The sequence below is a fragment of the Tenrec ecaudatus genome, chromosome 6 (genome assembly GCF_050624435.1).
Source record: "Tenrec ecaudatus isolate mTenEca1 chromosome 6, mTenEca1.hap1, whole genome shotgun sequence".
NCBI lineage: Eukaryota > Metazoa > Chordata > Mammalia > Afrosoricida > Tenrecidae > Tenrec > Tenrec ecaudatus.
In genome coordinates, this window is record NC_134535.1 from 12,256,589 (window position 1) to 12,327,870 (window position 71,282).

At 53.3% G+C, this 71,282-nt stretch overlaps 1 protein-coding gene across 1 annotated transcript; it reads right to left on the reverse strand.

Annotated features, from left to right (window-relative positions):
• Positions 1 to 23,596: 23,596 nt before the first annotated feature.
• On the reverse strand, positions 23,597 to 51,668 carry NFAM1 (NFAT activating protein with ITAM motif 1). The gene is made up of 7 exons (XM_075552628.1): positions 51,553 to 51,668; positions 49,534 to 49,622; positions 43,798 to 44,154; positions 42,396 to 42,508; positions 40,068 to 40,139; positions 24,948 to 25,034; positions 23,597 to 23,656 (listed from the first exon to the last, which is right to left on the reverse strand). The coding sequence occupies exons 1-7, from the start codon at positions 51,666 to 51,668 to the stop codon at positions 23,597 to 23,599; spliced, it is 894 nt and encodes a 297-aa protein (XP_075408743.1).
• Positions 51,669 to 71,282: the final 19,614 nt, after the last annotated feature.

Consider the following 71,282-nt stretch of genomic DNA (forward strand, 5'->3'; position numbering starts at 1 on the left):
GCCGACCCTCCCGGAACAAGGCCTGTGTATGACAGATGAGGCGATTGAGGGCCAGGGGCAGGCGAGTGGCCCACCCTAGGTCACCAGGCTAATTAGGAGGACAGCCTGGACTAGGGGACAGAAAACAGGCCAGGCGTAATGCAGCTCTTCCCTGAACACATCTCACTGCATCCTCACTCACCCTGTGAGGGAGGGATCATCATTAACCTCCCTTTCCAGAGGCGCCTGTGGAGCTGCAGAGGTTAAGTAACTTGCCCAAGGTCACACAGCTCGTCATTAGCAGAGCTTGGCCAGAACTCTGAATCCAGTGCTCTTTCCATGGGATGAGGGTGGGGGGCATGCAGTTGAGAGTTCAGGGCAGGGGGGTGGGGTAGTGAATCTGATTTAAATACAGATTTAAAAGGCTGGCGGATCCCCTCAGATCCCTGCAGAATGATTCACAGGACAGAGTCATTGCAAATTAATTTTTTAAAGCCATCGCAGGCAGGAGGGCTGGCTGTTTGGGTGGGGAGGCGGCTTTTCTTCTGTCCCTGGCAGAGCCTGAATAAAGCCGGAGCTGCTATCTCCAACCTCTGAAGGGGGGCAGGGGGGACTAAAAGCTTTGTCCTGCACCTGTGGGAGCGTAACAGCCGCAGGAAAGGTGCCAGGCACCCAGGTCTGCTGGAGCCTGGAACGGGGAAACCAGAGTGGGTAAAAATGACAGTGCAGTGGCCCCTGTGTGTCCAATCCTGCTTCCCCGGGCAGGGCTTTACAGATGCCACTGGGTCCCTGGGCGACCCAGAGGGATGGAGGGGCCAGGCAGGCACAGTAGTCCAGTACCCCAGCCCTCTGGCTTCCCCCCTCCCCCCGACCCCGGCAGCATTGGAGAGAAAGCAGCTTCTGACAGCAAGGATGCAAGAGGCTGACCGGAGCTCAGGAAACCCCATTCTCCAGGAGAGGGGGTCTCTGGGCTTGCAGCCCAGCTCTTCCACAGGCCCCACTCCTGGCCGGCCAGCCCTGGCGCTGCAGCGGGCTGTCCGCGCCAGGCCTCACACTCTGCCCACTGACCTGTGGGTTTCCTTACTTTGTGTCTGTGGAGGACTCAGGGCCAGGAGAGGGGAAAGGTTCCTGCCGCCGTCTGGATGCCTGACCTGGCCTGGCAGTCGCGGTGTTTCTGGGGAAACCCGTCCTGTTGCTTATGTGTTCTGCCTTCTGTACACACAGAGCTGAGCTGGGTGATGCCTGGGTGATGCTTACAGTCCACATGGATAGCTATGTGCATGCATCCATACAGGGTGGGGATCCTCGGGCTAGGGGTGTCTGTTCCAGGGCATGTTCCAGGTCAGGGAAGTCGGGAGGCTTGCTGGAGGAGGTGGTACTAGAACTGGGACCCAAGGGACAAGGAGGTTCGGTGTCCCCCACAGAAAGACCTTCAGCAAGCCCCCCTAAAGTTGTTGTTTCCCCTCCCCCCACCCAGCTGCACTGAGAGTCCCTTCTGTCTCCTTGCTGACTCTCCTTGTCAATGCCTTTCTGAAAACTAAACTCACTGCCAACTGTCCTAAAAGCCCCTTCAGGGCTGAGAGTGGGTCTGCCCCGTTCCTAGCAGAGCTGCCCTTACCTTGTACATACAAGGTGCCCGGTGACTATTGGTTGATCAAAAAGAATAATCATGTGTAAAGGCCCTGTGGTGGGCGAAGTCACATGAATAAAATGGCATGGAGAGCAGGGAGGGTGGGAGAGTAGAACACCCCAGGGACTACCTGGGTCTCTATTCTGCCTCTGGGCTTCCTTCTGCCCTGCCCAGGGCCCAATGGGCTAGGGCGACCGCTGCCCCCAACCACACCACCCAGACAGCACCCCGGTGTTTGAGGGCAATGGGTGCTAGTGTCACCTACTACCACCCACTCCACCAGCTTGAGATAGTTTCTGCCACTGCCAACCCCCCCCCACCCCGTGTCACCACCTGGAGCCACATGAGGCAGAGGGAGGTGTCCCCCAGTGGGCCCACCAAGCCTCCTGCAGCTAGGCTCTCATTTCATCAGCACTCATCAACTCTGCAGCCTGCCTGTTTTCTCCTCCCTGAGGCAGTAGTGGAGGGAGCAAATGCCAGCTCTGGGCTAGGACAGCCTTCCATGGGTCCCCCTCTGATCTCCAGTGGGTGTGACTGTGTTGGCGTCTCTGAGCCTTAGCTCAGGATGGGAGCAGGGGAAGGGGCAAGGTGGTGCTGAGTGAACACACCTGCAAAACTTGAAATGAACCCCACCCCCATCTTCATCCAAGACTCCGCCCCGCTCCGCCCCCCACCTCTGCAGCCCGGAGTGGCGTGGGGGACAGGGATTGTGCAAGGATGACAGCCCGAGGCTGGGACATGCAGGACCATGAAGGCGACTGGAGGAGGTGAAAGGCGAGCACTCTCCCGCTCCCGAGCCACAGCTCGGGGACCCTGCTAGTCACCCGCCCGCCCTGCGTCCCCCTTTCTGCAAACTTTCCAGGCGGAGATTGGCTCTCGTGTCCAACCGCACTGGGCTCCCAGGACACACCGCCGCGTCCGCCCGGGATCGAAGTCCGCGTCTGCAGTCTCACCAGCCGTGAATCCTGGGCACTGCCAGCCTCAGCCCTCGGGACCTGTAGGAACTACGCCGTCCCTTGGCGTCGCCTGGGCCAGCCACTCGCGCCTGTCTACACTGCCCCGGCAGCTTCCAGCGTCTACACTGCTCGGGCATCTCCCGGGTCACTGGAGACTTATCAATCACGAGCCACGCCGACACCACTCCGGCAGCTCCTGGGTCACCGGAGACGTTTCTCTCAGGAGCCGCGTCTACACCGCCCGGACAGCCCCCGGGTCATCGGAGACTTTTCACCCAAGAGCCGCGTCTACACCGCCTGAGCACCCCCTGGTCGCTGACTACACCTCCGCTTAGCGGCAGCGGCCCCGCTACACCGCCCCTGTGGGAGGAGCCCGCACTTTCTCCGGGCGCCCGGTCCCCGGTCAAGCCCGCCCGGGGCTGCTTACCTAGCCCGCGCGCTCACGCTCCTGTCCCGGCCACGCTCTCTCTTTCATGCATTTTACAATATTGTCAGTGGCGAAAGAAAATGTTATAAATCCTCCAGAATCCTGTGGCTGCTCACCTCCTAGCTCCCCGCTCCGCGTTTTTCGGTCTTTGGCACAATGCGCGGCCCCAGCGGCCGGCCACCGGCCACGGGGCTCGCGGGAGGCGCGGCGGGGCGGGGCCTGGGAGGTCCGGGGCGGGGCCGGGGCGGGGCGGGGCGGGGCGCGTCGGCTGAGGCCGCCCACCCCCGGGAAGAGGTGGCCTGCGACTAGGACTTCTGTTCCTGCTCCTGATTGGTCGTCCGGCTGGCGATGCTGATGGCTGATTGGCTGAGCCGAAGAAGGGGCTCTGGCAGTGGGGGTGGGGGTTTTCATGTTTCATTCTTTGCTTTTTTTTTTTTCCTCGTGGCAGCAGCTGCTCTTTTGGGTTCTGAGCTCTGGCGCCTTTTCCTCGCTGCCTTCCTGCAAGTCGAATGATAAATACCAGCCGGGGACTAGTGGCAGGCCCCGCACCCCGCTGTGTCTCCAGGTCTTGGCCCACGCCTTTGCTCAAAATACGAGGGTTGAGTGAATTCGTGGGAAATGTGCGTCCAGCTTTTTAGAACCCAAACCCAGCTCATCGCCATCGAGTTGATCCGACTCATCCCCACCATATAGAACCAGGATAGAACAATACCACGGAGCTTCCGAAGCTGTAACGCGGTATAACGTGGTCTAACGATACCACTCCAAGAATGGGGAAACTGAGGTGCAGAGAAATGTAGTCACCGGTCTAAAGGCACCTGAGCGTGGGTGGCTGATGCCGTTCACACAGTGGTGCCTTGTGGGGTGTCAGGGCCTCAGTTTCCCCATCAGGCAAAAGACCAAGTTAGAGCCAACGAAGGGCGAGAAGGGGAGCCATGTCAATGAGGGTGTTCCACCTAGTCTCCATGTTAAAATCCCTGCGGTATGCTGGGCTCTCTCCCACCCCCAGGAACTCGTCCAAGCACCCACACCTCAGCTCCAATCCCTTTCCCCGACCTCTGCCTAATAAGCCATGAGGTCATGATATCACAGGGCAAGTTAGATGCATGCACCCCCTCAAACCAAGTGATTTCCTACCTCTGAAGGTTTGGGGTGGCCAGGGGGGCCATTGGGACCACCATCAAGCAAACAGACCTGAGCAGGAATGCTGCCTGGTGAGGGGTGGGGTATCTCTGGGAGCCCCCTTTGGATGTAAGGATGATCTCTAAGCTGGGGTGGGGAGAAGACTTCCCCTGACAAAAGAGGGTATAGGAGCTGCCACAGGAGAGTTAATTGAGCCGTCCTGCCTGCAGTGGAGTGGGCAGCCGGGCTCAGGCACTCTCAGAGAGAGGACTCACCTGCTGTACAGGGATCAGGAGTCAGAGGGCTACCTGGGAACGCTCTGAGGTGGGTGGACTGGTTAGGGGACAGGAGCAAAGGAGGGGATGTGTCTGCTGGGACACGGGGCGAGACTCCATCTTCTACTTGGCTCGAAAGCGCAGGATGGCAGAGGAAATGGAGGGGAGCGACAGCAGAGCGCAGCTGGCTAGGACTGTCCAGCGCCAGCTGTGTGATCTAGAGCCCCTGTGAGCCTCCGGTGGCCCTCTGCAAACCAGGAAAGATCCCTGACTGTCCGCAGGGTATGAGTGTGCAGGCCAAGTGCTGCGCAGGTCTGCTCTTGACATTCATACTTCCTTGAATGAGTCTGTTCTGGCTCTTAGTGGCCCCTGTGACTGTAGAACTGCCTCCACAGGGCTTTCTTGCCTCAACTTCTCTTGGGAGTGGGAGGCCAGGTCTCTCTTGCACAGAGCGCCCGGTGGGTTCAAATGGGCAGCCTTTCTGTTAGTAGCAGAGTGCTTGGACCACAGGGCCACCAGAACTCCCTTTGTGTCACCAGGCAAAAGCAAAAACCAAGCCCGTGGCCCTTGAGGGGCACAGCATTTCTCACTCACTGCCAGGGAGCCAATGACCTCTCTTCGTGACCCTGTAAGACAGGCTCGAACTGCCCCTGTGGGTTTCCAAGACTGGGACTCACAGTGGCTGGGGGTTTCTGTCTGATGGCCTTGCGATTAGCGGCCCACTGGGTAACCACGGTGCCACCGTAGCCTTGACGAAGCTATGAATCTTGACGGAAACAGACGGCCTCATCTTTCTTCCTGAGAGTGACTGATGAGCTTGAACCACTGACGTTCCCGTCGGCAGCCAGATGCTTCATCCAGCATGCCGCCGGAGCTTCTTAATGTGAAAGCCACCCACTCACCCACTGCCATTGGGTCAATTCTGACTGTTAGGGAACGAATAAGACATAGTAGAACTCCCTAGGACTTGAAGGCTGCAAATCTTACTGGTCCAGACAGCCTCATCTTTTCCCTCAGGAGTGGCTTCCAGCTGCTGACCTAGCAGTTAGTGACCCAATGTGTAACCCATTGAAACCACCCCGCCCCCTCAAAAAAAAATCCTCCCAACCTATGGTCATCGAGTCGATGCCAACTCACAGTGACCCTACGGGAGAGGGGAGGGAGAACTGCCCCTGTGAGGTTCTGAGATGGTCACTCTTTACGGCAGTAGAGAGCCACGTCTTTCTCACACGGAGCGTGGTGGTTTTGAACTGCTGACTTTGTGGTGAGCAGTCCATCGAGGAACCACTGTGCCACCAGGCCATCTCCAGGACTCCTTAATTATCATATGCTCAACTGACACAGGCCGGCGTGAGTGTGTGCCTTCCTGTGCCCACCTCTGAAACACTCAGGGCAGCTGCTCAAGTGACTTGCCTGATGGCGCTGTGCCCGGCTGTGGGCTAGAGACACATGTACAGTCACAACGGTCCACCCCTGCATCGTGGACCCTCCAACCTGAGGGAGGAGCCCTGAAGCACACATCTCGAGGTGAGGAGAGAGATGCTCAAAGAGGCCCCAAAACAAAGCAGGGAGGAGAGCCTGCCTGTGGGAGGGACCAGGAGCAGGCAGAGCGGACTTGTCCAAGCAGGGGAATTGCAGCTGCAGCTTGAAGCAAAAGCAGGGTGAGATGGGGGTGGGGGTTAAGTGGGCAAAGAGGAAGGAGGTGGGAAGGGGTGGCTGGCCTGGTCCCCCTTCATTCAGTCATGTCTTCTCTCACTCGGTTGCTCAGTACTGAATTCTGGGGCCAAAGGGACAGACAGGGACAGAGCTTCCTAGCTGACATCCAAGGCAGGTCTGGAAAAGAGAAGTCAGACCTCAGGAAGAACTGGAGGGGAAAGACCAGCAGGGGTGGGGAGGCTGAGTGTCCTGGGGGTAGGCAGGCCTGCAATTCTAATGGAGGGGGGTGGGGGATAGGAGTGGGCTGGTCTCAGGAAGGCTTCTCAGAAATGACATTGGAGCAAAGCCCTGAAAGCAACCAAAGAAAGAATGTTGACTCAATGCGGCTCAATCAGCAAAGAACATTCTGGAGAGAGGCATGTGCAGAAGCCCTGAAGCCAGTGTAGCCAGGCTGTATTCTTCTCCTAGCTGCACACTGCTCTGTGTGTGTGTGTGTGGGGGGGCGGTCGGTGGGGGCAGGGAGTCTCCTGTCCTCAGCCCTGGTCCATGAACCAAAAATACACCCCAAGCCCCACACACAGGTGCTCTCACATCGAGTCTACCTTAGAGTTGGTTTCCAATATCTGGGCTTTCTTGTAACCCATCTGGGTGGACTCGAATCCCCAGCCTTACAGGGAGCAACAGTGACATCATCCAGGATCTCCCTTAGCACCCAACACCTGCCAGAACAGAGCAGGAGGAGGTTAACCCCCTGCATCCCCCGCCCCCCAAGCCTGGTGCTCCAGGAGGGCCCTGCTTGACCATCCCTCTCTCCCTCCATCCCTCCTCCACTTGCCTGGTCCCCATACCCACCTGCGTCCTGTATACACCCCGTGATGGAAAGGGTGATAAAAGCCATCTCTTAAGCAGCTGGTGATTAATTGCCAAGTTAATTGCATTAAAGAGGCCGTCATTACACTTGGGTTTGGGAGGCTGGAACCGTGTCTTGGGTAGGGTGGGTGGTCAGCCCGGTTCTCTGACGAAGTGGGCTGGACGTCTGGAAGAGAGAGCAGGCGGAAAGGGAAGGAAGGAAGGAAACCACAAAGCTCGAGTGGCGTTTAAACCATCTCGGTGTGCAGGGGAGGGCGGGGAAGCCGTGGGGGCGGGTTGAAGTATTTAGAGATTGGGATTCATAAATGGCCGGGCTGCCTCCCTTTATACAGAGAAGGGACCTTAAACTGATGTGTCCATCGACTCCCTCCTGCCCGCCCCGCGCATCCTCACGCCAACGATGTTCCATCTTCATTTCTGATTGATTTTTTCCTGGCAGAGGCGCCGAGTTCTTTGCGTTAAGTGTCAGGTTCTCTCTGTACAAAGCTCTTAGAACGTACTGGAGGAGACGCTATTCAGAGGCACCCTGTGGTGTGTCCTCGACATCGTCAGTAATCACCCCTCATTTATTTGCTTTGATTAGTTTGGAATTTGCACACAGGTTTCCCCAAAGCCACCCGAAACAGTCCCCAGTCCTCAGGGGCACTGGCAGGTGCAGGGCTTACTACCCATAGCCAGTGCGGCCTCTTCCTCAAGACCCTTGACTAGGGGCGGCCTGGGTCATGGGGAGGGCGTGCTGTCCTGCCCCTCTGCCACATGCCCCTGATGAACTCATTCCTCCAGGCTACCAGAGGCCTGGTCTCCATCTGGCTACAGCCTCCACCTGTCCGCTGATCTTGTCCCTGGGACACTTCCACCTGGTTGTGTCCCAAGTTTCTACTCACTTCTGATGACAGAAGTCAGCCTCCATTCACTGGGTGGTGACTTAGACACCCCCTGGCCATATGCCTTGAGGCCAGCAGGCACCTGGGTTTTGTTGACCACCCTCAGAGTGGTGCCCTGCCCCCAAATCTACTGCCCTGGCTTTGGCCTCAGCTGCTTAGCCTCAGCATCCCCCAGACTAAGCGCTACTGACTCGAGTTGACTACTGAAGAATGCCCTGCTCTCCAACCTCTGTTCCTAGCTCCTCTCAAGCATCTCCCCTCTCCTGCGACGGCACTCCTCCCGCCTCCAGGCCTTTGCTCAGGATGCTGTCCATCTGCAGTGGCCTCCCTTGCCCTTCAAGTCTGCCTCTCCCAGGAGGCTTCCTTGGTTGGATCAGTCAGAGTGGTCACTGCTGTCCTTCCCACACTACCTATGCCAAGGGTTCTGTGTCAATGTGCTCGGGTGCCCTGGGAGTGAGGACTATTGAGAACATCAGCCCCAATGTCTTATAGGTCTGTGTCCCACCTGGCTTCGCTGTCTGATGGCCAAGGGACCTTGAGCATCCACTGCCCCTCTCTGAGCCCCAATTTTCTGCTAGGTGGTACCCCAGAACTGGGCAGTCGGACCTTGGGCAACTGGAGGATGAGGCCAACCCATCAGTGAGGAGGGAGAGGAGAAGTCCAAGGTTGGAGTGAGCACACCTGTAGCAGTTCCGGGGTCATAGCTGTAAGGAGTCACCCCCAAAGCAGGAGGGAGCCAGCCACTGACCAGAGCAGGGCCTCTTTAAGAGGTGCAGGCCTGGGAGGCCGGATGGGCTCCTTCCAGAAGGAAATGTGGCTTCATTCCCTGTGGTTGCTGTGCTAAAGTACCACCAAACTAAAAAAACAAAAACAAGACTTACTGCCATACAGGCAATTCCTCCGCGTACCAAACCTGTAGAACAGTCGAACTGCCCCTGTGGGTTTCCAGGCCTGTAAATCTTCACAGGAGCTGAAAGCCTTATCTTACGCCCTCGCAGTGGCTGGTGGGTCTGAAGTGCCCGCCTTATGGCTAGTACCCCAGCACGTAGCCCGTTGCACCGCCGAGCTCCCCACCAGTGCACCCCAGGTCCACATGTCGACTCCCGAGAAGTCTGGTCCCCAGGCAGAAAGCAAGGCAGCACTAGGCACAGCAAATTGGGTTGCTAACAGCAAAATCAGCACTTCAAAACCACCAGCCACTCCAAGGGAGACAGATGAGGCTTTTTGCTTCCCCCCAAGATGCACAGTCTAAGAAACCCTCTCCTGTGAGTCAGAATCCACGGTAGTGAGCCGAGTGGTTTTTTTTTTTCCAAAACGAGCAGGCACTGCATTGCCAGCCAAGGAAAAAGCTCATTCATTCTTTAAACAAATGTCTGCAAGCCTTGACTGTGAGTCACGCACAGATAAAGAGTGACAAGCAAGGCGTGTGAGATTCTGGAGAAGACGGATGGTATGAACGCAGCCCGCAGGGCCGGGCCCGTTGGAACAGTGAGAGGGATGAATAAGCTGCCTGCCTGGGGAGGGATCGCATTTTAAGGAAGGCTTCATGGAGGAGGTGACATGTGAGCTGGGTATTGAGACTCTAACAGTAACTCTTGGGCAAAATGCACAGAAAGACGAGACCCATAGTGTCACTATGAGTCAGAACAGACGCCGGAGCGGTGAGGTAGGTTTTGGTTTTCTTAGGCAAAGAATGAGGTGAAAGGCCATGGGCGGAGAGCGTGGTGAGAGCACAGGTTGGGAGACAAGGGGAGTTTGGCGTCTTGGAGGCATGGATGGGACTTGGGGTGACTGGGTTATATCAGGGGGTGGTCAGAAAGGAGGTGGGGGGATTCTGGGTAAGCAAAACCACGGGTTTCTGATTCCCAGCCCCCAGGTTCTGGCACCCGGAGAGGGATGGGGAGACGCTGTTGAAAGAATGAAAGGCTTGTGTGCGGGGTTAACCATTTGTGGATCTTGGAAGCCTGTTGTGAGGGTTTGTGTGTGTGTGTGGTGTGAGGTATAGAATCAGCTTCACCCTTCTTAAACATTTTTTTTTCAATAAATAATTTTATTGGGCACTCTTACAGCTCCTATGACAATTCATACATCAATTTTATCAAACACATTTGTACATAGGTTGCCATCATCATTTTCAAAGCATTTTCTTTCTCCTTCAGCTCTTGGTATCAGCTCCCCTTTTTTACCTCCCTTTCCCACCCTCCCATCCTCGTGAACCCTGGATAAAGGATAAATGATTATTACCATATTTTCATATCTTACGCTGCCCATTCTCTCCCTTCAGCCACGTGTCTGTTGTTCATCCCCCTGGGTGTGCGTGAGGGGAGAGGGGGTGTTATAAATCGATCATTGCAATCGGTTGGTTACCTATTTCTCCCACTTCTCCCCCACCTGCACCCTACCCTCACATTATTCCGACTCCTATTACTATTCCTGAGGGGTTTATCTGTCCTGGATTCCGTGTGTCAAGAGCTCTTATCTGCACGAGTGTACATGCTCCAGTCTAGCCTTATTGGTGAGGTAGAACTGGGGTCATGATAGTGCAGGGCAGGGAGCATTAAAGAACTGGAGGAATGTATGTTTCATTGGTGCTGTGCTGCACCCTGGCTGACTTGTTCCTTCCTTGTGACCCTTCTGTCGTGAGATGTCCAATTGTCTACAGATGGGCATTGGGTCTCCACTCTGACCCCCATCATTTGCATCGATATATTTGTTTGTTTGGGGTCTTCTGAAGCCTGATACCTGAACCCATCCACATCTCGTGACCACACAGGCTGGTGTGCTTTTTCCAAGTGGATTTCATTGCTCCCCTGCTAGATGGCAGCTTGTTTAACTTCAAGCCTTTAAGACCCCAGATGCTATATCTTTTAATAGCCGGGCACCATCAGCTTTCTTCACGACATTTGCTATGCACCCATGTTGTCTTCAGTGATCGTGTTGGGAAGGCCAAGTTCATCCTTTTGTGTGTTTGCCCTGATCATGTGTTGATGAGACAGCTCTTTCTCTATTGGATTGTCTTGGTACTCTTGTTGAGAATCAATTGACTATTAATATAAGACACTCTGGGGTGTTGAGAGGGAAGTGATAAGTTAAGAATGGTTGCTTTGGGTATGGAGCCTGGGAAGGCTGGAGAGAAGAGGACTCAGAGGGAGTGAGACTGCTATGTGGGCATGAAAGAGGAAGGAAGGAGGGACTCTGGGGAAAAATAAATCCCTGAACTAGCTTGGGGCCCCTGGTAGCTTGGAGCCAGGCATAGAACTAAGCCCCCGGCCATGGCAGTGAGGTTTGTGGTGGCATTGGGAATTGGGGTGGGTGGGCAGGAGGTAAAACCAGCCTTCCTCCACCCCTGAGTGGTCACAGAAAACTCACCGCAGACACAGCCATTTGTGAAGTAGGTTTTAGGGAGAGGAAGAGGATTATAAATGCAAAACATGCAGCGGCAGCAGCAGCAATATAATCCCAGATTGTAACACTTCTAGACGCGGCTCGCACCCCCAGGCTCCCTGAGTCTGGGAGTTTCCACTGGGGCTTTCCCAGAAGGATCCAAATGTCCAGGCTGCCTGGAGCCAGCACCCCGCCTCCTCCCACCAGTTTTGGCTTCGGCACGACCCCATGACCTCTGCTGACTTGCCTCCATTTCCCCAGGAGGCCCCACGTCCTGCCACAGTTTCGAGAAACCCTCCAGTGACGAGCTGGCGGCAGGCAGGCTGTCTCAGAAGGAAGGTGGCCCTTCTTGGCCTTCCTCAGCCCCAGAAGGGCCTTGGGGTCCTCTCTGGATCTTCCTGCCTCTGTCCCACCCCATCTGCCCTCTGGAGGGGGCTGCACAGGCTGGAGAGTTCGTCCCCGCTGTCCTTTCCTGGGGAGCCATCCTTCCCGAGCACCATCTGTCTCTGCAGCCCCCACGGTGCAGGGCCGTCTGGAGGCTGAGTGTAGACCAGGAGTCCAAGGACCGAAAGCAACGTAACCTTTGTGCACGGGGCCCTTGGGTCCAGCCTGTGGCAATTGCAAATGGCACGTCCTGTGACCCAGCAACTCCTCCTCGTCAATGCCCACGGAGAGAGAAGTGTCCAAGGGAGCATGTCCAGGGGAGGCCCCTGCAAGGCCAAGAAATCGTGAACCATGGAAAAGGCAAGGAGGACACAGATAGTTCAATAGGCTGGAGGGAGGGATGTTCAAACATCACCCCCCCCCCGCCGCCCCCCCGAGCTGGGGGGTCTGCAGCGGAAAGGGTGTGGCTTCAGCGGCCCCGCGGAACAGCTCTACCCTGCCACACACGGGTCACCAGGAGCCCAATCCACTGGGCGGTCAGCCACACAGCATCTATGGCCAGCAGAGAAGGGGGCCGTGTTGCTTCCGGGAGACAGTGTTTGTTCAAGGCGATGACAACAGACGGTGGTGAAGGATGCCCCACAATGCGGTGAGTTGCCGCCCTTGAACCGGTTTGGACCCAGAGCCACCCCGTGCACCACCGAGCACACACCGCCGGGGCCTGCACCATCCTCCGCTCGAGCCCGTGGTGGCAGCCACTGCGTCAGTCCATCTTGTCGAGGGCCTTCCTCTTGCTTGCTGAGCCTATACTTGCCCAAGCGCCATGTCCTTCTCCAGGCCACTGGTCTCTCCTGACAACGGGTCCAGGGCCCGTGAGACGCACTCTGGCCACCCTCGCTCCTAAGGAGCATGCTGACTACACTTGTTCCAAGACAGATTTATTGGTCTCTGGCAGTCCAGGGGTTATTCGATATTCTTCACCAACACCCATCGTTCAACTCAGAGTGGATGTCATTAATGTCACTGAGCTGCACACGTAAGAATGCATGAAATGCTTGGCTATGAATATTTCACTCTCATAAAAAAAAAAAAACTAAGCTAAACGATTATAAACAGGATGAATGTGGAAACACCACAAAACAAGGGAGAGGGGATTCCCTTTCCTTGCAGTTGAAATGCTGGGCGGTGTGGTGCCAGTCTGCCCTGCTCAGGTGGACAGAGGGACAGGCAAACCACCCCTCGCGGGGGCAGCAGGGCCTGATCCACATGCAGCCCAGGATCGGTGGCCCGGGTATGACTGCAGATCAAAGAAAGTGTCTGAAAAAAAGTGTCCCTTGTGTGGAGGCCCCCACCTCTTGGGGGGGTCTAGCTTCAGGGTTGAGAAAGCCCCCTCCCCCCAGTGGGCAAGTGGCATCCCCCCCAGCGCGCGGAGGGACCCACCGCCAGACGCCACTCCAGCAGCCCATCTGGGCTGAGGCCACGGCCCGCCTTTCTTGGCCGAGCTGCCTGCCAAGAAAAAAAGCAATTGAACTACATAAAAATCCATTCCTGAAACCCCAGAGGCATCTTCACAACGAGCATAGCCTTTAAATTAGAATGTGGGGGGGATAAAAACCCAAAAACGCAGATTCTGCCTGTAACTTGATTTCGGGTAAGCCAGAGAGCTGTGGCCACCCTCCGGCTGAGGTCCAGAGCTGTCTGGCAAGGACAACCCAACCCTGCCAGAGTCCAGAGTGTTACTGGCATGTGTTCCCATGGAGACTCTGCTGTGCAGAATCCTCTGGAAATCTTTGCCAGGGAGGGGCTGCCACTTCCTACCCCCTCTTCACGTTCCTGGGCTCGTTTGCCAGGGATGAGTTTCTCAAGCAGGGACTAGAGGCCGGCGGAGGTGGAGGGTGGTCTCAGGGGCAGAACAAGGAGGGGGGGGCGAGAGGTTAAAACCCACTTAAAGGACTGGGGATGGTCCCACCCCATGGCAACCCCAGGTGTTAGGGTGCAAGGAGGATCCGTGGGCTTTCATGACTGTGACCCTCTGGAAGCAGAGTGCCAGAGGGGTTCAAACCACCAGCCTTGTGGTGCGTGGCTGAGACTCTTGAAAGGGCAGATGAGAAACACCCCAATCAAACCCACTGCCACAGAGCTGGTTCCAACTCATAGCAACCCGATAGGACAGAGTAGGACAAACTCTTCAGGGTTTTTCGGATGTAATGGTTACAAGCTGGGCTGCTCACTGCCAGATCACCAGTTTGAAACCATGAGCAGCTCCGTGGGAGAAATACAAGGCCTTCTACTCCTGTAAGATGTTGCAGTCTCTGAGGTCACTGAAGATATGGGTGCTATAGCAAAGTGTGGTGAAGAAGCTAGATGGTGCCCGGCTGTAGAAAGAATTGCCTCTGGGGTCTCATCATTCTCAGATTCTCCTTCCACTTGGGTTCCTAGAATCAGCTTGTTTTCCTTTTTTCCCCTCTCCCTCCCTCCCCGCTCCCCCTGAATCCTTAATAGTTTATAAATAATTATTTTATCTTATCTTACACTTCCCGGCGTCTCCCCTTCCCACCTTCCCATTGCCCATTTCCCAAAGAGGAGGTTACACATAGATCCTCAAGATCGGTTCTCCCTTTCTATACCCCCTTCCCTTCCGGTGTCGCCACTCCCACCGCTGGTCCTGAGGGGTTCATGCGTCCTAGATTCCCTGTGTTTCCAGATCCCTACTGCACCGCTGTGCATCCTCTGGGCCTCTGGGGTCTTAAAGGCTTTTTAAACAAGCAGCCACCGCAGTGAGGTATCAACTACGTCCCCATGGAAGAAGCACACTAGCCTGTGTGATCCAAGGATTGTAAATAATATAGCCCAAATCTAAAGGAAGGAGGGAATGGCTTCAGAGCTTAGAGGGTGGCCATCTGGTTTTCAGAAGGCTCTGGATGACAGTGGAAGCCCCAAACCACATGCAGGGTCCACGCATGGATGAAAGTCTCCCCCTCCGATCATCCCTGACGATGTGAAATAGCCCTGTTGTCACACAGAGCGCATTGTAAAGTCGATTATGGCACACATAGGTCAAAATGTAAAACCACTTGGTCTCCCGTTTGACCCATTTTAAAGCTGTTGCAATTTAAAAAAAAAAAGAGGGGGAGAGAGGGGAAAGACACACGGATCAAGCCTGGGGGATCCCCTCTGACCATGGATCAGGGACAGGAGCAGCCTTGCTAACATGCAGAATGCTTTGGCCAGTGGATGGTTGCAGATGCAGTTAGGTTAACATTTAGCACCCTGTCATTTGAATTCCTTTATGATCCCTTTAAATTTGTTGTTTTTAAAATAATTTCTGCTTTCTTTTCCTTTGAAGTTTTTATGTTTTGCTTTACTATTCTTATTTGGTTTTTTAAAATCATTTTATTGGGGGGGGTCATACAATTCTTACCACAATCCATACATCCATCCATTGTGTCAAGAACATATGTCTTATTTGTTTTCGGACGCTTTTTCCTGTGTAAGAAATCCAGGCTAGGTAAGTATAGAGACGGCAACTGGGCATGTGGCAGGGCAGGTTTCCGGGAAATGGAGAGCGGATGAGTATGAGAATGGAGGAAATGTCCTACAACTCTGCTTGATGTGACCGAACTATTGAATTGTCTAATATGTGAATTACAGGCCAATTAAACTGTTGTGGGGAAATAAAAAAGAGTTACAGTCTCAGAAACTGACTAGGGCAGTTCTACCCTGTCTGATGGGGTCATTCTGAGTCACAGTGGACTTGTTGGCAGTGAGTTTTGCTTTTCTGTTTTCAAATCTTCATGGGAGCAGAGAGCCTCATCTTTTGCCCAGGGAGCAGTTGGTGGGTTTGAACTGCCCACCTTGTAGTTCGCAACCCAAACCTAACAGCCCTGCCAAGGTTCTGCCATTCAAATCCCAAAACCCACTGCCACAAAGTCACTTCCGACTCATAGCTCCTAACTATGTATGGTTTCCGAGAATGTAAATCTTTACAGGAGCAGAAAGCCTCATCTTTTTCCCGTGGAGTGGCTGGTGGGTTTGAACTGCTGGTTTCGTAGTTAGTAGTCCAATGCTTACCCTGTACTGCCACCAGGGCTTTGCCACAGGCAGTTTAAGTGTCTTGGAGTCTTGGATGCCTTGAGGATCTGAGAAGGGGCAGGCTTGGGCGGGCCCAGCAGTTTCCACCAAAAAAGTCCTGTCAGGCCCTGGAACCAGTGAGGGAGTTAGGCCCCTTGAGAAACAAAGCAGTCCCTGGGGGGAGGGACCCTAGGGCAGGAAGTACCTGTCCCCCCCCCCCCCTGGGGCTAGCCCCCTGCTAGCTCTCAGCTCCACTCAGGACCTCTGCCAGTAATATGCAGTACCAGTGCCCTCCCTCCCTGGGCTCTATCCCAGCCTCTAAGTGACCCCCTTGGCCCTCCAGGTTCCTCCTGGCCCAGAACTCGACATCATCCTTGGTCTACCTTGTCTCTTACCCTGCCGCAGCAGCCCTCTCTGCCCGTCTGATGCATCTTACTCTGCTCGTCTGATGCATCCTTGTGGCAGGCAGAGGGGCATCCAGGGTGGCCAAAGCGGTCCCCATGCTGTCCACAGAAGCCTGCTACTTGTGAGTTCTGAGTGCTGCAGGGAAAATACCTGCTGTCCTCTCCGTGTGAGGGGTGGGGTTGGTGTGGTGGTGGAGGGGTTCCCTCACTCTGAGCACCTCTGAGGGGCCTGATTGAAGAAGTCTCTTTTCTCCTCTTTTCTCTTTTCTCCTCCACCCTGCAGTCAGACTCCCTGCCTGTCTCCAAGGGCCAGACAGAGGCTTCCTAGGCCTCTCTACTGCCACCTGCCCCTCAGCTCACAATCCTGGTGGCTGGGGAGCAGGGCCTCAGGCTTCCTTGATGCACACTTGGGGCCTCAGAACATTCATCCTGGTCCCTCCCCGCCACCCAACTTGTGTCAACGCCCCTCTGAGGATCCTGCTCTTCCATCCGGAAACCCTTCCTCTGCCTCCTCCCATTCACCAGTTCACGGCAGTGCCCTGGCTTTCCAGCATCCAGGCCACCACGCTGTCCACAGAGGGGTGACAGGAAGAGGCGATGGCCACAGGTGGCCTGGCAGGTTAGGTAGGTCACAGGAAGCAGATGGAGTTTTATTTCTAGTGAGGGCAATTGTGGGCGATTTTGAGCAGAAGAGCAATGTGAGCCCATTGAGGTTTTATAAGGAGCGCTGCCTGTTTCGTGCCAGCCGGGGGGCGGGGCTGAGAGGCGGAGGATGCTTGTGTCCAAGCAGGTTGGGCAGTCAGCAGCCCTGCCCTGCTCCCCCAAGGCCAGCAGGAACAGACTGCTGCTCCTCTGGGGCAGTTGTCAGGGCTGGGCCCAGACAGGCCAGGAGATGGGGAGACAGGCTTCCTGGCTTTGGGCTGGGGGTCACTGCACCCTGCCTGGCTCTAACCGCCCCTTCCCCCCCTCCCCTGGGAGAGAGGAGTCTGGAGGCAGCTTCGCCCCTCCACACCTGCTGGCCCTGTGCTGTGGTGGGACCAGACCTCATGGGCAGAGCAGAGGAGAGGAGCGGTGGAGGGGCAGAGGGACTTCTGGGCTTTGGTCTGTCCTGCCTGCTGCCCCTTCCCCCACCCCTCCCTGCTGGAGGCACCTAAACTGCAGAGCTTTGGGGGCTGACCTAGGCTGCAGGAGGCGGGCCAGTGTTGGGGCTGCACTACCAGCGCCCCGAGCTCCCAGCGTTGGGGGTGTGGGTGCAAGAGTACATCTGGGCCCCTGAGGCAGTCCAGTGGGGGGAACGGACCTGCCTCTTTCACAAATGGGCTGAGGCTGAGGGAAGGGCAACGGGAGGAGGGCGGGGCCAGAGAGCCCAAGACCACACTGCCAGTAGCCAGCCCACTCCACCCCCCACTCCACTGGGAGGTGGGTTTCCCACCACCACTCGGGTCTCTGAACCATGGATGATGTGCGCACAGTGAACCTTGTTCTGAGTCGCCACGTCCAGAGGGCTCCTTTGTCCACCTGGGGTGGCCCCAGCACTTGCCCGTGGTGCCGCTAGGTCTGATGGAAGGCTGATAGGGGCCGGTCTGCACAGGGCTGTGGGGCTGGGTTGGGGGGTGACAGCAGTGGGTAGAGGGAGTTCTGGGGGCTGGGTCCTGAGTGGGAGGAGGAGCAGGGACATCCTGACTGGGAGAGGCCTGAGGAGAGTTGGCACAATGAGGCAGGCTGGTGAGAGACCACTGTGGGGTCCTTTTGGGGGATGGGACAAGGTCAGGCCATTCGACTCCCGTTAGGCCGCTCTCCGCAACTGGAAAACAAGATGTTGTTGTTCTTAGGTGCTAGCAAGGCAGTTGTGACTCAGAGACCCTCTGTACAGCAGAATGAAGCACGGCCGGTCCTACGTACCACACCAGCCTCACAGTTGTTACGTTTGAGCCCATTGTTGCAGATACTGAGTCAGTCCATCTCCTTGATAGTCTTCCTTCTTTTCAATGACCTTCTCTTTCCACCAGGTCTCCTGTCCCCTGTCTAGAGACTGGTCTCTCCTAATAACATGTCCCAAGCACGTGAGAAGAAGGCTCACCATGCGCCCTCTAAAGAGCATCCTGGCTGTACTTCTTCCAAGACAGATGCGCTCGTTCTTCCGACCATCCATGACACTTCCAATATTCTTTGCCGACGCTAGATTTCAAATGCATCGTTCTTCGGTCTCCTTTATTCCATGCCCAACTTCCGCGTGCCTGTGGTGGCCTGGGCCAGGCCCACCTTAGTCCTTAAAGTGACATCCATGCTCCTCAACATTTTCAATGCAAGACGTTGCTTGATTTCTTGGCTGCTCCTTCCATGAGCACCGGCTGTGGAGCCAAGCACGATGAACTCCTTGACAACTTTAAGGTTTTCTCGTTGATCATGCTGTACCTAGTGCTCCATTTGGGAGCACTTGGCCATTCTTTGCCTTATGTTGTCATCTATGCTGAAGGCTGCAATCTTTGATCTCCATCAGGGCTTGAAGTCCTTTAATGTCCACAGGCAAGGTTGTGCCATCTGCATATTGCAGGGCATGAATAAGCCTCCCTCCAAACCCGATGCCACGTTCACTAGTTTCTCAAATTACCTGCGCGGTATGTGGATGGAATCGTATGGTGAAAGGCTACAGCCCCGTGCACACCTTTTCTTCTTATAAACTACACGGACACCCTCGTTCCGTTGGTCCATGTACAGGTTCCACAGGAGCACGATCAAGAGTTCTGGAATCTCCATTCTTCTCCACCTCTTGCATGGCTTGTTATGATCTGCAGGGGTCCTCAAGCTTTTTAAACAGGGGGCCAGTTCACTGTCCCTCAGACCCATTAGAGGGCCGGAATATAGTTGTTTTTTTTAAACTATGAACAAATTCCTATGCACACTGCACATATCTTATCTTGAAGTAAAAAAACAAACGGGGCACAAACACCCGGCAGGCCAGATAAATATCCTCGGCAGGCCGCATGTGGCCCGTGGGCTGTAGTTCGAGGACGCCTGATCTATAGAGTCAATAAAACACAAGTCAATAGCTTTCTGGTATCCTCTGCTTTCAGCCAAGATCCATCTGACATCAGCAACGCCAGCCCTTGTTTCACGTCCTCTTCTGAATCCGGCTTGAATTTCTAGCAGCTTCCTGGCGATGTTCTGCTACAACGGTTGTCGAATGATCTTCAGCAAAACTTTACTTACGTGTGAGATGAACGATGTCATTCGACAGCTCCCACATGCTGTGGCGCCCTCTTTCTTTGGAACAGGTACAAGCAAGGATCCCTTCCAGTCGGTTGGCCGGGCAGCTGTCTTGTAGATTCCTTGGCACAGGCGAGGAAGTGCGCCCAGTGGCTCACCAGCTGGTTGAAACCTTTTGTTATTCCATCCATTCCTGGAGCCGGGTTTTCCCCCATGCTTTCAGTGCCGCTTGGACTTCCGTATCACCTGTTGTTGCCCAGAGGATCCCTCTTGAGATGGCTGAGTGGTGACCGGTGCTTTTTGGTACGTGACTTTGTGATCCCTTCTGGTCCTCTTTTGAGGCTTTCTGCATCGTTCAATCTTCTCACCCCTAATCCAGGGGTCATACATGGAATTGGATCCTTCCAATAGCAGCTCAGGTGGTGCTGTTGGGGAGGCATGCGACTATGAACGGAAAGGCCACCAGTTCAAACTCCACTTGCTTCTCAGATGGAGAGAGAGGAGGCTATTCGCCCCTGCAAGGATTTGCAGCCTCGGAACCACCGTGCTCAGGTGTTCGACTGTGTGGATCATCACAAACTATGGAGAACCTTGAGGAGACCTTTGTGCCTGTGGGGAGGCGGTACATGAACCAAGAGGTGGTTAGCTGTTCAAATAGAACAAGGGAACACTGGGTGGTGTGGTTGGAAGGGGTGTCAGCCCCCCACCACTAATCACAGGTTCGGTAGGCACAGTTGTACGGTTGAGACATATAAATATTACATGAAAGTCATCGAGGGCCTGAGAGATAGAAATAATGGAGTCAGACACATTTCATGGTGGCATGCTCATCTCTGCCCCATTTGGAGGTCCACGTGGAGAGAGGGGGAGAGGAAGGGGGGCCGGGAGAAAGGGAACAGGGGAGCGCGGATGGGAGAGAAGAGGGGGAGCTGACGACAGGCCATGAAGGGAGATCTTTATTGCTAACCCAGGCCTATATATCTTTGGCGGGGATTGCAAGCCCACTAATTACAGGTAAAGACATAGGTCACAGGAAGGGTTTGCACTATAGGTTATACAGCAATGAGGGGGACAATCTAGGGACATACACGCAACAGGAAGAGGAGGGATTGGGAGTATACATGTGGCAAGGTGAGCAGATCCTAGATTCAGGATGGCAGCCTAACTTGGATGTCACTGAGCCGGTTTGACCTGTTCCCTGGCTCAACTGATAGAGACCATTATCAGTAGGGTGTGAACTCCACCTAGGGGAACCAAGCTAATGGTAGCAAGCTTCTTGGGAGAAGTAGCCCATTGACCTTAACAGCAGGGAGCAGGTCCTACCTGTCTGGCAACTGACTGCCTTCAGGGAGGATGTCTCTAAGCAGCTGACCTGCCCCCATATGCTGGCAAAAAGCCCCTGATATTTGGCATGTCTTTGGGGCAGACAAATCTGGGGGAAGGTCTCTTTATAACCCCATAGGGTGGTTTAAAATCAGGAGAGGTGTGCGCCTGGGTATCTTCCCACCATCCTTATTCAATCCGGTGTGTTGAGTAAATATAACCTGAGAATCTGAGAAACAAGAAGGAGGAGGCGTCAGGATTGGAGGAAGGTTTATTAATTAACACCCTTGGACATGCAGAGGGCATAATCTTGCTGGCTGAAAATGAGGAGGACTTGAAGCACTTGCTGATGAAGATCAAGGATTGCAGCCTTCGGTGTGGGTGGTGACTCAATGTAGAGAAGACCTAAGTCCTCACAGCTGGACCAGTAGGCGACATCACAATAAAGAAAAGATGGAGGCTGTCAAGAATTTCATCTTATTTGGACCCACAATCAATGCTCAGGGAAGCAGCAGTCACAAGATCAAAGGATGTATTGCATGGGCCAATCTACTGCACAAGACCCCTTTCAAGTGTTGAAGGGGAAGACGTCATCTTGAAGATCAAGGTGAGCCTAGTCCAAGCTGTGGTGTATTCAATCGTATGCATAGATGGCACCTGGAGGATCAAGGTGGGCCCGGACCAAGCCAGGGTGTATCCAATTAGATGCATTGATGTCACCTTGAGGATCAAGGTATGTCCAATCGAATGCATGTGGAAGGTGGACACTGAACCACAAAGACCAAAGAAGAATCAAGACATTTGCATCGTGGTGCTGGCAAAGTACATTGAAAGCACCATGCACTGGCAGAAAAAGAAACAAAAACATGTGTCTTGGAAGAAGGACAACCAGAATGCTCCTGAGAAGGTAGGAAGGTGAGCCCTCATCGCACATACTTTGGGCATGTTATTAAGAGACCAGTCTCTAGACAGGGGACATGATACCAGGTCAAAATAGGTCACTGAGAAAGAGGAAGATGGTCAAGGAGATGCATTGATTCAGTATCTGCAGCAATGGCTTCAAACATGTGAGGCTGGTGTCGGACCGGGCAGTTTCAGTCTGCTGTACGGAGGCTCTCTGAGATGGAACCTCCTTGCTAGCACCGCCCATGGGTTGAGATCGACTCTCCGGACCCCAGCTCACTGCCACTGAGTCAGTGCAGACTCATAGCAACCTGACAGGACTGGGTAGAACGGCCCCATGGGTTTTTGAGACTGCACATCTTTTTGGGAGCTGAAAGCCTCATCGTTCTCCCTCAGGGTGGCTGGTGGGTTGAAACTGCCAACCTCAGCGTTAGCAGATCAATATGCCACCAGCGCGCTTTTTGAGAGCACACAATTTGGGAGAACCCTACGGCAGGGCTGGCCTTTTAAATAAGCTTCACCAGCCGCTCCTCAGGTAAAATATAAGGCTTTCATTTCCACAAAGAGTTGCAGTGTCGGAAATTCACTGGGGTAGCTTTACCCTGTCCTGTAGGGTCACTATGAGTCGGCATCAGAACTATGAGTTTGGTTTTTGATGAAGTCAGCTACATGTGAACTCTACTGTGATTGATAACTTTATGTCAACTTGAAGCTATATACAGGTGTAGGGGTGGTGTCTAACCTGTCAATCCGGTCATAGCCTGATGGTGCCTCCTTGTGGGTGTGGCCTTCTCATAAGGAGGGTCTTAGGGAGCCTCCCTCTCTCTCTGTCTTTCCCCTCCTGCTGGCTGGTGACCCTAAGAGCTGCCAGAGTCCTGCCATGTTTCCACCAACCTTGGGTCCCTGTGACTTTGCACCCACAGGCCCGACGCGTGATCTCCCTGCATTCTGCACCATTGTGTGTGGCTGCGTGAGTCTGAAGAGGGATTTGTGTACTAGTATCGGACTTATGGACTCAGATTGGTCTGGGCTGGGACATTTTCTTGATATATAATTACTCACTGATAGAAGGCTCTTTCTCACACATATTTGTGTGTCACTGGATTTGTTTCTCTGGTGAATCCAGCCTAACACCCCTACTTTCGAAAGAGGGTCTTTGATGATGCTCTCAGATAAGTTGAAGTGAAGTCACACCAGGTTAAGGTGGGTCCTCATCCTACATGAGTCATGCCCTGATAAAAAGTGCAGAACAGACTGAGAGAGACACAGGGGAAGAGAGCCTGTGACATCCAAGTGACAAGGTATCTGCAGGCAAGCAGTGCCTGAGGCCACCCGAAGCTGGAAGAAGGGAACTTTCAGAGTCAGCAGGGCTCTGCTGATGCCCGGAGTTCAGACTTGTAGCCTGAGACTGAAAGGGGCCATGTCTGCTGTTTCAAGCCACCCCCTTGGTGGTACTTTGCGCTGGGAGCCCCAGGAGATACCAGGTCCTCCTCCATCACCAGGGGTGCCTGGGCCCTCCCCACTCCAGGCCTGCAGCCCAACCACCATCACTCTGAGCCCAGCCTCTGTCGCTCCTGGTGCCTGAACTCCATGGTGTCCCTGTCTGCCCTCTGTTCACCTCTGTGTGGCCATCCTGTGGCCTTGGACTGGGGGACCGTGATGGGGAGGCGAGGCCATCTTCATTGTCACTATTTATTTACCGGCTCCTTCCTGCTCGCTCACCTAGTCCTGGCCACATGGCACCTGCCTGGAGCCCCCAGTCCACCTAGGGGTAGGATGCCCCAAACACAGGCGGGGGGTGAAAACTGGTGCCGCATAGCCCCTTGGGGCATGGAAGTGTGAGTTGGGCTTGGGGAGCCGGTGGTCCTTGGAGATGGAATTGGGACTTTGCCCACTGGGATGGGGAGTGGAGTCAGCCTGGAGAAGGCATGGAGATGCTGAAGAGTTCTCTGGAGGGGCTGGGTGCACAGAAGGTGGGGCAGTCCCGGCAGGAAGGGCCTTGGGAGTGGGGGTGGGGGGGAAGAGATGATGGAGTACCCCCAGGCCCTCTTGCTGGCTCTGTCCCAGTCCTTTGGAGAAAGGGGTGGCCCCAGTGCCTCTGATCCAGGGCAAGACCTTGCCCTAGAGATTTTCATAGACCAGGCCCAGTTCCTCATCATTGTTGGCTCTGGGGAACTCCTTCTGGAAGACAAAGAGAAAGAAAACTAGATGCAGCAGAGGAGGAACCTGCCACCACGGTGACCCTCAGGCAGATGGATGGATGGCTATGTGTCCACTGTTGCAGGGAGGCCTGCCTGTGGTCCCTAACACCCTAGGGAAACAACTCTCATTTCCTCCCAATCTCATCTCCCTCCATTCTGCCCCTATGTCTGTCCTCAGTTCCCCTCCCCTGCCTGCCTCAGGGTCTCTCCACATGCGGTTCCCTCGGTCTGGAAGCTCTCCCCAGCTGTTCCCTGGTCCCCCTCACCCATCCCCACCCCCTGTGGGACTCAGCATCCCCGAGAGGCCCCCACCCCCCTTCACACCAGGTGCAGATGTCTACATGTTCCCAGGCTCCCAGAGACAGGGATGTGCCTAGGCCCTGCTGAGGTGGCTCAGACAGCCTCGGGGTTCCAGAGTGGGGAAGCTCCAGTGAGACTCGGGGCAAAGTCTAGAAAGGGCTTCAAGAAGGGGCGATTCAGCCAACTGAGCCAGGCTGTCCTTGGGGAAGGGGCACATCCAGCCCTCCAACCCCTCCTAGCCCTTCTTAGGAGCTGTGGGCCCACCCAGCAGGCACAGGCTCCTTCCTGTAGGACTTAAGAAACCTTTGCACTTGGTGGTGCCAGCTTGGATGCAAGTAATTGAACTTGAAGCATCTGATGTGGGGTGGGGTGGGGGTGGGGGCGGGGTGGCTGGATTCACAGGAAAGCGTCATTTTCCACGCTAAGGATCCCAAGGTTTACACGAGAGTGTGCACCTGAGTGAGCCTCCCAAGTCCCCTCTTCCAGATACCGGCAGGTCCCTCCCTGGAGCCCTGGCCTAGCCGGGTGGGCTGACACCAGGCCAGCCCCAGCCTGCGGGGGTGCCAGCAGCGTGGCACTCCCACCTGCATGGCCAGTGCAGATGCTGGACGTGTAGACATCATTGCTCACACAGCCAGGGCGCCCGCCGGGACCCTAGCCTCCACCCTCTCCGTACAACATCCAACCCTCACGGTCAAGCCCAGGAGGAACCGCGAGGAGACTCGGGCACAGAGAGGTGAGGTCATTTGGCCAGGGCTGCCCAGCTGCGCACTGGGGTCTCAAAGCCGCCAGTCTAGCTGCCTGCTCTTCCATTCTGGGCCAGGCGCCAGGATCTGGATTCAGCTCAGAAGCTGGTGGGCCACGCCCACAGTCCTCTTGAAGTCCCACGTGGTAGAGGGAGAGCTTGAGGGTCAGAGGGGCTCCTGGAGGAGCCTGGCTTGAGCTGGCTGCCCGCCCCCTGCCCTGAGTACCTGGGAGAGAGGGCTTCTCGCCGAGGGTGTGCTGCTGGCCTCGCTCTCGATGAAGGCGTAGACTTGTGTATCACGGTGCTGCAGGGACTGTGGAGGACAGGCAAGGCGGGGCAGTGCCCACCAGTCAGTACCTGGACCTTGACTGTGGGCCTCCCAGGGGCCTCAGAGGCAGGCAGAGCCCCTGGGACACAGGCTGGAAGCAGACGCCTGCCCCACCGAGCACAGCATGTCAGCTATATGTGCTCTTTTCTCTTGGGGTCACCCTGACCCTTGTCCAGTGCCAGCTCCTAACTGTGCCGCTACCAGCTCCCTCCACCCACCCAGCAGTCTCCAGGAGCACCTGTGCTCGGCCCTGCTGGGATCTGTCCCAGCTTCCACCTGTGGCAAGAGAAAGGGCTTGGGCCCTTCTCTGCCTAACCGGAGGTCCTTAACCCCCAGCCATGACACCTGCGGCCATTGATTCACCAGGACACACACACACACACACACACACACACACACACACACACACGGCATCCCCCTCACTCCCTGGTTCCCGGTCCCCAGTCTTGTGAGGCTCCCATCCACTCATCTACCCACACCCTCGGCCAGTGGTTCTCAATCTTCCTAATGCTGTGACCTTTTCATACAGTTCCTCATGTGGTGGGGACACCCCCAACCATAAAATTATTTTTGTTGCTACTTCATCACAGTAATTCTGCTAATGTGATGACTCAGGTGACCCCTGTGAAAGGGTCATTTGACCCCAAAAGGGGTCGCGACCCACAGGTTGAGAACCACTGCTCTAGACTTCCACAGACTCCCCCAGCCCAGCCCAGGAGGCCCTTGGCGCTCTTGGTGTCCAAGTCGCCTCTTCCTTCTCCGGCCACGGCATCCTGCTGGAGGGTCTGGAGTCCAGCCTGGCCTCTCAGGCATGCCACCTCCCACTTTCCATGCACCCACTGCAGTCAGTGGTCCCGAGGCCCCAAGGCCCCACTCAGTCCCCAGCACCCACTCTCTGACCATAGCCTAGCCCCAGCCTCCTCCCGGGAAGGCAGTGAAGAGGTGAGCCTGGTGGGGTTTGGGCGGGCAGGACCACACTCCTGGCACTGGAAGAGGAAGACCAGTTCTGCCTTCCAACAACCTCTCCCCCCACCCTCACCTCGTCCCCCAGAGACAGAAGCACCTGGAGGGCAGGGCCGGGTCTGGTTTGTCACCAGGTTCCTGTACCAAACCTGTGCCCTGTCTGCACAGAGTGAACAGCATCTAGGGGCCTGGGGAGAGGGCTCTGCACCCTCATGGGTGGGTCTCAGGCTGATCAGAGGCCACCTGAATGCAGAAAGGACCAGGTGAAGTCAGACAAGGCTGGGTTCCACCCGGCTTGGACACAGCCAGGCCTGCACCACCCCTGCTTAACCCTCTCTGGGCTCAGCGTCCTCCTCTCCCTTGCAGGCTCCATGCAGGATTAAATGAGATGCTGTACAGGGAGCCCCCAGCACAGGGTCTGGCAAATAGAAAGCGCCAAGCCCGCAGCTGCTGGATGATCATCTAGGGAGGGTGGTGTCTCCCTCCCCTCTGCGGGCACAGCCAGACACCCGCCCCCACCTTCAGAGCCTGCTGGGCTCGGGGTTCCATGTTGGGGTGGCCGGAGCAGCGCTCACTGCCAGCCTGAGCAAGAGGCAGGAACCTCCTTTCGTGTGTACATGTCATATGGATGCCGGCTGGTTGCCAAGGAGGCGGTTTCCCCGGCAACAGGCAAGCAGGGCTTGGAGGAGGCTGGAGAGACAGGTGGTGCTCAGAGACACGAGGAGGGAGGGGAGGCAGGAGGGAGGCGCCCAGAGGCAGCCGGGCATGAAAACCCATGTAATCAACCATTTGGCGCTGGGGAGACCCTCACGTCAAGGGCATCAGACTCGGGAATGTTGAGGCAGCCTGGGGACCAGCTCAAGGGGCCTTCTGTGCCAGAAGGAGGGTGCGTCTTGGGAGAGGGGTTCCCCGCCTGCCTCTGTGTAGGAAGAGGAGCAGGAGCTTCTCAAGGAGGGGCCCCATTTCCAATGGAGGAAGACTTGAGGGCCTGCCCCCTTTGTGTCTACTGAATGCCAGCTCCACCCACCCACCCAAGCCTGGCACACAGGCGGGGGGGTGCTCAGGGAAGTGGGCCCACCCTTGAAGGGTGGGCCCTGAGCGACACATTTTCCCAAAGGAAGAGAATGGTCCCTAGGCTGGAGTCTGGGGAGGGAAGGGAGTAGGGGGGAGTGGAGAGGGTGTCAAGTTCCGGCTGGAGTCCCTCCCTCACATAGGAGCCCAAACAGACCCGGAGGTGTCTGAGGCCACACAATCCTTGGTGGCAGGGCCAAGGCTGGGTCAAAGGCCTCCTGCCCCGCTGTTGAGTGTTCCCAGCCTGTGGCCAGGGGAGAGGAGGAGGGGCAGCTTTCCTCCTGCAGGGCTGTGATGCTCTGACTCAGCTGGCCTGGTGGCCTGGCGTGGGGAGAGAGGGCGGAGAGCAGGGAGGCTGTGGGGCTGCTGCTTGTCACCAATTAGCAGCTGCTGAGTGACGCTGGTGGCAGGTCCTGCCCTGTGGAGCTGCATTTCTTTTCCGGGTGTGACCTGCGTTCTTGGCTGAGACACAAGGTGCAAGCCTTGTCAACAGGACCCCCGTGGAGGCGCTAAGCTAGGTCCTCCTAGTGGGGGGGTGATCCCCTCACTAGGAGCGAGGATGCAACGAGGTGCCCAGGCCTCAGCGTGGACTGTCCGTGGGGCTAGGCTGGGCCTGAGGTTGGGCTGGGCCTGGGGCTGACCTGGAGCTGACATGGGCTGGGCTGGAAGGCGGCCAAGGAGCCCTGGTGGTGTAGTGGCTACACATTAGACTGCTAACATCAAGGTTGACAGTTTGAAACCACCGGCCGCTCCGAGGGAGAAGAGCTTGCTGCTCCCGTGAACAGTTACAGTCTGGGGAACACAGGACAGTTCTACCCTGTCCTGTGGTGTTCCTGTGAGTCAGCAGCGATTCAATGACAGCGAAAGCTGGCCCCGGGGAGAAAGATGAAGCTGTAAGGACTCACAGTTACAGAAACGCTAAGAAGCAGTTCTACAATGCCCCCTGAGATTGATATGAGTCAGAATTGACTTGATAGCAAAGGGAATAGGATGGGCTGGGTCTGGGTCTGGGTCTGGGACTGGGCCTGGGGCTGAGGCTGGGTCTGGGGCTGAGGCTGGGGCTGAGGCTGAGGCTGGGTCTGGGGCTGAGGCTGGGGCTGAGGCTGGGACTGGGGCTGGGGTTGGGGCTGAGGCTGAGATTTGGCCTGGGGCTGGGGCTGAGGCTGGGGCTGGGACTGGGGCTGGGAGGGCTCTGAGTCCGGTTGGGCTGATCTGAGAGACCCCCTGGAGAAGGATCCCCAGTCCTAGGCTGAGGGCACCGCTTGTCTGAAGAACAGAGATAACAGAGCGGGGGGGAGCTGCAGCAGGTGCTGTGTGCCATATCAGCAAAAGAGCCATGGCTGAGAGAGGAGTTGGTAGCTGCAATGAGGAGCAGTAGGGACTGGAGGCTCAGAGCAAGAAAGAGGGTGCTGATGAGTCAGGCAGAGGCTGGGGACATGCTATAGGAGAATGCCCACCCCAAAGCAGTGCCCTGTCTGCCTGGCACGGGCCCCAAAGAGCCCCAGGCACCGTGGAAGATAAGAAGACTCCACTCAAACATCGCCCTTCAACCGTAAGCACTAACTGAGAGTGGGGCTCAAGACCAGAATGCAACAAAGGTGGAAGATGGCTCTGCAGGTCTTGGATTGATGCAGAAAAGGGAGCCAGGGGTTGGTGGGGTGGAGAGGTTGGAGGGCTGTGCTGGGAAGGGCCTGTCTGAGGAGAGAGCAGAAGGAGAGGGGGCAGCCCTATGGCTAGCCCAGGCAGAGGGACAGTCAGGACCCAGGGCCTGTGGCAGAGCTTTCTGGAATGTTGGGGGAACACCCAAGAGGCCAGTTTGACTGGAACAAAGACATGTGGGGATAGAAAGGGAGGGCATGTGGCCAGAGAGCTCTTGGTGGCTACTGTCAGGGACGGGAACTTGGAGGGCTGCAGTGGTTGTGAGAATGGGCTTTGCAGATCTCCAACGACCAGGAGCAGAATTGCCCAGAGGCCTGAATTATTGACTTGGAAATCCATTTCCACTTTTGTTCCAAGGCCATATTCCACACTGGCTGAGCAGCCAGGAAAGTGTCTGGGGACCCCCAGGGCTTCCCTGGTGACAGGCTAGACCACTTGGCTGGACCTGTCTTCTCTCAGCCCTTCCAGTTCAGCCCGGCATCCCAGTATGACAGTGCTCCCAGATGGCCCCAGCACCCTCTCAATCTTCTCTCACTTGTGAGATTTCCTTAATAAAATCACCTCACACTGGAACTCGAAGGACCTAGATTAACCAAGGGCATTGGGCAACAAGAGCCACGGCTTGCCCATGGTTTTACAGGATCTCTTTGGCTGCCATGGGATGGAGTCCAGGCTGTGGGAATGAGGCTTAAATCTGGCCAACCATGAGGGTCTACCAGTACAAAACCAGGGTCAGCCTTCGTGAGCTGAGAAGGGGCCAGGCCCTGGGTGGGTTCTGAGACAAGATTCGTTAACGGATTAAAAAATGGGGAGGCTCAGCACGCCCTCCTAAAAAGCATTTCAAAAGGGATCAAGGACTTAAACGTGAAAACTCCAATCATCAAACTCATGGAAGAAAGCGGAGGGCTCTGGCTGGGGGGCATGGTGTGGGGAGAAGGGCTATCAGATCTGAGGGCAAAGGCACGAGCCACTGAAAACCAACCAGGTCAGGACAGGAGGACCTCATGAAAGCGCTCTGCTGCTGGTCATCCAAAGAGGACTTTATGGGAAAGTGGAAAGGCAGCCTGCAGACTGGGAGGAACCAGTCAGGGTCAATGTCAAAGAGAATATTCAAATCGCCAATAGGCACATGAAATGATAGTCAACAGCACAACAGCCTTAGCCAGTCACCAAACCCAATCCCCCGGCCTTGGAATCTGATTCAGAGCACCTGTAGGACAGGCTGGAAGTCCTTAGAGACTCAGATGGCCACGTAGCTAGGGAACCCCTGCACAGACCAAGAATACATCAGAAACCCACTGCCCAATCAGAAACCAGCTCACCGTGACCCGATGACGCACAGTAGAACTGCTCCTTAGGGTTTCTGGGACTGTCAACCTCTACAGAGGCAGAGGGCCTCATGTCTGTCCCCCAGACTGACTGGTGGGTTTGTGAATCACCTAATGCTTCACCCACAGCGCCCTTGGGCTCCTCTCAGACAGGAAAGACAGGCAAGAGAGGCCAGGCCACTTCGAAAGAGTCAGGTTCTAGGAAATCTTGGAGAAACGCTAGGTCTCTGGAGGGAGATGTGAGTCCCAGATAAAGATCTTGAGATGGAAGAGACCTTCACCTGTTTGGAAATTGTTTGTATATGGGGCTCGGGCCACAGGAACAATTGTGAGCATGGCCCAGGACCGGGCGGGGTTTGGTTCTGTTGTGCCCAGGTCGCTGCCACTCAAGGGGCACCACCACCACCACCACCACCACGCGTAATGATGCCGCCTTCACTCTGTCTTTCCGAGACCTTCCAGTGAGCAAAGCAATCAACTAGGCTTTGAACCCCTATCTCTCTAGCATTCCCCAAACCACGCTCTTCTCCCAGATTGAAGTGTGCTATTTTCTTCTTTTTTTCTCATGTTACAGTATAGAGTGAGCATTTTCCATATGAAATAAAAAGCAAAATTTATCATAACTAGGAGGAGAAATAGATAAATCTATAATTATGATGACAGGCTTTAACTCTCTTCTCCTATCAACTGATAAGACAGGCAAAATAATATATGTCGGCAAAATAATAGAGTCGATTATGTCCGCTCCCCTCCCCGCCAAAAAATGGGTTCACTTGACTGGGCCCTGAGCCTCAGGATTATGTCATTATCTTCCATCTTGTGATGATATAATTATTCAAGTGCAGTAGGGTATATGCATTGGGCTGCTAACCGAGAGAGGTTGACAGTTCGAAACCACCAATTGCTCCAAGGGAGAAAAATGAGGCTTTCTGCTCCTGTAAAAAGTGCCAGTCTCAGAAAACCCACAGGGCCAGTTGTAGTCTGCCCTTCCTCCTAAGTTGTTAGCCAACGGAAAGAAAGCCTTCCCCTAGAGCCAGTGCCCCAACGTGCACTTCTAGCCTCCTCAGATGTGAGAGACTACATTTCTGCACCGTGGTATTTCTGTTATCGTAGCGCTAGATAAATAAAACTGCAAGGATATGGTACATTTGAACAACCTGATCAAGAAACTTGACCTGGTTAGCATATCTAGAACATTCACGCAACCATCCACAACGCAAGGTCTTTCAAGTGCACGTGGGCTATAACTGGGCCAGAAAGCCAGGTACACAGATCTCAAAGGACTGAAATCATGCGTGTGATCTCAGCATAGTCTCGGATAACCGAGACATTTGTTCTTGCTGTGGTCAGGGCCGGAGGCATCTGCTCGACTCACGGCGGCCCTGTGCTCAACTGAATGAAACACTGCCCGGTCCTACACCACCCACAGCTGTTGAGCCCACGGTGGCAGCCACTGGGTGAGCCCATCTCCCTGACAGTCTCGGTCTTTTTCAATGGCCTTCTAGTTGACCAAGCGTGATGTCCCTTTCTAGGGACTGGTCTCTCCCAATAACATCTCCAAAGGGTGTGAGCCTAAGTCTCAGCATCCTTGCTTCCAAGGAGCATTCTGGCAGATTTGTGGGTTCTTCTGTTCAGCCCAGGGGACTTCAATATTCTTCCCCAACGCCGTCATCATTCAAGGCGCTGGTTCTCCTGAGCCGCCATCTCCCTTATCAGTTGCCTAGCTTCTGCATGCCTAGCCATCAGGCGATTGGAAATCCCGTGCCTTGGAATTGGGTCAGGAACGCCTTAGTGCTCAAAGTGACCTCCTTCCTAACTCGCACTTTAAAGCAGCCCTGTGCAGCCCAGTTGCCCGATACGATTCACCATGGGATCTGTTGTCTGCTGCGTCCATCAGCGTTGATTGTAGACGCCAGGAAAATGAAATCACGGACAAGGTCAATCCTATTGCGTTAATCTTGCAAATAGAAGCGGCACGATGCCATCATCATTGTCAAAGAGAATCGTTAAGATCTATGCCCAAGTGCAGCTCTGCCAGTGTGTTAGTCCAGGTAGACCAGAGAAACAAATCCAGGGAGACTCCTATGTGTCTATAGGAAAGAGCTTTCTATCCAAGAGCAATTGAATATTGAGAAAACATCCCAGCCCAGTCCAGAGCAAGTCCACAAGTCCAATATTAGCCCATATGTCCGATACCAATCTATAAAGTCCTCTTCAGACTCACGAAACACATGCAATGATGCCAAATGCAGGAAGATCATAGGCCAGTGGGTGGGACGTCTTGTGGATCCACTGGCGTTGTAAGCATCTCAGTAATGGCAGAGGTCTCCACGTGGCTTCTCCAGTTCCCAGGGCATGGAGTTTTTCAGCGTAGTGCCCTGTGTCTTGTCAGTAGAGATTCTCTCAGAGAGTGAGCAGAGAGACCCCTGCCTCCATGGAGAAAATACCAGAGTTCTCAGAATCCTTAGGAGGCCATTCCCACACAGAGATCTCATTGCCCTACAACCCCAGGCTAGACTCCACCCCTACATTCTTAATCCTCAAAATGATACCAGATTATGTAACTACCACAGTCAGTGATCAGAGAATGCCCATACCCTTATTAGGAAGACCAGTTAATATTATTAGTAAACATATCCACCAACCACTAAGGCTAAAGACAAGTAAATGAAAGACTTTACTGACTTCTGCAGTCTGACATGGAACAAACACACCACCAAAAGATACCGATAACCCTTGGTGACTGGGACACAAAAGTCAGAAACAAAGGGTTGGATGCTGGTGATGGACATGACGCTGGAGATGATCTGGTAGGATTTTGCAAAACCAGAGATTTAGTCATACAAATACCCTTGTTTCAACAACATAGACAGCAACTGTACATGTGAGTCTGGCTGGATGAAATATGCAGGGATTAACTCAATGACATCTGGGGGAAGACATAATCGAGATGCTCAGTATCGTCAATCAGAAGAAGGCCAGGGGCAAAAAAAAAAAAAGGAAAGAATAAAGCTTTCATAATATAAGCTTTGAAAAATAAAAATGCCAGGGGCTGACGATGGAGCACACTTGCTCATGTGCAAGTTGAAATTGAAACTGAACAGCAAAACCAAACAAAGCCACGAGTCGACGGGGGCTCAAGTCCAACCTTGAGCACTTCCCACCTGCCTTTGGAGACCAACTCAAAAATGGGTTTGATGCCCTGAGCACTAATGACCGAAGACCAGATGATTTGTGTGCGATGGTGCCAAGGACACTCACTGTGCTGTCTTACTTCGTGTTCTCTGATTTACCTTCCTAGTCTCTATTATCCGTTATAATGGCATCCAGACACTCACAGATAAAACTCATGATTAGAGGGTGTATTGAAAGAAGTGATCCAGTTGTAATGGCAGTGAGAAATGCTTGGGGTTGAGTTGTTTATCAGGACATTGTACAGAGTTTCAGATCTGCTAGTAAAGGAGTAATGGTGTACAATGGGGTACCCCCAAAGAACCAGATTGCACCAGGTGGATCAGAGTTTTCATAGTAGTACACACACACACACACACACACACACACACACACCCCAGAATTGCACCGGGTGGATCAGAGTTTTCATAGTAGTACACACACACACACGCACACACACACACACCCCAGAATTGCACCGGGTGGATCAGAGTTTTCATAGTAGTACACACGCACACACATGCACACACACACACACACACACCCCAGAATTGCACCGGGTGGATCAGAGTTTTCATAGTAGTACACACACACACACACACACACACACACACCCCAGAATTGCACCGGGTGGATCAGAGTTTTCATAGTAGTATGCACGCACACACACACATACCCCAGAATTGCACTGGGTGGATCAGAGTTTTCATAGTAGTACACACACACACATGCACACACCAGAATTGCACTGGGTGGATCAGAGTTTTCATAGTAGTACACACACACCCCAGAATTGTACCGGGTGGATCCGAGTTTTCATGGTAGTATGCATACACACACACACACACACACACACACACACACACACACACACACCTAGGTGAACATCAAGCAACTTGCTCTGAGTTGGCACACCCAGTGGTGTCACCTGGGAAGGTTCTCTCTGGTCACAGTGAATTTTTTCATGAACGCAGTTTTGCTAGGACTTTGTGTTTTGTGATGGCTGATTTAAGAGAACAGTGTGCAGCTGTGAAATTTTGTTTCCTGCTCAGGAAAACTGCTGCAGAAACTGTTGTGGTGTTGAATAAAGCTTACAAGGACAGCACTATGGGAAAAACTCAAGTGTATAAGTGGTTTTCTCGTTTCAAAAAAGGTAAAGTGTTGATTGATGATAAACCTTGTTCTGGACGTCCATCAACTGCCCAAACCGATGAAAATGTTGACTTATGGTGCATTTGGAATTTGTTCCATGAGGTCAGACTTTTAATCAAGCTTTCTAATTAGAGGTTCTGTAAAGAATGTGTAACGGTATGTGACAAAAAGGTCTGATTTGTGGCACATGGGAGACTGGTTTTGCCACCACAACAATGCACCTGCTCATGCAGCCAACTGAGTGGCCAGTTTTTGGCAAGAAAAACCACCTTGCCTCTCTTGCCCCACTCACTTTATTCATCTGACCTTGCTCTGTGAAACTTCTTTTTGTTTCCTCAAATGCAGAAGCACATGCAAGGACAGCGATTTGATGACGTAGACGAGGAGAAGAAAAAAAAATAAAACGAGGGAGGTGCTGTCGGCCATCCAAATAGATGAGTTTTTAAAATGTTATCAAGAATGGAATCACAGATTTGACAAACGTATTAAGTATAATGGAGAGTACTTTGAAGGTGATAAGGTTGTTTTATAAAATAAATTAAATATACAGCTTTGGAGAAAATGTGTTTTTTTGGGGGGGGGGATACCCCCTTGTATTCCACTCTGCTGTAAGCCTCAACCCAAAGACATTCAACTTAAGCTCAGCAAACCCAGTTCTCAGAATTAAGTGTCCAGAAGCCCCCTACTCCAGGAATCCTCAGCCTGAAGGCACTCAGCTCCAGTGCAGTGGGTCAGCAAGCCCAACTTTCCCAAATAAGTGCCCAGAGCCACCCCATTCTGTAAGTCTACTCCTTACATAAAAGCACCCAGCTTAACTTAATCCATGAGTTAGAAAACCCAGCACACTGTTCCAAGCTCTGGGTCCTGGTTCTGCTGATGCTTCACTGATGCGATAGATGAAATCTGGATCCAGGAGATTCACTGTGAAGAGATCTCGGGTCCAGAGGATGCTCCTGGCTCTTGCTCATAATGAGATCCCTCCTCCTGCTTCCCAGAGGGCTCATCTTATACAAAGCAGAATGGCACTCCAGAGAATCCTATTTGCAATTACTCACAGGTAACGCTCAGTACCTCCCCCCACCCCAATCTTCTTACCACAGCCTTGCAGGGAAAGGTCCGTTGGGGAGAGTTAGAGACTTTGGCCAGAAGGGCCACAGTAAATAATTCACTGCCCCTGCAGACATCCACGAAGACAGTAAAAGATGATCTTTAAAAGACAGAAAAGACCAAAATTGATGCTAGAAGAGACTCAGAAAACTTGTTCTGGGATGTAGAATAGTTGAAGGATAAAAACAAAACACGCACACACACACACACACACGCACACACACACACACACACACACAGAGAATTCAAAAGGCAGCTCCAGAAGATAAAACATTAATCAAATATACAAAGACCTGGAGTTAGAAAACCAGAGGGGAAGAACAAGCTTGGCATTTCTCAAGCTGAACGAACTCAAGAAACAACCCCAGAGCAGAAGAACGCGATGGGCAAAATGCTGGATGGGCAGGAACCGTCACAGGACGATGGGAGGAACACAGTCATTGCTCCAAAAAGAACTGGTCAATGCTGGACCAGTTCAGGAGACAGCACGCGGTCAAGATCAGAAACGCTGTGTGTGAAATGAGCCCTCAGAGAAGCAGGAGGGAGGATCTCGTTGCCAGCCAGTGCCAGGAGTGGGGTACGTCCTCTCAAAAGAAGTCCAGGATCCACTGAAGACAAGAAACAAGGTTCCAGAAATGGACAAAATACCAACTGAGACGTTTCACCACATGGAGGCAACTCAGGAAGGCTTCACCTATCTACGCCAAGAAATAGGCAAGACATCCACCTGACCGACAGACGTGCAGAGATATGTGTTTGTGGCCATTCCAAAGAAAGATGAACCTATCGAATGTGGGAAGCACCCAGGACCCTGGACATCACCCACAGATGATAAGCTTTGCTGAAGACCATTCGAAAGGCCGGTAGCAGCATGTGGACACGCAGAACTGCCGGAAAGGAAAGCCAGATTCGGAAAAGGAAGTGGGGCTCTGACATCTGCTCGTTGCTGATGTCAGATGGATCTTGGCTAACAGCAGAGAAGACCCAAAAGATGTTTGCTCATGTTTTATTGACTGCGCAATGGTAAGTCAACTGTGCGCGTCATAATTAAAATTATGGATAACATTTCCAACCTTGGGAATTTCAGATCAAAGACTACAGCCTTCAGGATGGATTGCACCTCAACATGAAGAAAGTAAAAATCCTGACACCTGAGCCAAGAAGCCACATAAATGGAGAAAAGGTTGACGTGACCAAGGACGTAGCTTAACTTGGGTCCACCGTGCACATTCAAGGAAGCAGTAGTGATGAAATCAAATGACATGTCGTACTGGGCAAATCTGTTGCAAAAGACCTTTCCCAAAGGCCACGATGATAATTTCGGGCACCTCACAGGCAGGTGAAAGATAGACAGTGAATAGGGTAGAGGGCAGAAGAATTGAGGCCTTTGCCTTCTGGTGCTGGCCAAGAATATTGGCTAGAGCAGGGACCGCCGGAACTGTGAACAATCTGTCTTGGGAGAAGTACAGCCAGAAGGTTCCTTTGAAGGTAGGAAGGTGAGGCTCGGACTCACATACTTGGACATGTTATCAGGAAGGACTAGCCCCTGGAGAAGACCAACAGGCTTGGTAAAGCAGAAGCAGAAGGACTGATGGATTAGTCACTTAGCACCTTATGGACAAAAGCAGTAGAATGGCCAACGAAGAGCCTGGCGTCCAGTGAGATCAACTGACCCAGTAAATGCAACCATGGGCTGAAACAGCCACGACCCTGCAGATGACAGCGCACCCGTCCATGGTTGGCTTTGCTGTACACGGGCTCACTAGGAGCCGAACTAACTTGACGGCAACTAGAAACAACAACAGCGTCTGCCCCATCGTCAGTGCTCAACAAAAGGCTCACGTCATTCTTACCTGCCCACGGCCGAAGCCAGCTAGTAGGGATTGGTCTGCAGGGCTAGCAACATCCCAAGGTTTCTCATGACGTTCTCTTTTCTGGTCCTAAAGTCTCTCCATTCCACACGACAGGGTGGTCGGGCCTCTTCTCCGTGAGCCAGAGAAGTCAGCCTGAGCCTTAGAAGACTCTAGACACGGGAGAGAAAGATATTCCATTCCAAAACGCATCTCCTCCATTAAGAATCATCTTGTAGAAGGTGCTGATTCAGAGAGAGATGTTTATGATCGAGTGGAACGTGGAAACGATAGATCCATGGCTCCAATAAAAACGTGTGGGTGTGCGATGGGTGTCTCGGAGTCTATTTATAGAAAAAAGGCTAGTTCGGTATAAAATGCAGCGTTATTAGTATTTCTCCTGAAAGAAGATGGGATTCCGATGGCTCATTGTTAGCTCATCCCTTCTGATCCATTAAGGTACCTGTTGCTATGGGACGCCATCCAGTCGGTTCTGACTCAGCCACCCCGCGTGCAACAAAATGAAACACTGCCTGGCCCGGCGCCAGGCTCACAATCGTTGTTACATTTGAGCCTGTTGTTGTCCATCCATCTTGTCCAGGGTCTTCCTCGTTTTCACCGCCCCTCCACTTGACCAAGCATGATGTCCTTCTCCAGGGACGGGTCTCTCCTGACAACATGTCCCAAGTGTGTGAGACCAAGTCTCCCCATCCTTTCCCCTAAGGAGCACTCTGGCTGCACTTGCTCCCAGACAGCTCTGTTTGTTCTTTGGGCATCCGTGGGACTTTCAGTAGTCTTCTCCAGCACCACAGTTCAAGCGCGTAGATTCTTCCGCGGTCTTCCTTATTTGAGGGACACGTCAATAGGAAGCAGTTGAAAATACCGGGGTTTGTGTCAGGCGCAATCCAGCCCACAAAGTGACATCCTTGCTTTTCAACACTTTACAGAGGTCTGGCGCAGCAGACTGCACCGCAATGTTTGCTCTCTGACGGCTGCTTCCATGAGCTCTGACTGTGGATCCAAGCGCGATGAAATCCCTGACAACTTCACCCTTTTCTCCGTTTACCACGATGTTACCCATGGTTAACCTTATGGATGCACACACACACACACACGTGATCTAGATGGCACATTGCACTCATCTACAAAAGCTATGAGCCCCTTACCATGCAGCTGATTCTGACTCACTGCCACCCTACAGGACAGAGCACTACTGCCCCCCAGGGCTTCCAGGGCCGGCCTGTCTTTGGGGGCAGACGACGGCCTCATCTTTCTCTGGAGGAGGAGTTGGTGGGTTTGAACCCTCGCCTTTCACAGTACTTTTATCCACGGTGCCCCCTGGGCTCAGTATGGCAGTGTGTGTGTGTGTGTGTGTGTGTGTGTGTGTGTGTGTGTGAGAGAGAGAGAGAGAGAGAGAGAGAGAGAGAGAGAGAGAGAGAGAGAGAGAGAGAGAGACTGCTTTATCTGCAGAGCCCAGAATTCTTCTGAGAAGATGCTCTGAGGGCTGTGTCGAGCCGGGTGGACGGGGGCGGCACAGGTCCAGCAGCCAGTGGGAGTTTCCGGGGTGAAGGAGCAGAGGGCAAGGTGGATGGGTAGGTGCCATTTGACGTGATTGCTGCTTCCCTATACGGCCCTCCCCCTCGCTTCGATTGACCCCATCCACCCCATCTTTGGGACATGGGGGCATCCGCGCTCTGGGTGGGGTGTTGGGGCAGGGGAGCTTCCCGTGTGCTTCAGGGTGATGGGGACAGACGGGCTCAGTGACCACGTGCCAGGCAGCCGTGCCACAGGCAGCCCGAGCTTCTGCAACAGGAACCCCACCCCCCACCCAGTGCCAGTGCGAGGTGGCCTCCTGCTGCACAGTGAGGTCCCAGCAGGGATCCACAGCCCCATGGAGGCGACGCCCCGAGACACTGGATGGCTTTTGTCCTGGCTTGCTCTACAAGGATGAGCAGGTGGTCCTTGGGGAGCTGAACCGAATTGGATAGGAAAGAGCAGTTTCTTGCTCTCCCGTGGGAGCAGGGCGGGGCGGGGCGGGGTCAGCACTCCAGCCCAGCAAAGGCCAAGGCTCCCTGAGCTCGGGGCCGTGGCCACTCAGATAATGACAAGGACGGGCTCAGTGCTGATGACTCCCAGTTGGAGTAACCAGGATCCTGGCCCGTGTCCCCGCCTGTGATGGTCCCAACACACAATGTGGGGGTGCTGCCTGGGTGGGGGTGGGGTACGGGATGTACGTGGCTGATGGAAACCCCCATGCTGTCGCTGCGTTAGATGTAGGACAGCGCCTGCCCCTGTCCTCTTTTGTCCTCTCTGTTGTTGCTGGGCTCTTGTTTGTGCAAGACAAACAGGAAGAGGTTGATCAGCCAGGAAGGGGAACAGTCAGATGTAGAAACTTCCCTTATTCCCCATTAACTGGTGGGCGGCTGGATCCCTAGTTCCAAAAATGGAGAGGGCAGCCAGGGAGGGACCTCACACTTGGGGAGTGCCAGCAGGGCCCCGGGGAGGGGTGGGGGACACACACCTGCAGAATACTTCATAATCATGTCTTCAGAGTCTGACTTACTGTCCCACTTTACAGACAAAGCAGTTGAGGCGCAGGGAGGTCATGTAGCCGGTGCACGACAGAGCCAGTGGTGTGGGCCTGGCATCAGGGCTGGGTGAACGCCCAGGCCCTCTGGCAGGCCTGTGAGAGAAGGGGGCACACCGGCCCAACTCACCGTGTAGATGGACTCCGATGGAGGTTGCTTGGGGGTGCTGGCTGGTTGCTTCCCTTGAACTTGCATCTGTTTCTGTGGGGAAGGAGCCATAGCTGTGAGGTCCGGGGGACAAGCTGTTCTGCCGCCCTCCTGTCCCCAGAGACCCCCTCCATGGGAGAGGGTGACGGATGGTCACCAGGTCACACAGACACTACCCAAAACCAAAAAACCATACTTACTACCATGGATCAGTTCTCACTCATGGTGACCCTATAGGACAGGGCACAAGTGCCCCTGTGCATTTCCGAGACCGTGCCCGTTGCTTGTCTTTCCCCCTCGGCATGACTGGGGGTTTCGAACTGTGCAGCTAGCAGCCCAGTACATTCGCACTCTACTCTGGAGTTCCCAGACAGCCACCTTTCTCTCCAAACCTCCAGAGAAGCATGGCCCAGGCCTCTGAAACCTTTTCTTAAACACCTCGCCAGCCTGGGGCCTCAGGAAATGACCAAGGCCGCACGGGCCTCTTCTTCGGGCAGCGGCTGGCTCAGGGAGGCGGAGTGCAAACACGGTACCAGCTTGCAGACTCTGGGTCACAGATGTCTGCTGCAGGTAAGTTCCCAGCAGGTGTCTGCAAGGCCGGGCTCCCTGGTCTGCTCATCCACTCATCACCTCTGTGACCCGGAGCAGCCCCACTGCCCTCTCTGCGTCTTCTCGGTGAGACTGTGTGAGGGATCACTGAGGACTCAAGGGGCCAGGGCTTGGCCCGGTGGGGCCCTTCGGCAGCCCTGGCTCAACAGCACACCCTGGTCAGGACCCTTCGTTAGCCGGGCTGCATGGAGACCTGGATGCTGTCCCTGCCCTCCTGGTGACTTTACTGCAGGGTGACAGGGAGGGGACACCTCCCCTGCAGGAAAGGTTGTTTGGGGGTACATTCACAAGAAGGAGAGCAGGGAGTTCCAGGCAGAGGGAACAGCACGGGCAAAGGCCTGGAAGTCTTGAGGAATGGGAAGGGTGTCTTGGGGTAGGGAGAGGTGGCCCTGCCCAGTGTGGATGCTTTCAGCAGAGGTGCCAGGCTGCAAGCTAATGGTGGCGCTGAGGCAGGGCGAAGGGGTAGGAGGCTGCAGGAGACATGCAGCCGCCTCCTTCCCAGGCAGAGGGAGGCGGGCCTGGCCTCCCCACTCATCCCCGGCCCCACACTGCCATCAGTGGAGCAACAGCAGCCTCCTCGCTGGGCAGGAGCTAATTAAAAACCCTGGCCGCCTGCCAACCCCCAGCCCATTTACTCCGGGATTAGCTCTGGAGAGCTACTTAACTCGCAGACAGGAGCCAGCGCCACCCCCAGCCCCGAAATCATAATGGCTCTGGAGCCGGGGTCTCTGTTGGCAGTGCCAGGTGCAGCTCGAGTGGGAACACATTACCTGCCTTCTCTGCCCCCACCCCACAGGGAATGCCACAGAGGTGCCCCCAGGGCACCTCCGTGCCACACAGGAGGAAGCAGAGGCCCAGAGAAGGCAGGTAACTTGCCTGAGGGCACACAGCCTGGAAGTGGCAAGGGCAGGCCTCGCCCCCCCCCCTAGTTCTGCGGGGACATTCACCCCCTTCCTGACACAGAGCCGCCTGAGCAAGGTCCCCTCCTCTCACCTCAGTCTGTGTTCATGACACTTGCTGCCTGGCAAGGTGGGGTGGCAATGGCAGTTGGGGTGCACCAAGGGGAGACGCCCCTCCCCAGGTGGGTACACCTGTGGGGTGAGCAGGGGTGAGCCAGTAAAGAGCTAGACCCACTCGACACCTCTTGCTTTCTGTTTGACCTTGAGCACATCGCGACCTCTCTGAGCCTCCCTGTGAATTGGGAAGTCTCCCTCAGAGCCCGTCAGTGTGGCATCGTCTAGACCTCGCATGTGTGGCCTAGGGCACAGTGGCTTCTTTCCTTCCATGGTGCTGGGCAGGTGTGTGTGGGGTGGGGGGATTGTTGCTCGAAACGGCACACAGGAGCCTGTGCCCACAGCATCTGCTCAGCACAGCCCGGAAAGGCTGGAGAGCTCTGGTTTCTTGGACCAAGATCAAAAGGGATCTAGTGACAACAAGAGAAAGGATGCAGTGCCAGCATCAGGGAGCCACCTGGAGGGCGCAGGGAGGATGCCATCAGCCCCCCAGGGGGGAAGGAGAAAGGGCCACAAGGAGCAGGTGAGCGGTGGTGGCTCATCTGGTACAGGTGTGGATGGGGCCTCGCCTCACCAGGGCCCACCAGATCAGCTACAGAGAGGGAGGCTGGCAGCCCTTCTGCCCCTCTGGCATGTCCTAAGGAGCAGCAGGGATGGGCAGAGACAGCCGTGCTGGTGAGATGCATACCTTCTTCCAGAGCAGCAGAGCAGTGCCCAGGACACTCAGCACAGCCAGGAGACCAGTGAAACCCAACAGCAGGAGCCGCTGGAAGGTCCTCGGGGGTTCTCGGTAGCCTGAGTCTGGGAGGAAGAGCCGGAAGGAGAGGAGTCAGTTATCCAAGACAAGCTGCGGCACCACCCACCCACCCCAAGACCTACACCCTCCAGGACCCAGGACCCTGCTGACAGCAATCCCTTGCAAGGCACCCCCCTGGCCAGCCCCGAAACCCTCAGTGCTCCTTTCCATGCCTGCTTTGGTGACAGCTCTTTTGTTTATGGCCTTGATTCCTGACAGCGTCACTTCTGGAGTGAACTCAGTTCTGCTCCGAGCCTGAGGGAGTAATGTCACCTCTTGGAGCCCCCTCCTCCCGTTTGTGAACTGGTGATCATAATGATCTACTGCAGTGAGGTGGGTAGGGATGTAGTGCAGATGGCAGAAATTATGCTTGCTTATACTGGGTCAAGCAGGTGGCTAGCCTGCACCAGTCTACGTGAAGGGCCCTGTTTTCCTACTTCCTTTCAGTCATCCATCCATCTATTTATTCATCCACCATCCATCTATTCACCCACCATCTAGCCATCCATCCATCCATCCATCCATCCATCCATCCATCCGGTCACCCATCTACTGACCATCCGTCCATCTATCCACCATTCAGCCATCCATCCACCCATCTGTCTATTCATCCACCATCCATCTATCCACCCACCAGTTATCCATCTACTGACCATCCACCCATCTATCCACCATTCAGCCATCTATCTACCCATCTACCCATTCATCCACCATCCATCCATCCATCCACCCACCATCTATCCATCCATCCATCTGGCAAATATGTGCCAGGTCAAATCATATACCAGGCACATCAATGTTTGGAACTTATTGGGCACTTCTGATCACCAGGTTTAATTTCATCCATAAAATCCTCTGACAGTCAGTATAATGCCAAGAAGAGCAGGCCCAATGCCACACCCTGGGAAGCAGGAGCCCCAGGTTTTTGGGATTCGGCAGCCCCCAGCTCCCTCCTGAGGGAGTGGCAAAGGCAGGTCAGAGAATCATGACTTCAGTGACAGACCTGTAGTTGACGTCTAGGGTCACTCTCCTTCGAGGTTACGGTGAAGCCTTGAAGAAGCTTCATGGAATGTATGGAAGAAACACATGGGCACTACACCCATGTGCTCACATTTTGCTCACAGGATGCTGAGACCCACGGGACCAGGTGACCTGCCTAGGGTTTCCTGCCAGAGGATGACAGAGGCAAATCCACACCCCACACCCTGTCCATTCTTCATAAGCTGGGCGCTTCTGGCTCCTCTGTTCTGCTTTAAGCCCCTCACCCTGCGGAGAGCCACAGATCAAACCTCACCTCGGACCAGGATGAAGGTGCCATTGCCAACTTTGGTGTCCTGTGGCCACTGGACTGAGCAGTAGTAGGTGCCAGTGGCTGATGCCTCCGGTAGCTGGAGGGTGATCGGGCATTCCACGGTGTGGGTCTGGTTCTCTGTGCCCTGGCTGGGTTGGCAGTAAAAATGTTTCTCGGGGCTCCTCTGGCTCTGGCGGTCCACGTGGAAGTAGTTAAGGGTGAAGCTCTTGTACCCTGGGGTGTATGGGTAGGTGATTTTGCAGCCAAAGGAAATGACCTTGTTGGCCAGGGTGACCACGATGGGGGGGCCAGTGTGCACCACTGACTGTCCTCCTGCAATGGAAAGAAGGGGCAGGGCCACTGGTCAGTGCCAGTGGGTGTGTCCAGCTCCCTGCTTTCCAAGCACCTGTGGGGGCCTGTGCTGCACTGAGTACCTGGCATGCACAGGTCCACATTCCCTGATGGTCACGCAGGGACTGGCAGGAGCCCAGGCAGCATAGAAGCGGCGTCTGTGGCACCAGGAGGCCCAGCCAACACTTGTGCCATACCACTCCTGCCAGACTCTGGGAAGGAGCTTCAATCCTGCCTGAGATTGGAGACCACGGAACTCACCCACACAGAGCACAGCATAAGAGATTGAACTGTGCCCATTGGCCCCAACCCTGGTATCCTAGTGGTTATGCATTGGTCTGCTAACCATAAGGTCAGCAGTTCGAAACGACCAGTTGCTCTTCCAGAGGATGATGAGGCTGTGTGCTCCTGTAAAGATTTAGAGTCTTAGAAACCCACAGGGGAAGTTCTACCTCGCCCTATAGGATCGCTAGGAGTCTGAATTGTCTTAGGGTACAAAAGAGACCCCATGTCAAATAGAACTTAAGGAGAACATGTATCACGTCTTACAAGAGACAAAGACATAGACACATCATCCGGATAAGGGAGGGCATTAGCAGGAGGTCAAGACAGCATCCGAGGGCTCACAGCCACCCAAGTGCTTACATCAGGCATGGGACACAAAGGAAGCTGTCACAAAGCCCTGCGTGGTGGCAGATCAGTCGGTCACAGTGACAGCTGGACAACAGGAGAAGAAACCAGACCATGATTGGGACGCGTACGTTATATTAGAGAGAAGGGCTCACAGAATTGGCCCAGGGCCTTCTGTCCAGGGCAGTCCGGGTGAGATTGATGGGGGATGACTTAACCCCGTGTCACCTCTGTACTGTCCCTGTGCAGTGATCTCCATCAAGGACAAACCCAGACAGGCCCCTCAGAGACTTCCCCTCCCCGAGCAGACTAGAGAGGGGTGGAGGTAATCCGCTCTCCAAGGCGTTCCCGAAAGGCGAGATTATCTAGACCTTGGTTCGTAGAATGTATTCAATGGAGGATTCATCTATGGGGGGACCCTGCAAATGGGTTTGGGGCTGTCACTGTCATCCATCACCTTTGGCAAACTGGGTGCTCAGAATTTCAGCTGATACAGAATCGACTGGAGGACAGTGAGTTTGACTTGATTCCAACTATGTGTGGAGTCTTAGCCTCTTTTCCTAAGGCCGAGGAGCCTGGTGGCACAGCGGTTAAGCACTTGGTCACTGACCACGAGGCCTGTGGTTGGAACCCATCCGTCGCGCTGCGTGAGAAAGGCCTGGAAATCTTGTCCTGGGACGAACAGACTAGAGCGTGAGTTCTGCGTGTCACATGGGACGGCGATGAGCCCGAGGCGCTGACAGCTGCTCAGGGACGCTGTTCCCTTGCGATGTGGGCGTGTCCTAAACATGATCCCCCTGAGCCTCAAAAATATCACACCACTGGCTACAGAAGCTGAAAGAGATAAGGACCTTCCCCCAAAGCCAATAGAGAGAGGGAGAGAGAGAGAGACATCCGCCAGAGCCAAGAAAGAGAGAGAGCGAGCCAACAGAGAGAGAACTTTCCCCCAGAGAGAGATGAAGGCACAGCCAGAGCCAGACAGACAGACTGCCCCAGAGCAGACGCAGAAAGAGAGCCTTTCTCCAGAGTCCAGAGAGAGAGAGAGAGAGAGAGAGAGAGAGAGAGAACTTGACCGTGAGAAGAGCTCAAGGGCTGCCCTGTCAAGCCCTTCCCGCGTGCTTCATGCAGTAGCAGCTTCAGGAACTGCAGACACCCAGGCACGAGGCGGCCAACCGCATGGAGGATGCTCCGGGCAGAGGAAGCGGGCAGGCAGCAGAACGAAGGCCCCTTGAGTTTCCTGGCAGTGGCTGAAAAAGGGGATCGGGTCTGCCATCCCTGTGAGAGTCAGCGTGAAAGTCCTCCCAGGAGAAAAACCCGTCCCTGAATGCGGCCACAGTGAGGATCTGTCAGGTTCTTAGAGCCCGAGCACAGCTCTGAGTGGGAGTTGCTCCCTGCCACGCAGGGGCTGCACACACAGCTGCTGCACAGGCTCTGCAGGAGCTACCTGGGCCTGGCACCCCCTGGGGTGCACCTCTACTCCTCCGCCTAGCACATGCCCACTCAGGCACACACACACCCCATGCACCCATAGGCACACCCATACACCCATACGCATACCCATACATACACACCCATCCACACATATACACACACCCATCCACGCACATACACCCATACACCTATACACACACCCTTACACCCATCCATACACCCATCCACACACACACCCTTACACCCATCCACACACCCATCCACACACACACCCATCCACATACCCATACACACATATACCCATACACACATATACCCATACACCCATACACACACCCATACACACAGCCCCATACACACATACACCCATACACCCATACACCCATACACCCATACACACACCCATCCATATACCCATACACACACATACACCCATACACACACCCATACACACATATACACACATACACCCATACACCCACCCACACACACACCCATACACACACCCATACACACAGCCCCATACACACATACACCCATACACCCATACACACACATACACCCATGCACACACCCATACACACATATACACACATACACCCATACACACATACACCGATACACACACCCATACACACATACATACACATACACCCATACACACACACCCATACACACATATACACACACCCATACACCCATACACCCATGCACACACCCATACACCCATACACACACCCACACCCAAATGCACACCCCCACATACATACACACATGCACCCATACAAACATACACACATACACCCATACACACATACACATACATGCATACAGACATATATAAACATACACACATATACCCATACACAAGCACACACCCATACATACACACACGCACACCCCCACATACATATACACATGCACCCATACAAACATACACATACACCTATACACATACACATATACATACCCATACCCATATACACACATAAACAAACACACATACACATGCACACACACATACACACACATACAGACATACAACCATACACACATGCACCCATACACACACATACAGACATACAACCATACACACATACACACATACACCGATACACACGCATATACCCATACACAAACACACACCCATACATACACACACGCACACACACCCATACACACACATGCACCCATACAAACATACACATACACCTATACACATACACAATACATACACATACCCATATACACACATAAACAAGCACACACATACACATGCACACACCCATACGCACACGCACATACGTACATACACTCACATACACAGCGTGCAGCAGTGCTGCCCACATGGGCCTCCACGCCTGCAGCCCCCTCAGAGGTGGGTTGGTCTCTGGGCCACTCCAGCAGTCACCGCCCCTTGGCCTTCTCTCTTCCTGGCTCTCCAGAACCTTCCTTCTCCAGCAGCCAAATAGCAGACAGCTCCAAATTGAGGTCGGCAGCGAGCAGCCACGAACAAGCAGGCTGAGTTGTTAATCGGGAGAAGATCATGCAAGACGCTCCGAGGGAGCAGCAAGATTTATTTTGTTGGGGACATCAGGCATGGGCTCCGCCAGCGGGGGGGTGGGGGGGCGGGGTGGCCCATGGGGCTGGCGCGAGGCCAGGCTGGGCTTTTGCTGGATCTATTGAGCTCCATCCGCCTGCAGCTGAATTCCAGGAAGGAAACCCAAGAGACCCGGAAGACTGAGGCCTGGACCAGATGGCTCAGGCCGAGCTGTTACTATGAGTTTCCTGGGGAGCCACTAAGGAGCCCTGGTGGTGCTGTGGGCGACGTGTCTGGCTACCAACTGCAGGGCCAGTGGTTCAAACACTCTGGCCGCTCCCAGGGAGAAAGACAGACAGGCTGCCTGCCTTTGTGAAGACTTACAGCCTGGCAAACCCTCTGGGGCAGTTCAACTCTGCCCTGTAAGGTTGCCAGGAAGTGGAATGGATTCTGTAGCAGTAAGTTTTGGAGTGAGTTAAGCCACCAAAGAAGGACCCCTTCCCCAGAGAACTTAAGGTGTTAAGAGTCCCAGGGAACCAACTGCCCGCAGGTTATAGTGCGTCACAGGGGACCCTTATGTCTCTGCACTTGGCACGGGTGCGCTTCTCGCTGCCTTTAAACAATGACGGCATACTGGGGGCGTGGTTCCAGGAGAACTGGGGACACGCCCACCATGTTCTCCTTTACCCAGAAGCCCATCCACAGCCCTCCATGGCAAACCATTCTCACTCCCACCCTGCTGCCCTGCTAGTTGCCCCCTACAGCCCATCTCTCCTCAGGGTCCCCAGTTCCACCCCCCATTGGCTAAGCCCCCTTTCATGTTTCCGACCTCGATTCTCTGCAGAGACGCCTCATCCAGGCCTGAGACAGGGGGGAAGGGTTGTTCCCTGATCCTCCCCGAGGGGCAAGGTGGGCCACCCCTCAAGGGCAAAGAGGGGTGTAATGATGGAGCATAACATGATGCAGGCTGTGGGTAGGACTGCACATCCGGGTCATGCACCCCTCTCTACCTGGGATACCTTCCTTGACCTCCTCACCTGGCCAGTAGCAACCAAACAAAACCTACTGGCGATTCCTGGCAACCACACACGTAGGCTCCGTAGGGCCTCCCTGTCGGTAATCTCTAGAGAAAGAGATCACCAGTCCTGTTTTCTGAGGTGCTGCTGCTGTGTGAATGACCGAGTTAGGACTAGATCATCACAAACCAAAGGAACATCGATGCGTTTGAATTGTGGGAAGTGCCATGGACTGCTGAAATCAATCTGTCTTGGAAGAAGTAAGGTCAGACTGCTCCTGAGAGGCAAGGATGGCAAGAGTTCATCTTACATTCCTGGGACATGCTATCAGGAGACACCACTCTTCACCCCGGAGAATGACATCGTGCTGGGTCAAGTGCAGGGGCAGCAATAAAGTGGAAGGCCCTCAATTAGATGGACCGGCACAGCGGCTGCAACAATGGTCTGATATAGGGACAATTGTGAGGTTGGCACAGGACCGGGCAGTGTTTCTATTGTGCATTGAGACACTATGGGTCAGTGTCGATTCGATGGCACCTAACAACAATAATCACAAGCCGTTTGAAGTTCATAGTGACCAATCATAGGCCATTTGTAGTTAGTAGTAGCCAATCACAAACCATTTGTACCACCTTGGCCAATCCCTGCTCATCCTGGCATCCTTCACTACATGCCTGTGCTCCTCCTGGCGAGCCTGAGAGGCAGCGGAGTGGGTGTCGTTGGGGTTTGTTGGCGGGGGTCAGGAAATGAATGGGACCTGGCCAGGGTCACTTGGCCTCGCCAGGGCCTGCAGAGCCCCGCCCACGTACTCAGGAGACACTTGGTTCTCCTCTAGGGAGCGGGCAGCACCCAGGGCTGGGCTGGGAAGGACACGGAGTCAGTTGGACAAAGTCACTGTCCAGCTTGTTCTGGTAAGAAGACACCCATGTGCATCCCGTTCAAACATCCTTCTAGAAAAGGATGGAATCTGCCTGTGCAATTACAGTCTTTCCCATTCTGGAGACATCCATAAAAACAGACTATGGTTCTGTATTCATGCGGGAGTCGTTACTTTAAGGTCAGGGGGCTGGCGTCATTCAAATGCATGGTGGAGTGGGGTGATGGGGCAGGGGGGTGGGGGTGTGTCTGCAGAGCATGACCTTCAGCCCTCCTTCCCAGCTAACTGCTGTCTTGGCAACATGATGGCTCAGCTGCAGGACCACTGATGCAGCAGGAACACGGATGCAGACCTGGCAGTGTGGCCAATGACCTCCACGGCTCCTTCCTTTTGTGGGGCCTGGACCACAGCAGCTGCTTTTCTGGGACCTGTGATTCTGAGGGGACCCTTTGTGGGTGCAGGTTGGGGGGGGGTGTCCCAGCTTCAAATTCCTTGCTGGTTCATAAGAATTTCTGGACCCGTGAGTTCTACGCAGTGATCATTTGCGTCTCAAGCACTGGGCTTGTCATCAGCAGCTGTGGCTCTTATCAGCTGGCCCTGACCCAGGGTGAGTCCATGCCCTGCACTGTCCCCAGGGTCGACAGCCATTCAAACCACTTGGATCTGTAGGGCTGTCATTGGCTGACTTTTGGAAGTGGATCGCCAGTCCTTTCTTCCTAGTCTGCTTGGTCTGGAAGCTCTGTTGAGACTTGTGCAGCATCATGGCACTAGGTCAGCCTCCAGTGGCTACACCTGAGCTGCACTGACTGGGAATAGAACCTTGGTATTCTGCATGAAAGGTGAGAATTCTTCCACTGAGCTATAGTGTCCCTCCACAAACAGCTAGGACGCTAACTAGGTCAAAGCCTCATCCTTGCCCCAGCAACACCCCTGGTCTAACAGGGAAGGAGGTTGGGCACATAGGGAGCCTGGGGTGGGCCGGCTCATAGAGAGAGAGAGCTGTTAGTTCTGTCTGGAGTATCCGAGAGGAGAACGGCAGGAGAGAGGGAGGGAAGAGACTTCTGCAGTCAGGGCAACCCCTAGACCCACAATTCTCTGAAGACAGCTCCTGTGCTGGGGAGCTTGTGGGCCCAGGGGCTCAGTCCAGCATTCCCGCTGGGTGGGTCAAGTGCCCCCTCGGCCCAGCAGGGCCTCAGCTGGAAACTGGGGGTGGGGCAGGGAGGCTGCACGCAGGGCTGGGGCAGTTTCAGCACCAACCAGGTTCTGCTTTCTGGCCGTTACAGGAGTGGAGGGTTGAAGGATGAAGCTAGGACTCTTTGGTGGCTTCAAGTGACCATGGGACTGTAACTTGCTGGAAGTTTTCCCCAGGAGACAGGGACTCCTCCCCTCCCCAGGAGGTGCCCAGTGGCACGGGAGCAGCGCGTGGCTCCTTTCCAAGGGATTCCCTGGTACTGAGGTCTGTGCAGGCTACAATGGGCCGACCCCCTGCCACAGGCAGGGAAGCTTGCCCAGGCTCCCCTGGGGTTTCCAGGAGTGGCAGACTCCATGCCAAGGGGTCTGTACACTGCAGGCCATGGGACTGACGGACAGAGTGGGTGTGAGGAAGGGAGCACTTTACTCCCTGCCCCTGCCGTTCTCCTCTCGGATACCCACCCTCAAAATCACATCTGCCGGGAGCACCCCTCTCCAACCCTCCAAGATCTGAGTCCCTTTCCTCCCCCTTCACAGCACCCCCACGATGCACAAAACCCAGTGTCCTGCTTCCCACCTCCTACCTACTGGCACGACTTCTGCGGGTGGGAGGCAGGCGGGGAGGAGACCCCAGGAGAGTTTGAATTCAATTTACAAGGTCAAGATGAGCAATTAAAACTGGAGCGCGGGTGGCTCCTGACTGATGAGGGCAGTTTGCTGACCGTCTGGGCTCAGCTCGGCTGTACTCCTCCAACCGGGTCAGACAGGGCCACTTGGAGGCACCATTAAAGTGTGCCAAGCCCCTGGCCTGGAAGATGGTACCCATGGCCTCCGGCATCGCCCCACCCATAGTACTGTGCTCACCGAACTCACTCTGACCACCCACCCAGACACCAAGCCTTTGTCCTCCCTATTCCCGTCCTGTCCCAGGGATTGGTGGTTACACCCTTGCCCCTCCCCCTTGGCCATTCTGGCAGGGCAGCTTCCCTGACCATGTTTCTCAGGCATCACGGCTAAGCCACGTGATAAGAGAAGCCAAGGAGCGCTCGTGGCACAATGGCTTAAGTGCTGGGCTGTGACAGTTGGCAGTTCAAGCCCACCAGCTGCTCTATAGAAGAACGATGAGGCTATCTGGTCCCAGAAAGATTGATCAATTCAGAAGCTCTATGGAGCAATTCCACTGTCCTGTAGGGTCACGGTGCGCTGGCATCACCTTGATAACAGTGGGCTTGTTTGTTTGGTTTTAACATCCACAGGGCATGCTTCCCTTTTGCAGATGAGAAAACCGAGGCTCCGAGAAGGCAGAGATTTTCCCAGGCAGCTCCGAGAAGGCAGATTTTCCCAGATTTTCCCAGGGTTGGAGCTAGAACATTAAACTGAGTCCCCTGGAGTCCCTGAACTCCACACCCTTACCCACAGCTCTATGCTGTGATTGTAAGATTCCAAAGGAGGCAAAAGAAAAACTTCTTGAATGAAACACTGACTGCCATCGAGTCGATGCTGACTCACAGGGACCCTATAGGACAGGGAAGAACTGCCCATGTGGTTTCAGAGACTGTAACTCTTGACAGGAGTAGAAAGCCCCGTCTTTCTCCCGAGGAGCGGCTGGGGGTTTCAAACTGCTGCCCTTGAGGTTCGAAGCCCAACACCTGCCCAGGGCTCCCCCGAATGCCAGACGCGCCTGTTTTGAAAGAAAGCCAAGCATCAGAGGCTGTTTCCCTAGACTTGGCCACCGCGCCTCTGTCTGTTTGTCCTGTGGTGGTGGTTTACATGTCACCGTGATGTGGGAAGCGAGGCCACCCGTATTTCAAATACCAGCGGGACACCCACGGTGGACAGGTTTTAGCGAAGCACTCAGACTAAAACAGAGTAGGCAGACAGGGCCGCCCGGCGATCTTGTAGCCAACAAACTCCTATGAGTCACACAGCTGCCTCATCCGGTGTGCCCTAGGCTGGCAGGCAACACCCACCAGCTACAACCAGGGACTCAAATGCAACAGGACGGGGAAGGTGGCGCAGAACCGGCAGTGTTGGGATTTGTTCTGTTCTGTGGACGTGGGTCTACGTGACTCAGGACCCACTCAGAGATAACTTGCAGCCACTGCAGGCAGACACGTCCAGCTGCAGACGGGGGCCAGGGGACGAGGGTACCCGCCACGGACTGCTACTTCCATCTCAGCCCCAGCACAGCCTTCTACAGACCTGCAGGGCCCCTGCCTCAGCAGACACTTCTGAGAATTGGGTGGGGGGCACTGTTGTTAGTTGCCATCAAGTGGGCTCTGCAGATGGGAGCCCCCCCCCCGTCCCGGAGAACAGAACGAAGCTGTGCTTTCTCCGGGGCCACCTTCAGGATCCTCCCATCTTCACACCGAAACAGCCTCATGGGCGTCAGGCGTTGGGGCACTGGGGCAATGTGTGTTCTGAGCGCCCTCCAGCATCAGATCCGTGAATGGTGGTGGTCCATCGGTTTTTCATTGCCTGTTTTTCAGAAATCGAGCACCTGCTTTTCTTCCTTAGTCCACACGCTCCACAGAAGCCCGTCCATCACAGGTGATCCCGCTGGTATTTGAAATGAAGGTGGCATCGCTAGCGACACTTGGGCCACCACAGTATGTCAAGCGGACAAGACCAGTGCGGGAAACTTGGTGTATGAGTAGATGTGCTTAAAAAGCTCTGGCCACTCCCCCTCACTTTGCTCTGGAAGCTCCCCCATTTCTTCCCCTTCCCCACGCAGCTTCAGCGGCTCTGATCTCCTCCCTGCCCCCACCTCCTGGCTAGCCTCCTGGCCCCGCTCCCTGCTCCATCTGGAGCTCAAACCTTTCCATGGTACACAGCGTCCTCCACCAAGGGGGTCAGGCCTGGGCGGACATGCTGATCAAAGCCAGCCTTTCCTCCTTCGGTCTGTTTTCCTGGAAAGCACTTGGATGCCCCCGCTGCAGACACAAGCTATCCTCCTGGTCTCCATTCTAGGCTTCGCCCTCCAGTTCACTCCCGAGGCTCCGAGCGGAGCCATGTGTAAAGGTGCACCTGCAAGGCTGCTGAGGAGACCAAGCCCCGGCTGCTTGCTTTATCACAGAGCCCTGGCCATTGGAGCGTGAATCTTGGGGTGCAGGGTACAGCAGGGTGCCTCTCGCAAGCAGTGACATCTCAGGAGAGTGGGACAGCACTTTCGGACACAGAACATACCTTCCTGTGGAGCTTTTACCACCGATGCTCTGGGCCTGGCGCCCTCCATCACCAGCTGTCCCACTTCCAACACCTCCAATTACAGAGATGCCTAGAGAGGCGCTTGGCCCCCAGCCCCCACCCCGGTCACTGAGAAAAACTGAGGACTTGCAGGGGATGTACCAAGAGCAGGAATGTCAAGTGCTTGGCACCGGAAATGTATAAGCATCACAAATTTTTCTGTAATATTTTTAAAGCACCCGCCTGGATGTTGGCCTGTGTTGAAAAACAAGATGCCCACACATCGGGGCTCACTGGCAGGGGGCAGGGAGAGAGGGGCTGGGTCGACGAGGGACACTCGGTGGCACAGTAATTGAGTGCTTAGCCATGAACCCAAAGGTGGGTGATAGCAACTCATAGGTTGCTCTGCGCAGGAAAGGCCTGGCAATTTCCTTTTATAAAGACTGCAGCCTTGAAAGCACTAAGAGGTGGTTCTATTCTGTGACCTGGCGTCGTGATGGGTCGCGTTGGGATTGGTTTTTCCGCAAAAGCGGGCCATCAGGATGGGGTGGGGGGCGGTGGAAGGACTGGTGAGGTGGGGGTGGGGCGCCGAGACACCCCCCTTCCCAAGGAGCGAGAGCCCGCCCAGAGCGAATTTGTGTTTGAACCCGTCACTCTCTATTGCCCTCTGCCCTCGTCCCCTGCCTCAGCGTGGCACCTGGCCCTGGGCAGACATTCTGGAGAGACTGGGATCCAGCCAGAAGAATGTCCAGCTCCCCTGCAGTTCTGCCGCCCCGAGATCCCAGCTCTGAGTCTAGAAAAATCTTGCCTTCCCAAATGAGCCTTACAAGAAAGGGGCAGGGGCGCGGGGCGGGTTCCCAGCGCAGGAAAGCACGTTCTGGAGGGGAGGGGGCACTCCGGAGCTGGGAGGAGTTGGTCCCAAGGGCTGGCAGAGGGGAGGAGCCCAGGAAAAGAAAGAGACCCGCCCACCCGAGAGAGGAGGGGTGGGGGTGGGACCTGAACGGAGGTTGCCGTGGAAACTCAAGGCGGAGCGGGCGTGTCTGTGTGGGCGTTTGGATTGGGACAGGACGTGCACATGATCGGCATGGCCCCACAGGAAGATGTGCCCCACTCTCCTCCAGAGACCTCCTTGCCTGGTCGCGCACCGGAAGGCGGGAGAAAGACATGGCCACCACAAGGCTTACCTGAGTCGCGTCCTGGGACGTGTGACCCCGCCCCTCTTTTAAAAATAGAACAGCGTCTGCCTGTCAACCCAAGGACCCCTGCCACACCCCAGCTTCTCTAGCCCACCCCTCCCTCCCACGGTTCCCCTCTCTGGGCCAGTGCAGGTGAGCATCTGCACCTGGACCCTCTCTCTGTGGGTGTCCCTCGGCCCCCTTAGCTCCCACACGTCCCTCAGACTCTCCCTACACAACCCACCTCCGCAGGGTGGACATTGGTTCCTTCTTGCTAGTTGTTGAGCGGGCACGGCCTGGTGGCCACGTCTCTTACATCAGAGCTGAGCAGTCCTGTGCCAATCTCATGACGGTTAGTGTGTGTGAGGGCATTCTTGCAGCCGCTGTGCCAATCCATCCCCTGGAGGCCCCCTAGCTCTCACCCACCCTCTCCAGGCATCCCTGACTAATGAGGGGCTTCCATCGTGAAGGCACTGTCCTAAATAGGTTCTGGCATAAGACAAATGCTGAATAGTCTTTGGGTTTCACTTTGCTCTTTATAGTTTTCGTTATCCCTGTCTCCCCCCATCAAAAACTAAAATTACAAAGACCCAGAACAAAAAAATCATATCAATGTGAATGAGGCATGGAGACAATTCACACCCCCTTACAGAAGGGTCACAAGGAAGAGACAAGCCAGTCAGGGTGCAGTATAGTACTGATGAAACATGCAACTTTCCTCTAGTTCTTTAATGCTTCCTTCCCCGCACTATCATGACTTCAATTCTGCCTTACAAATCCGGCTAGACTAGAGCATGTACACTGGTACAGATAAGAGCTGGAAACACAGGGAACTCAGGACAGATAAACCCCTCAGGACCAATAATGAGAGTATCAACACCAGGAGGGTAAGAGGAAGGGGGGGGGAGAAAGGGGTAACCAATGACAATGATCTATCGGTAACCCCCCTCCCAGAGAACGGACAACAGAAAAGTGGGTGGAGACAGCGGTCAGTATAAGACATGAAAAAAAATCAAGGGTTCATAAGGGAGGGTGGGGGAGAGGGAAATGAGCTGCTACCAAGGGTTCAAGTAGAAAGAAAATGTTTTGAAAATGATGATGGTGTAGGCTGTTTTGAGAATGATGATAGCAACGGGTGTACAAATGTGCTTGACACCGTGGATGGATGGATGGGTGGATGGATGGATGGATGGATGGATGGATGGATGGATGGATGGATGGATGGGTGGATGGATGGATGGGTGGATGGATGGATGGATGGATGAATGGATGGATGGGTGGATGGGTGGATGGATGGATGGATGGATGGATGGATGGATGGATGGATGGGTGGATGGATGGGTGGATGGATGGATGGATAGATGGATGGATGGATGGATGGATGGATGGATGGATGGGTGGATGGAAGGATGGATGGATGGGTGGATGGATGGATGGATGGATGGATGTGTGGATGGATGGATGGATGGATGGATGGATAGATGGATGGATGGATGGATGGATGGATGGGTGGATGGATGGATGGGTGAATGGATGGATGAGTGGATGGGTGGATGGATGGATGGATGGATGGATGGATGGATGGATGGATGGATGGATGGATGGATGGGTGGGTGGATGGATGGATGGATGGGTGGATGGATGGATGGATGGATGGGTGGATGGATGGGTGGATGGATGGATGGATGGTGATAAGTGTTGTCCAAGCCCCCAATAAAATGATTTTAAAAAAATCAAAAAACTAAAACTAAGCTTGTTGTCATAGAGTCAGTTACGGCCCATCCCACTCTATAGGGCAGGGGGGAACGGCTCCTGTGGTCTTCTGAGACTATATATCTTTACAGGAACAAAAAGCCTCCTCTTTCTCCCTTGCAGAGGCTGGTGGTTTTGAACTACTGACCTTGCAGTTAGCAGCCCAGTGTGTAAACCACTGCACCACCAGGGCTTCTTAATAATAGAGTAAAGTAAATCTGATCTTTATGTATTTTTGAGGGCTGGAAACATTACACACATACTTACTACGTTTTACTTTTTACAAAAAAGCTATGTTTTTTTTACAAAAAAGCTATGCTTTACTTTAATGGATTTTACTGTCAAGTGCTATACATTCCATCTGGACTCCTAGTCAACCCTGCGTGCCACAGAACAAAACACAGTCGTCCTCTCAGCATGCCGCTGCTGCAGCCACTGTGTCCACCCACCGCCTTGAGCGCCCTCCTCTTGTTTGCTGACCCTCTATTGTACCAAGCATGATGTCCTACAGGAACTGGTCCTTCCTGACACTGAGGCCGAATGTATGTGAGCTGAAGTATCACCGTCCTTGCCTAAGGAGCATCCTGGCTGTACTTCTTTCTAGACATATGCATTTGTTCTTCGGACAGTCTGTGATACATTCAGTAATACCCTAATTCAAATGCAGCCCCTCTTTTTTGGTCTTTTAAATGGATTGTCCAACTTGCACCCGCATATGGGGCGATTAAAAAGATCATGGCGTGGGCCTAATGCCTCTTAGTCCTCCAAGTGACATCGTTGCCTTCCAACACGTTCAGAAGCTCTGCAGCAGATTTGCCCAATGCAACATGCCCTTGGGTCTCACCGAGTGAAAGGAAACCCGGGACCACTTCAATCTTTTCTCCGTTTATCATGATGTGCTTGCTGGTTCACCTTTAAGGAACTTTGCTTTCTTCACGTTGAGGCGCCATCCACACTGAAGGGGTGTGGTCTTTGGGCTTCACCGGTAAGTGCTTCAAGTCCTCTTGCCTTTCAGCAGGAAGGCTGTGCATCTCCCTGCTGCAGCTTGTTAGTGAGTCTCCTTCCAACCCCGACGCCCTGCTCTTCTCCAGCTCCTGCAGCCTCTCACAGTACTTGCTGAGCATTCAGACTGAACCAGCGGGGTCAGAGGATACAACCCCGATGCGCACCTTGATTGATGTTTAAGCCGTGCAGTCCCGTGGTCCCGTCCAAACGGGGGTGGTGTTTCCAGTTAGGGAAGCAGTGAGAATGGCCAGCTTGATCTTTTTCATTTTTCCCTTCATTTCTTCTATGGCCACAGCTCGCTGTTTCCTGAATCTGCCCGGCAACTGTAGCAAAGCGATCAGTGTTTGGAGCCACGTTTTCAAGCAGCCGAAGGCCCGGAATTCATTTAGAAAAACTCCAGTTAATCCTTTCTATCTATATAAATAATTTTGGAACAACTTCTGTCTTTCCTCTACCTCAGGATTTCTTTCTTCTTCAGCACCTCTTTCCTATCTAAAGCCTATTAAGTCCTGATCTGTCCATCCCCCTTCTTCCTGATCACACTAATTCCAGCTGGTCCACACGGACGGCATGTCATATTCGGAATTCCCTGTTCTTGCCACATACACGGGGTTTCCACCAATCTCTTCCGTCACATTATCCTGAGCAAAGGCTTGGAGCGTTTTCATGGAACTTTGCAATATGTCCCATATCCCCTCTGTGCATTTTCCCAACACGTCTTCCCACGACGATGCCATGCTCCCGGGTCCCTGACGGTCCTCCGTGTGGTTTGTCACAGCTTGGATCGATGATAAGCTGGGGATGACCTGCATTTTATCACCTGTGCTGTCCTTTTCTACCCGCTGGGCTTGGGCTCGCCTGATCACTTACTCAGTCAGCAGGACAGAGTCTTGCCGCCCTGACTTCTAAGGAACCTTCTGGTTGTATTCCTTCTCAGACTGATGCGTTGATTCTTTTGGCAGGTGGAGGGACGGCCAATAGTCTTTGCCAACACCCCGCTTTGAAGCCTAGGTATTGCAACAGAAATCGCTTATTCTGTAACTCTGCCCTTACCCTCACCTGCCCCCACTGAGTTCAATTATTACCCCACCCCCTGAGACCTTGGACATAGGGTCATTCCTGCATGCATCGAACCACAAGCACATACCCATGACAGCTGGAAAACTGGGGTTGTCAGGACCAGGGGCAGGGCAGAAAAGGGAGCCGAGAGTTCGATCTTGGCAGACAGGTCGGGGTTTCCAGATGAAGACCTGCAAGGATGCCTTCTCCCAGGACAAGGGTGGAGAAGGGAGGAAGGCTTGGTGGTGGGGACGTGGCTGGCTCCCACTACCCAGCAGGGCTCCAATGTGGAGTTTGAGGGCTGGGCCCAGCGCGGGAAGAGCCGTTGAGCAACGTGGCACAGAGACTTTCTACTCCCATCAGAGTGACCACCTCGGAGAGCCACAGGCGCAGTCCTGCCCCGGCCCACAGGGTTGCCGTGCATCAGAAGCGACTCGGTGGCACTCAGCTTGGTTTTGGAGCAGGGGACCGCGGACAGCTGACAGCAGTCGGACTGTGAAGGAGCTGAGCGCTGTTTTGGTCTCAGTGACTGTCCTTATGTATTGTAGTATGAGGATATCAGATCATCCTTACGTTCAGGAGAGAGATCAGCAGGACTGCCAGCCCAAAGCTGTTTCTGTGAGGCAGAGGGCAGACCGGCCTTCACCCGCCAACCAGCTGACCAATTCAGAGCCTGGCCATCCCACCCATTCCTTCACTGCTGCTGGACCTGATCATTGGTGGCATGGGGCCCACGGCACTCACAGACCAGACTCATGATTATGGGGTCACGATTACAATCCCGGGTCAGGATGAATTTGGACGCTGGATGAACAGGATATTGGATGAACTTGGATGAACAGGATGTTGTTGCTGCTAGATGCTGTGGTGTTGGTTCTGACGCACAGAGACCCTCTACGCAGTAGAACAAAACACTGGCAGATCCTGTGCCGTTTCCACAATTGTTACGTTTGAGCCCGTGGCTGCAGCCACTGTGTCAACCCGTCTCCTTGGCCGTCATCTTTGTTTCTGCTAATCTACTACATCCCCAAGCATGATGTCCTTTCTAGGGAGTGGTCTCCTGATAACATGTCCAAAACATATGAGACAAACTCTCTCCATTTCTCACTTCTAAGAAGCTGTCCTTCCAAGACAGATTTTCTTGTTTGTGTTCTGCAGTCACGGTCTGTGGGCAGTGGCATAATCTCCTGTCAACTTGACTAAAGGGGTGGAATATATCCTATCAATTAGGTCAAAGACAATGAGGCCTCTGTGTGGGCATGGCCTTCTCCTGAGGATTCTGGGAACTCCTGTCTTCCTCCCTGGAGGCAGAACACACACTCTCTCTGCTTTACCTTCCTGTTGACAAGCCACATGGAGCCATGCTGATAGAGCCAGAGCCCTGCAGCTGGAGGAGCCATGTGGAGACCCACGCCAGCACTGAGATGTTTCCACCGCCACTGGATCCACAAGATTTTCCATGCCCCAGCCTGTGATCTTCCTGCATTCAGCATCATGGCATGTGTTGTGTGAGTTTGAAGAGGAATTTACAGACTGGTATTGGACATATATGCTAATATCAGACTTATGGACTTGATCAGGACCAGGTTGGGATGTTTTCTTAATATACAATTGCTCTTTTATATAAAGCTCTCTCTAACACACATATGAGTGTCCCTAGATTTGTTTCTCTAGTCTACCCGCACTAACACATGGACTTTTCAATATTCTTTGCCAGCACGATCATTAAATGCTTCATTTCTTCCGTTGGCCTTCCTTGTTCATTGTCCAGCTTTGACACTCAGATGAGGTGACTGGAAATATTTTGACTTGGGTCAGGGGCAGTCTCGTCTTCCAAAGGACATGTCTGCTCCTCAACAACATAAAGAGGGCTTGTGCAGCAGATTCACCCACTGTTGTGCATCATTGGATTCCTTGATTGCTGCTTCCAGGAGCGCCGATTGTAGATCTAAGCAAGAGGCCATCTTTGACAACTTCAATCTTTTCTCCTCTTGTCAAGATGTTGTCTGTTAGTCCAGTTGTGAAGATGTTACTTTTCTTTACATTGAGTTGTGCTTTATATTGAAGGCTGCAATCCCTGATCTCTGCAAGCAAGGTATGTCATCTGCATATTGCAGGTTATTAATAGGCACTAAGCCTTCCTCCAATCCTGATGCCCCTTTCTCATTCACAAAGTCCAGTGTCTTGTATTATTTGCTCAGCAGATTGAATAAATATGATGAGAGTAGAGACAACCTGACGCATGCCTTTCCTCATTTTCAATCATGCAAGATTGATTCCCTTGTTCTGTTGGGACGACTAGCTCTTGGTCCAGGTCCAGGTCCTGCATGAGCACAGTGACATGTTCTGAGATTCCCATTCTTCCCCATGCTCTCCATAACTTGTCATGATCCACATAGTCAGATGCTTTTGCATGGTCCATAAAGCACAAGTAAACATCTTTACAGCATTCTCTGCTTTCAGTCAAGATCCATCTGAAGTCAGCAAGTGAACCAAAAGCGGAAGGACATGCTTAGCATTTATTGAGCTGGAGGAACTGGAAAAAAATTTTTTAAAGCCCAGGTTGTAATATTGAAAGATTCTATGGGCAAGACGCTGAACGACGCAGAAAGCAGCAAAAGGAAATGGAAGAAATGCACAGAATCACTGCTCCAAAAAGAACCGGTGGATATTCAACCACTTCAAGAGGTAGTCTGTGATTAAAAACCAATGGTGTTGAAGGAAGAAGGCCAAGCGGAAGGAGATGGAAGAAATACACAGAATCACTGCTCCAAAAAGAACCGGTGGATATTCAACCACTTCAAGAGGTAGTCTGTGATTAAAAACCAATGGTGTTGAAGGAAGAAGGCCAAGCGGAAGGAGATGGAAGAAATGCACAGAATCACTGCTCCAAAAAGAACCGGTGGATATTCAACCACTTCAAGAGGTAGTCTGTGATTAAAAACCAATGGTGTTGAAGGAAGAAGGCCAAGCGGAAGGAGATGGAAGAAATACACAGAATCACTGCTCCAAAAAGAACCGGTGGATATTCAACCACTTCAAGAGGTAGTCTGTGATTAAAAACCAATGGTGTTGAAGGAAGAAGGCCAAGCGGAAGGAGATGGAAGAAATACATAGAATCACTGCTCCAAAAAGAACCGGTGGATATTCAACCACTTCAAGAGGTAGTCTGTGATTAAAAACCAATGGTGTTGAAGGAAGAAGGCCAAGCGGAAGGAGATGGAAGAAATGCACAGAATCACTGCTCCAAAAAGAACCGGTGGATATTCAACCACTTCAAGAGGTAGTCTGTGATTAAAAACCAATGGTGTTGAAGGAAGAAGGCCAAGCGGAAGGAGATGGAAGAAATACACAGAATCACTGCTCCAAAAAGAACCGGTGGATATTCAACCACTTCAAGAGGTAGTCTGTGATTAAAAACCAATGGTGTTGAAGGAAGAAGGCCAAGCGGAAGGAGATGGAAGAAATACACAGAATCACTGCTCCAAAAAGAACCGGTGGATATTCAACCACTTCAAGAGGTAGTCTGTGATTAAAAACCAATGGTGTTGAAGGAAGAAGGCCAAGCGGAAGGAGATGGAAGAAATACACAGAATCACTGCTCCAAAAAGAACCGGTGGATATTCAACCACTTCAAGAGGTAGTCTGTGATTAAAAACCAATGGTGTTGAAGGAAGAAGGCCAAGCGGAAGGAGATGGAAGAAATGCACAGAATCACTGCTCCAAAAAGAACCGGTGGATATTCAACCACTTCAAGAGGTAGTCTGTGATTAAAAACCAATGGTGTTGAAGGAAGAAGGCCAAGCGGAAGGAGATGGAAGAAATACATAGAATCACTGCTCCAAAAAGAACCGGTGGATATTCAACCACTTCAAGAGGTAGTCTGTGATTAAAAACCAATGGTGTTGAAGGAAGAAGGCCAAGCGGAAGGAGATGGAAGAAATACATAGAATCACTGCTCCAAAAAGAACCGGTGGATATTCAACCACTTCAAGAGGTAGTCTGTGATTAAAAACCAATGGTGTTGAAGGAAGAAGGCCAAGCGGAAGGAGATGGAAGAAATGCACAGAATCACTGCTCCAAAAAGAACCGGTGGATATTCAACCACTTCAAGAGGTAGTCTGTGATTAAAAACCAATGGTGTTGAAGGAAGAAGGCCAAGCGGAAGGAGATGGAAGAAATACATAGAATCACTGCTCCAAAAAGAACCGGTGGATATTCAACCACTTCAAGAGGTAGTCTGTGATTAAAAACCAATGGTGTTGAAGGAAGAAGGCCAAGCAGAAGGAGATGGAAGAAATGCACAGAATCACTGCTCCAAAAAGAACCGGTGGATATTCAACCACTTCAAGAGGTAGTCTGTGATTAAAAACCAATGGTGTTGAAGGAAGAAGGCCAAGCGGAAGGAGATGGAAGAAATACACAGAATCACTGCTCCAAAAAGAACCGGTGGATATTCAACCACTTCAAGAGGTAGTCTGTGATTAAAAACCAATGGTGTTGAAGGAAGAAGGCCAAGCGGAAGGAGATGGAAGAAATACACAGAATCACTGCTCCAAAAAGAACCGGTGGATATTCAACCACTTCAAGAGGTAGTCTGTGATTAAAAACCAATGGTGTTGAAGGAAGAAGGCCAAGCGGAAGGAGATGGAAGAAATGCACAGAATCACTGCTCCAAAAAGAACCGGTGGATATTCAACCACTTCAAGAGGTAGTCTGTGATTAAAAACCAATGGTGTTGAAGGAAGAAGGCCAAGCGGAAGGAGATGGAAGAAATACACAGAATCACTGCTCCAAAAAGAACCGGTGGATATTCAACCACTTCAAGAGGTAGTCTGTGATTAAAAACCAATGGTGTTGAAGGAAGAAGGCCAAGCGGAAGGAGATGGAAGAAATGCACAGAATCACTGCTCCAAAAAGAACCGGTGGATATTCAACCACTTCAAGAGGTAGTCTGTGATTAAAACCAATGGTGTTGAAGGAAGAAGGCCAAGCGGAAGGAGATGGAAGAAATGCATAGAATCACTGCTCCAAAAAGAACCGGTGGATATTCAACCACTTCAAGAGGTAGTCTGTGATTAAAAACCAATGGTGTTGAAGGAAGAAGGCCAAGCGGAAGGAGATGGAAGAAATGCACAGAATCACTGCTCCAAAAAGAACCGGTGGATATTCAACCACTTCAAGAGGTAGTCTGTGATTAAAAACCAATGGTGTTGAAGGAAGAAGGCCAAGCGGAAGGAGATGGAAGAAATACATAGAATCACTGCTCCAAAAAGAACCGGTGGATATTCAACCACTTCAAGAGGTAGTCTGTGATTAAAAACCAATGGTGTTGAAGGAAGAAGGCCAAGCGGAAGGAGATGGAAGAAATGCACAGAATCACTGCTCCAAAAAGAACCGGTGGATATTCAACCACTTCAAGAGGTAGTCTGTGATTAAAAACCAATGGTGTTGAAGGAAGAAGGCCAAGCGGAAGGAGATGGAAGAAATACATAGAATCACTGCTCCAAAAAGAACCGGTGGATATTCAACCACTTCAAGAGGTAGTCTGTGATTAAAAACCAATGGTGTTGAAGGAAGAAGGCCAAGCGGAAGGAGATGGAAGAAATACACAGAATCACTGCTCCAAAAAGAACCGGTGGATATTCAACCACTTCAAGAGGTAGTCTGTGATTAAAAACCAATGGTGTTGAAGGAAGAAGGCCAAGCGGAAGGAGATGGAAGAAATACACAGAATCACTGCTCCAAAAAGAACCGGTGGATATTCAACCACTTCAAGAGGTAGTCTGTGATTAAAAACCAATGGTGTTGAAGGAAGAAGGCCAAGCGGAAGGAGATGGAAGAAATACACAGAATCACTGCTCCAAAAAGAACCGGTGGATATTCAACCACTTCAAGAGGTAGTCTGTGATTAAAAACCAATGGTGTTGAAGGAAGAAGGCCAAGCGGAAGGAGATGGAAGAAATGCACAGAATCACTGCTCCAAAAAGAACCGGTGGATATTCAACCACTTCAAGAGGTAGTCTGTGATTAAAAACCAATGGTGTTGAAGGAAGAAGGCCAAGCGGAAGGAGATGGAAGAAATACACAGAATCACTGCTCCAAAAAGAACCGGTGGATATTCAACCACTTCAAGAGGTAGTCTGTGATTAAAAACCAATGGTGTTGAAGGAAGAAGGCCAAGCGGAAGGAGATGGAAGAAATACACAGAATCACTGCTCCAAAAAGAACCGGTGGATATTCAACCACTTCAAGAGGTAGTCTGTGATTAAAAACCAATGGTGTTGAAGGAAGAAGGCCAAGCGGAAGGAGATGGAAGAAATACATAGAATCACTGCTCCAAAAAGAACCGGTGGATATTCAACCACTTCAAGAGGTAGTCTGTGATTAAAAACCAATGGTGTTGAAGGAAGAAGGCCAAGCGGAAGGAGATGGAAGAAATACACAGAATCACTGCTCCAAAAAGAACCGGTGGATATTCAACCACTTCAAGAGGTAGTCTGTGATTAAAAACCAATGGTGTTGAAGGAAGAAGGCCAAGCGGAAGGAGATGGAAGAAATACACAGAATCACTGCTCCAAAAAGAACCGGTGGATATTCAACCACTTCAAGAGGTAGTCTGTGATTAAAAACCAATGGTGTTGAAGGAAGAAGGCCAAGCGGCGCTGAAGCTGTTAGTGAAAAACGGGGCTCCGGGAACCGATAGGAGATCAATCGGAATCTTTCAACAAGCTGATGAAACACTGGAAGCACTCACTCATCTATGCCAAGAAATATGCCCAAGTGACTGGAAGAGAACCATATTTATACCCATTCCAAATAAGGCGACCCAATAGCATGCATCCCTCTATTTTGGTTTTCACACAAATACCCACTGAAATGTTTCAGAAAGCTGAAGAAGCCCTGGAAGCTCTCACTCCCCTAGGCCAGGAAATTGGGAAGACAGCCACCTGGCCAACTGACTGGAGGAGATCCATATTTGTGCCCATTCCAAAGAAAAGTGGCCTCACAGAATGCTCAGACTATCGATCAATATCATTGATATTGCACACAAGTAAAATTGTACTTAAGATCATTGAACCACGGTTGTGGCAATACTTTGACAGGGAAGAATATCTTTGCTGCTGTCAGATGGACCTTGGCTCAAAGCACAGACTACCAGAAGGATGCTTACTTGTGTTTCATTGTCAATGTCAAGGCATTTGACTGCGTGGACCCTAACAAACAGTGGATCACCTTGAGAAGAAAGGGAATCCCAGGACACTTCCCTGTGCTCATGAGGAACCTACGCGCGGACCAAGAGGCAGTTGTGCGGACAGAACAAGGGAAGAGAGCGGGGATTAAAATCAGGAAAGGTGTGCATCGGGGCTGCCTCCTCTCACCATACTCGTTCAGTCTCTGTCTGGGCCGAGCAAATCATCAGGAAACTGCATGATATGAAGAAGAGTGTGCCATCAGGATGGGAGGAAGGCTTATGAACAGCCTGCAGTGTGCAGATGACACAGCCTTGCTTGCTGAGAGTGAGGAGGACTTGAAGCCCTTGCTGAGGAAGATCAAGGGCTGCAGCCTTCGCTATGGATGACAACTCAATGTAAAGAAGACCCAAATCCTCACCACTGGACCAATTGGTAACATCATGATCGCCGGAGAAAAGGCTGAAGTTGTGGATGAAAGCAAGATGAATTCTTTGACAACCGCCATCTTCTCTCCATTTATCATGATATTACCTATTGGCTCAGCTGTGATTCGATCTTCTTGACATTGAGTTCGGGCTCATAGTGAAGGCCACAGTCCTTGATCTTCTCCTCGCTGTCAGCAAACAAGAATGCGTCATCCGTGGATTTCAGGCTGTTAATAAAGCCTTCTTTCCATCCAGATGCCACCTTCCTCTTCATATCACCCAACGTCTATGATGATTTTCTCGGCATGCAGATGACTGAACAAGCACGGCGAGAGGGCACAACCCTGACACACACCCTTCCTGATTGTGAGCCGTGTAGCACGCCTTCATTCTGTTCACACAACTGCCCCTTTCTTTTCTTTTTTTGCTATTTCAAATGAGTTGCTTGAATTCCAGATGGTACAGAATTCTGGGCATCACAAAGACAGAAGAGCAGCTCAGGCAGGTTCTGGACTGGGCTCACTCTGACCTCACAGCTAAGGCAGAAATGGCTGAGTGAGAAGAACTAAACATTGTGTGATTTGTCTTCCTTTTTTACAAAAGTTTATTCTTAAATGTACAGCAGGCTCCAAGACAACACTTCATTCTAACTGTAAGTGGCAACAAATGTTCTAGCAGGGAGTCCAGATGTTTACACGGGAATGGGATCAGGGTCACCATTGCCTCAGTCACCAAGAACAGCTGACGTTTTGCAAGATTTCTTGATTCCACCTGTGGCCAGGGGGCCCTTCCCCACAGCCTTCGCCTTTAGCTCCTCTGGTTTCTTTGTCTTTCGGTTTCTGCTAGAGAACCTTCTCTTCCTTGTCTCTCTCCTTGTTCCACTTCTTGGGTTGCTTAAGGGGCTTCTCCTTGCCACCTTCGCGGCCTGACATGGTGCCTGTCGCCCCTTCCCCAGACCTGCCACCGAAAAGCAGAGCTACACACACAACTGCCTCTGATCCACGTACAGTTTCCACATGATTCCAGTGTAGTGTTCTGGAATGCCTGTTCTCAGTCAGCTGGAGCCACATGATTTAGATAGTAAACTGCCCCATCCATCTGTAAGATTGTGGCCCAACAAATCATCTCAGTAGGGCTACCAAGCCAGGACAGAAAGGCCACATCTAAAGAGGGACCCATTGCACTGCATGCAGACAGGTTGTCCCTGGGTCCCCTGCACCCCTACATTACACAGAGGTCGAGAAGAGGATTTGCCAATTCAAACAGTGGCCGCCATATTTGGATACATTTGCACTGTGGTGTTGGTGAAGAATGTCAACTGCCGTGGACCGTCAGAAGGACCTAACGAATCAGGGGAGGGGTGGGGTGGGGGTCACGTCCACCAAGCACTCTTTCCTTCTCCCTCCTTCCCTGACAGAGGATCCTAAAGTGAGCCTCACAGAGGAGAGATATCAGCATGCTCCTTAGAAAGGAGGATGGCGGGACGGGGTCTGACTTTGGGAAACACCATCAGGAAAGACCAGTCCCTAGAAAAAGACAGCAGGCGTGGCGAGGTGCAAGGTCAGTGAGAACGCAGGAGCCCCTCCATGGGTCAGACCAATACCAGGGCCACAGCAACAGACTGAAACAGATCAGAGCATGCGGACGGTGGCGAGGTGGGCATGCTTCCTACGGCTACACACCCAGTCAGAGCCGGCTGGATGGCAGCTCACAACAGGCATGTCTGGCATTTTGATGTGTGGTGCCGACAGGAGGATGGGTCCAGTTGATGGGAGACCACCCTGTCCCGAAGCCTGGGCCACACTGAATGAATGCCACCCCCACCCCCAAACTCCGCCCCCGCTCAGCAGCAGCAAGCCACAGATGGTCCAGGGTCTCCAAGAATTTCCAGCATCTGCCCTTCTCCAGCTCTCCCGGAGCCACCCACAGTCCTCCGGTAAGTAGGGGGCAGAGAGCCCATAAGACTCAGCGCACGCCCCTTTCTGCTCTCTGAGACCTCCAATCTCCTAACAGGAAGCCATGAAGCCCCAGGGGCAGCGACTCAGCAGGGTAGACTCTGGGGCCCAGGTGGACCTGGGCCTGCAGCCCCACACAGTGCCAGCCCTCCTGCTGGATACCACTGGGACAGGGGATCCTGGCTTTACTCCACCCCCCCCATCCCCCCGCTTCATTGCTCAAGTCTAGCAAAGTCAGTGTCAGGACTGTGACTGGGCTATGTCCCCAGCGGTGGGGAGGCCATGGCGAGACCCTGGGCCTTAGAGGATCCTGATCCCCAGGGGGTGATGGCAGGGAGCAGCAACTGGGCCAGGACACACTTGCTGCCCCCCCTGGGGAGATGGCCCTGAGTCCCGTGGGCCACATGACCTGAGGTCGATACCCCCAAGGGGTTCACTGCTTAGTCTTATAGCGGTTGGTCCTGGGTTTGCCTCCCTGCCATCCCTGGCAAGAAGCTGACACAGAGGAGCCCTGAGAGTGGGGGCAGGGTGAAGAAGTGGGGGCTCAGAGAGGCTGGGCCCCTAGCCAGGAGCATCTAGACCTCAAATTCAGGCCCAAACTCAGAAGCACACCAGCTGACCTCATGTCCATTCCCTCCCCTTCTGCCCACCAGGCTCACCCCAAGTCTCCCCCTTGCTCCCTCACTTCATCTCCCACCCCAGTGCCTGCACCCCCTCACTCCCACTAAGGTACGGAGAGGGGTGAAGGGGAGGTCATGTCCACCGAGCACGCTCTCCTTCCCCTTCCCTGACAGAGGATCCTGAAATGAGCCTCAGAGAGGTCTAGCACCAGCACCACCTCACACCAAGACAGCCACCAGGACCTCCGGTCTCTTCCTCTCTTCCTGCAGTCACCTTTCTGGTGTGGGCTCCTTCCCACCCTCGGGCCCAGTTCAGGCATCATCTGCAGCTCAGGAGAATTCACCCCTGTGGTAGTTATATAATCATTTGTCAATTTGAGAGGTTTGAGATTGAAGGGGTGGACTCTAGCCTGTCAATCAAGCCATAGCCAATGAGGCCTTTGTGTAGGCATGGCCTTCTCCTGAGGATTCTGGGAACTTCTGTTTTTCTTCTTGGAGGTGGGAGACACTCTGGCTCTCTGCTCACATCTGTCACATCTGACACTCTGTTCTCTGAGGAGAAGCCACATGGAGACCCCTGTCAGCGCTGAGATGCTTACAACGCCACTGGATCCACAAGACTTCTCACCCACTGGCCTGTGATCTTCCTGCATTCAGCATCATTGCATGTGTTTCCTGAGTCTGAAGAGGACTTTAGAGATTGGTATCAGACATACGGGCTAATATTGAACTTATGGACCGGGACTTGACCTGGACTGGACTGGGATGTTTTCTTAATAGTCAATTGCTCTTGTATAGAATGCTTTTTCCTATACACATACGCATGTTTATGAATTTGCTTCTCTAGTCGACTCGGACCAGCACGACCCTGTTGTGTTAGGAGACAGGTGGGTTCACACTGCCTGCTCCCCGAAGCTTGTGTCCGGGTGGAAGGTGGACAGAGAGGAGAGAAGTGGCCTCAGAGAAAACACCCCTCAGAGGCGCCCTGGTCGCTGTGCCTGCAGCCCACACACAGTGTCCGCAGTCCACACGGCCAAGGAGAAAGGGCAGTGTGGTCATCCAGTGGCACGCCCACGGCGAGTCAGCCGCATCTCCTGGAAAAGGCTAAACCCACACGGCCCTTGCGTGGCTTTGGCCCGGTGGTGACACAGGCACAGAGCAGCACTGCTCCTCAGGGTTCCTGAGGCTGCCTCGGGAAAGATCTTACTTCTCTGTGCTGGTGGGTTTGAATCACCAACCTTGAGGTCAGAAACCCTGGGCTCACCTGGCAGCACTTCTGGGACCCCTTAGCAATGAGGCACAAACTAGAGCTGCGCCCCTGACTAAAGCGCCCCGGCTGCATCCCCATTCTGACCCGTGTGTGTCAGAGTGGAACTCTGTGCGATTCAGGTTTCGATAGATTTTTTTTTTCAGACATAGACCACTTTTTTTTCTGCGAGATCTCCGGGTGAAGCCCAATAATCAACCTTTCATTTGCAGCTGAGAGAGGGAGGGGACTGCTCACTCCTCCTGGGTTCTCCCGCCATCAACTAGATGGGTCTCAAAAGCTAACACCAAGTGAAAGAAGTGGCCCACAAGAGCACATCGGTGGTGCTAATCCCACTGCCTAAAGTTCAAAACCAGACAAAGCCAGTCTGTCGTTTAGGGATGGGTCAGGGAAGAGAAAGCTAGGAAGAGTCTGGGAAATGGAGATCCTGAGGTTGGGAATGTGGTCCCTCGGAGAGGAGAAGCCGGTCTTAGGTGGGAGCTCAGCCTGGAGAGTCTCTTTCCTGCCCTGGTGGGTGCCATACCGGCTTTGATTCAGTCTTGATTAGAAGGTGCTGGGTGTTTCTGTTGGAGCCCTGGGGGCGCTGCTGCATCTGGGGAGGTGGGTGGGGTGGAGGATGGGCTTCCTGTTCCTGATAAGGCTGAAAAAGCCTCCGAAAACCCCCGAGGGTCCCTCTGAACTGGAATCCACCTGATGGCAGTGGGGGCTGGCCGGCCAGTGCTTTGCTGTGTGGGTGTTCTGTCTCTAGCTACCGCCCATCTGCCCGTCTGCTGTACTGGGGGGCTTATGTGTTGCTGTGGTCCTCCAAACGC

Coding starts and splice junctions, on each gene's coding strand:
- NFAM1 (XM_075552628.1), bottom strand. CDS start 51,668: ATGCCGGAGGCCATGGGTACCATCTTCCAGGCCAGGGGCTTGGCACAC. Junction 42,509..43,797: donor CACCTTCATCCTGGTCCGAG/GTGAGGTTTGAT, acceptor TCTTCCTCCCAG/ACTCAGGCTACCGAGAACCC. Junction 40,140..42,395: donor CTCTGCTGCTCTGGAAGAAG/GTATGCATCTCA, acceptor CCTTCCCCACAG/AAACAGATGCAAGTTCAAGG.